This window comes from Apteryx rowi, unplaced genomic scaffold, assembly GCF_003343035.1.
Source record: "Apteryx rowi isolate R43461 unplaced genomic scaffold, aptRow1 scaffold_204, whole genome shotgun sequence".
Classification (NCBI taxonomy): Eukaryota; Metazoa; Chordata; class Aves; order Apterygiformes; family Apterygidae; genus Apteryx; species Apteryx rowi.
Genome location: NW_020448353.1, coordinates 793926 through 866014, shown reverse-complemented (window position 1 = coordinate 866014; position 72089 = coordinate 793926).

The window sequence follows — 72089 nt, the reverse complement described above, 5'->3', positions numbered from 1 at the left end:
AAACACAAAACAAAACATATTTTATTTCATTGGTTCTGCTAATTTAGAATTATTGACTAAGCTTTTCTTCTGATAACTAGAGTGCTTGTTGAAAGTAAGTGACTTATTAAAACATAAAATTTTCCTACTAATTGTTTTTTTAAAGATTTTTAGATTTAAACTATTCCAGCTATTAGAATCTACAGGATCCTACTGTTGGCACACGAGAAGTCTCAGCTTGATACCACAGCTAACATTTTGATAACTGAGGTGGAAGCTCCTATCGCTTCAGATCTGGAAGAGAGTTGCTAAAATGCAGCAAATTCTTCAAAATAAATACAGTGATTATTTGAGAACACAGCTCCTTTTCAGTGTTTGCCTTCTATTAACAGCAGGGACAGCACGAGAAAAAGATGTAAGGCCTCTTATAAATGTCAGGGTTTTTTGCCAGGAGAATTTTGCTGTCAGCATCTACCCACTATCCTTGAGTAGTGCATCTACCAGTCTTTGCATTCAGCCTCTATTTTTTAACTTAACTTTAGCACTCATATGAGATGACACTAGGACACAAGGGAGATTCGTTCCATTTTCTGTTTTGGATTCCATAGGTGAAACCGATCTTAATTAACTGGAGCACCAGTTCTGAATCAATCTGGCCTCTATTTTGATGTTCAGAGCCCTATTTTACAATAATAGCACACAAAGGCCAGCTCTATTACATCATCTCAGTCTCCACGCAGCTCCACCACGCAGACCCCATCGCCCTCCCTCTTCTCTCTCCCCGTGTCAGACACGGAGAAAGAGCGGACTGTGGCTATTGAGCAACTGGTGCGCCCCAGCGTCGGAAATTTACAGCTACAGAGAGCTGAGATAGGTGGGGTTTGCCAGATTGTAACAGAGGATTATTCTAAAGCAAACAGCGAGTTGGTTTGGTTTGGTTCGTACTACAAAAGCGCACATAGAGCGCTCAGTGGGATCAGGGAGGGAAATAACAGCAGGCCAACCAGCCTGACTGAAAAACCAGCGCCTGCTTCTGCTCTGAACGTCGGATGCTTTTTAAAGTCAGCAAAGTTTATAGGGAGGTATGACATAACCTTGAAATCTGCGACCAAGATGGGTTAGTAGAGCAAAGTGGATATGTCGGGATGAAAGTGGCAAAACTGTTTATTCAGGTGATGGCTGAAGCATTTGGAAGGAGCACTGTGAACCGGAGCTGACAGATGGCCTCAGTCAGGGAGGACGGAGGGAGCCTATCTGCTGCTCCGTGTCAGCTGCTTGCAGCTTGATGCCATGAGCTTGATTTCAACACCTATTCCCAACTGCATCCCCTACAGCCATGTGTGCTCATGTCAAACACAGCCCTACAAGCAAAAAACAAAGCAGGGTGCATCATTTTTCTTAGATGACACAATCTTTTCACTCCCAGTTGCTTTTTCCAGGTTTCAAAACAGAGTAAAACACAGAAGCTTCACAGGCAGAGCTTCTCTTGAAAAATACATTTCTGGATTTTGTCTTCTCCAAAGAGAAACTGCTCTGCAAGGAAGCTTGATCACCATTTTTCACCTTTCTACTTATTAAACTGGTTCTAACCACCCCAGCCCTTAAGACAACCCATGAACGGCCAGCATCTGTGAAAGTGTCTTACTTAATTTTCATGCCTGAATCCATGAATGCTTTTGATAACTCCCCGGCACCTGTTTCTTGTGGAAGAGATAGGGTAAAGAGAAGAGGGCTTTGATCTTTTTTTTAAAGTCTATGTGGGGCGCTTACTTTTAAGAGTCTCAATCTTGCATAGACCTGTTAGGAGAATTTCTGGAATTTAAAAATGGCAGAAGGATGCCCCAAGATATAATCTATCAGCTAAATTCTCAAGTTGGGTATGAACAGCACTTAGGAAGACAGTTTTGTAACCATGGGATTGTGAGTTGCTATTGCTGCTGGAGCAGAATTACAATAGTTATGCAGAACACAAATTTTGCAAAATATACAGTAGTATGACAGGAAAGATTACACAAAATATCACCTCAGCCTTGGCTGAAATGAGTCAAAGATTTAATAGTTCTCCAACAGATTATAATGCACCATGAGGCAGGAAAAAAGCCTCATCCATATTGAAACAAGAAATTATACTAGGATTTAACTTTTATATCTGGTTTCATATACATGCTAAAGTTTCATTTACATATCCTATTACCATTGTTTCTAGGATTATGCCTAAAAGTCTAATATCTAAAAGTACGCTGTTGTTTAATATTCAAGTCTTGTGTTCAAACACTCTCATCACAGACTACCTTCTTAGCCTCTAATTAATGATCAAAATGCCTAAGAATTTTTGATTTTTAATTAAATAAAGCAGATTTTAATGGGAACTTGTGCAGAAAAGATGTCTTAATTACTACTGTTTCCAGTAATGCCAATTAAACTCCTTTTACAAAATAGGGGACTGAGTATAGGAACTGAGGAAGGCTATAAGCACAAAAGTATGTGGTTTTATACAGCACATTATACCTCCTTACTAAGCACAGTTTAAGAGCAACCACAAGTGAGCTGAAGAGCTGTACCTCATTCAGTCTTGATAGCTCAGTCTGACTGGGTCAAATGCTCAGACCAAGTAACAGACAAAATCCAGCCTACAGAGAGAGAATAAAAATGAGGGCAAAAAACACCCATAAACAAGCTATTAAATTACAACAGATCATTTCTAAAAACATAGAGAGTTCAAGGGCTAAACTTCTGAACAAAGGATAAGATGAAGACGGACATCTGGAAAAAACATTTAAAATGAACATATTTCTATGGATCCCTCTCTTAGGAATCAATCCAAATCCAATTAAGTTCAATGGTAATACTAACAATTACTTAAGTGGGCTTTGGGCTGGAGACTTATAGACTCCAGTTTGTCATACTGATATAAATAGAGCATCTCTACTGAAGCTAATGGAATGCCTTAAGGATTTTTGAAATGCAAAGAGCTAAACACCCTCAGCTTTCCTGAGAGTAGGTGCTTATGCCACAGAGTGCTCTCTTCTATCCATGTGAACAAGAATAAAACTTGTTTTGTTGCCTTTTAAGTGCCAGTTTCAGCGGGGCTGAATATTCCACATCTCCCAAACCTTTTCTGCACAGGAGTCTGGCCTGTGAAAGGGAACTGCTTAGCTATCTATTTTGTTCTACAAATTAAAAAAAAAAAAGTGGTGGTGGGACAATATTGATTTATTGGCTCATAGCAGACAGCAGGTGTTGGTGCTTAACTTCCATTCCCTGATGTCAAAGAGCCACCCTAGAGTGGAATGAATGGGCAAAATAACCTGACACTGAACCATTAGGAGCATGTCTTATTTGGGCCAGTCAGCAAATGTTGCCAGGACATCAGTCCAGAGCAAATGTTTATGTTCAGATTGAACAAATTGCAGGATATTAAGTGGCAAAATAGTACCGTATCTATCTTTGCTTTTCCTTGGATACTGCAACAAAACAGTCTAAAAAAGCAGTTGGAATGATGCTTGGACTGAGTACRTTTTACCCTTAGAAGTCCCACTTTGGAAGGAATGCATGGCAGTTTTCTCCAAGAATATTTTTATATTTGAGCAGGGAGTTTGATTTATTTCAAGGGGAGATCCCACTTGGCTTTTTCCAGTATTACTGAACATTTAAGACATTCTGGAATCTTTCAACATGGATTCTTTTATACAGATAATATGAAAGCCCACTGTATACTTCATATAGATTTTAAGTTGCTGCTTTTCAGTGGTCGTAACAAAGTCAATAAAGAGCTCTTCCAGTTCTTCCAGCGTTCCAGGAAATCTCCTCTGCCATTCTAGGAAAAGAGAACACATTTTGTTCCGCCGAAAGGTATTTGGTAAGTTCATCCGATATAAATTGTGAAACATATTTGAAGTTAAATGGGTAATTTCCCATTATAAAGCCTGTGCAGGGCCAGGGTAAAGCTCACAGTCTGTCCATCTGCTGAGTCTGTACAGCAAGCAGACTCAGTTGCMAGTGCTTCAAGCTTATTGTCCAGCAGCTGCATATTCTTCTGAACTCTCTGTGAAGCAACTCACTTGGCATGGTGTAAGGAGTTGTCGAACTAGCCCTAATCACTGAGTGCAATCAGTGGCATTCTATGAGCTGATGGGTGTGCCATGTGCACCGAGCATCAATAAAAGACTATTTTCCCCAAGAGCAAAACAGCTCCCTACACAAGGATAAATAGAAACAATACAGTCTGGGCTGCAATATTTAATATGGGTTTGTTTTTCAAAGCCTAATGGATGCCATAAGTAGCCATCTGCTGGAGAGCATTCTTCACAGGTTGAGAATTTRTTTCAGAACCAGTTCATTGGCATGTACTGATTTATCTCCACTATAACTTTGTGCAGGCACTAAGTAACTGGAATTAAGGCTTCGCAGGTCCCAAGAATTTTTGGTAAGAACGAGAGTCTCTGTATTCCCGGTCCTGCCACAATATATGAATGTCTGTAATATAATGTGGAATCATAAGGAAAAAACCCTGATTGCCCATCAACATTAACATGGCCAGTATCAGTTATTTGTTCTTTCATATTTTGCCTTGTAATTTCAGATTCATCTGTTCCCAAAAACATGGAATGAAAAGTGACTAAAACAAATAACGATTGAAACATACAGGCGGAAATTATATAATTTGAGCATGATTCATGGAATATGGTGAGAACAGGTAAAGTGCAGTCACCAGCAGCAAACGAGTGTTGGAGAAAGAGTATTAGTTGGACTTATGGAATATTTACAATGAAGAGCAAATTGCTTAAGTTAACTCCAGTTGCTGCAACCATCAAAAACATATCTGCATTGCAACAGAAGAAGAGTTCTGCTTAATTTGTTGGAGACGGGGAAAAGGAGGGCATAGATCCAGAGGAGAAGCAGCTTTGAACAGAATTGCAATGTGAATGACTCAGGGACCAGGATATGGAGCAAATCGTGGTTCATCTGTTGCCTAAGCACAAATGTATCAGTTTTGGTGGTACACCCAGGAAGGACAAGGAAAAGAGACTACCCTCTCCCATTTATAGTTAAAGTCCTTGAGTCTGAACAGTTCTTCTGAGTCACTAGGAACAGTAATTTACTTCTGACAGAATCTGTCCCCAGACACTTAGCCATTAATTAACTACGAATTGCAAATACTGTGTGTTGGAAAAAACATACCCCTGATGTTAAGAAGAAAATAGTGAGCTGAAGGTTTTTGTTCATTTGTTCAGAAATGGCAAGGTGTTGTAAGTGGAACATATAACCCATATCCCCATCCCGACTACCAAATCACCTCAAGGAGGCTAGGCAGTTTTATATAGAGTAACTTTATATGGAGCCCAACTAAGAAATTAACATATAATCAAGACGTGATTAAGACAGATTCAGGTTCCTTTTATCTCTCAGCTGAGTCTCAGATTCCCAAATTCCTATTTTAATCATATAATGCATATTTCCTTTTCCAAATTCATGAAACTTCTATTCTAATTTGAAATCTCTTTAAATATGACTGTTGTCTATTGGTGAAACAGTCTAATCTRAAAGATTAGAAGAGAAATCTTATTTTTCTTTCAGATCTACCTATATAACTTTGGACATTTTATTCCCTGTAGCAGGAACAAGGAATAAAATACTCTTTCAGCATCTAGAAATATCAAACCCACTGTGGACACCTTTGTAAGCAAAGGAAAAATAAAACTTCAGCATATGTTTTTCATAATTTTCTTACTTGGTGTATTTGAAGTGTAATTTTTTTGATAAAGGAGGCAAGGTTAATCATGAACTTTATATGTAAAGGTTTCAATAGCATGTTATTAATGTAATACTATTTTAATACTCAGAATCCCTTTGCTTTAGCTTCACTTGAACTGTACCTTGCCTGAATCAAAGAACAATTGATTTTCGTTTATCTAATATTCACTCTCTAGTGACACAAGAGACAAGAAATTTGGTTTCTTCACTACAGAACAGTATTTGCAAATTTTAGCCATCCTTGCAATGGCCTTATTTGTTCTGCTCATTACAGAGAGGACAAGGGGGTTAAAGGAAACAAATTAACTGTTTATACGAAGGATCTCTGAATAGCCAGCAGGGGTTAAGACTCTTGTATGCTGTGAACTAATTTACATTCTGGCAAGAGCAAACAGGCAACGTTAGAAATACCTTTCCTAGTCTTTTAGAAAACACGGAAGCACTTTTCTCATCAAATGCTGATCCTGGTGGGAGGATGAAAGGTGCACAACTGACGTACAGACAAAGGGCCATCCATCTGAGATGAATAGAGTACGCAGGAGCATCTCAGTATGGGTCATGATAATGTAGCACTGACTAATTAAGTAAATAAATCAGTGCCAATTTTTCATCTATTTGTTTCACTGATGCTTAGATACAGTGGAGATGCATGCCAGTGTTGTCATAATAATATACTGCTGTGAGTTTATTTGTCCCAGGCTCTTGTTTTGAAAAAAAATAATAGCTTACAGCTATTTAGGACATTTAGAGATTACCTGGTAGTCCTCACCATGGGACTGGAGTTTATAGGAGTATGGTAATTAGAGATAGAAAAGACCTATTAGATCACCGAGTTCATTCCTTGCAGTTGCCACATAGAGGGGGCATTGACTTCCAATGTACTTTGGATTATATCCATAATTTCCGAAAGACAAGAAGACAAGGAACAGTAGATCATTTCTTGGAAATTGGTAAAAGCTCAGGACACATGCTAGAAAATCAAAGTCTGGGGCTGAGCTGGTGTACTGACCTTTACAGAAGCTGTAAGTGCTCACAAACACACACAAACCCAAACCATCAGTGCATACATGATAGAAAATAAAAACTTAGCAATGACAGAATTGTAAGGTTTTTGTTGTAGGCCAGTATTTTAGTGACTTATTTTCCAAAGAAAGAAAAAAAATATTTCTGATGGCATTCAGAACAGTGAACTTACACATCTTACTAAACAAACATATTAGCTCAAATAAAGGCCAAGACTGAGAAATGGCCATAGCCTGCAAACCTGATTAACAGTCAGTAATCAATTAATTTTAAAATAGACATAAATGATGGCTGTAACACACTCATTAAAATAAAAGCTGGGAGGTACAAGTGCTAGGGGAAAAAAGAACATTCAGTTTAAAGGGACATGAAAATTAACTTTTAATCACTAATTTCAAGAATTTTAAACTAATAGTGAAACAAAATGGAATATCTGCATAATAAGGGAAAGAGCAATCTAGAAAGAAGCAAATTTCAGTTGAAATATAGTTTAGTGGTTTGTATCTTTTATAAAACATGCCTAAAATCGTTATTTTAGGCTGTCTCATGGAATCCATAAAATTAAGTTTATAAAAATCATTAAACAAATGTACTTAATAAAGGGGGGAAAAAAAAGGCACAATATTTTATGTGAATGTGTATTAAATTGACCAAGTGACTGAAGAGCATGCAGCAACTTACTTCTGTTCTACAAAATCTTTAGGAATCAGCAGAACAACAACGAATATAGATTATCTCAGATTTTATATTAGGGGCAACTGTGGAATGATGATCTTAAAAAAAAAAACAAAAAACCCACACACAAACAAACAAACAAAAAACAGGACCATACTGGGATTGTCACAGCACAGACACACAATAAGAGAAAATCTTTAAAGATTTGACAATATAAAATAAACAAGATGACATGAGTAGGAAGGAAAACGGGGGCTCAGAGAAAATAAGTGATTTGCCCAGTGCCTGAGGTGGATCAGTGGAAGTGCTAAAAAGAAAGCCTAAACTGCCTACCAGTGCCATATCTGCTCCAGTTTTAGTCTTAAACACAGTCGGAATAGAGAACTAATAAAGGAAAAAAAAGTATGATCTATCGTGTAGGATAGTAAGGATTTAGAAAACTGGTAATGCATGTGCTCTATTTCTATAGCTGCACAATTTTAAATCTATTGTCAAAAACAGATCCTTTCACAAAAAAAGGATACATTAGTTGTACCTGATATACTACTAGGAGCATAGTATATGTATATTTTAAATATACATATTTTTGTGCACATGGCTCATCTCTGAGAAAGCTTTTTCTCAACTGTTTCCTAGAAATCAGAAACATGCACAAGGATTCATTCACACATGAGATAAGTTTTTTTTTCCCCTCCACTAGTGATTGACAAAGGAAAATGAAAGCTATGACCTTAAACATACATGTATATTTGCATAAATTGCAATTTTGGGACAATTTTAATATTAGCAGTGAATATTTTAACACTAAAACCAAATAAAACAGGCAAAGAGACAGATAGAAAGGATAGAAAGGATAAATACATCAACCTTGAATAACACTACCAACAGAAAAAGATACAGTTCAGCTCTAAAATCATGGTCCCATTTGCATTTGTTACTAACTTTAAGAATTGGATTTTACTCTTTGATCCTTTACAATTTAATTCCAAGTAGAGAAAAGCACATTAATGCATGCAGGAAAAGATTAAACATTTTCACTGCATGCCTAACTGCTCCTTTGAATACGGATGCTTTCTTTATTTGGGGTCAAGATTTKCCAATACAAAAGTCTGACTCTTGTTAAATAGCACTTAAATCAGTGGCATTACTTAGGTAAAAAAGTGCTACTCAACATGATTGAGGGTTCCTGCACTGAGGCCTAAAATTGAGATGGGAGTGAGAGAAACTAGACTAAGCAAAGGTCTTATGGCATGATGATGCTGACTACCAGAAATATTAGAACTGTTACCCTGCATGGATGAGCAAAAATTAAGAATAAACATGCTTTATGGATTACACAATTTTGCAAAAGAAATATTTTTAACCTATCATCACTAGATTCTTTATTGAAAACCTCTTAAAGGCAAAGAGGGGTTTCACATTGAATCAGGCTTTGAGCAATTAAAAAAAATCCCACCAACCCACATCATCTTGCTTTTGAATATTTGACAGGTTATGGTCTTAATTCAGCAGACCACTTAAGCCTGGCATTTAAATTGTCTTTAATAGAGTGCAGAATTTAAATTCCTTGCTGAATCAGGGCATACTGGAGGGAACATGTCAGTATCCAGCATGTTCAAAAACATCTACAATTATGGCCTGAATAATATGATTATGTTTGGAATACAGCAGACAAACATTGTCTGCTCTGTGTGACATGGGGATGGTGTACATGATTTTTTTTTTAAACCATTTGAACAAAAAGGATATTTACAGTATCAAATTAGAATTGTGGCCCTTTCCTATAATATTGTTACTGGAACGGGTGTTTATAAGATTGCTTTTAATTTAGAATGTTTATTAGTGAAGATCAGCTCTTTTATACTTGCATTTGATTGCTGTTGGTTAAAATGTGGGAAAAATACAGATCTAACGAAACTAGACATTTGGAAAAATATCTTTACAGTTTTGTGGAAAATCAAAAAAAAATCCCCACAAAAAAGTATATTCTTTTCAACCAACCTTACTGACCTAGTCCTGTCCTGAATATGTGAAGCGTAAATATGATTTATAACCTGACCAAATCAATCCAAGTCATTGCAAATGTAATAAAAACAAAACTAAAAAGCAAATGTTTAGCAAAATCGAATTATCTCAGTTATGTGCATAGTTGCTTATTATTCATTTGCTATCTTACGTAAATTCAAGACCTTTAACATTAGAGCTATTTACAGATTTAACCCTTAACTTAACCATTAACTGACTTAACTCTTCTACCTTCTCTCTTTAAAAATCAAAGCTGAGTTTTGTTATGCCACGTGTATGCTTTGAATAGTCTTGTGCTGTGGTCTTCCAGTCCTTATCCCTAGACCATGTATTGCATGACAGAAAGGAGCTACATCATCTCTACAGTAGTTATTCAAAGCTTTCTTGTGAACTGACTGGGCTAAGAGTGAAGAATAAACAGTTCAGGTGACCCAGAGGCTGAAGAGGAGGCAGCCCCCATTGCCGTTCACTGCTCTGCACTTGCAATGTTCAGCTGCTTATTGTTGCGAGAGGACCAGGGAGCAAGGACTGTACCTAGCAGACAGTGAAACTTGAATAACCACCTAATATAACCTTCAGACCAAAAATCCAGAGAAGGAAAAAAAGATTCATAAAACTATCAGCCAAAGTGGAGGGAAAGAAGCAGGGATTTGACTTGGAAAATGGAAATTTTAGGCATGCAATTTTCAGGCATACAGGGAAATGGACTTGGTACTCATCAAACCTAGCAAGCAGAAAGGAAGCTGTGGTGCATGTAGAAGGGGGATGCACATGTGCCAGCAAAACACTGGAATGTCCTATGATGAAAGGAGTGGAAAAATCAGGTTCAAAGGAAAACATGATGGATATATTTCTTTGCTTATCTCTTAATGGTAATAGGAGAAGCAGACTATCAGAACTGGTCTCAGAAGGTGAGAAAGTTTAGACCTGAAGTCAATACTAGGACTAATTGCATGGAAAATGCTCGGGGGCATAGGACTTCAGAGAGGTAATATATAATGATAGAAATAGAACTTTCCATAAAGAAATGTTACAGAAAAAAATTTAAGAATAGTATTTGCAAAATACACATCTCACGGGCCAATTTTTAATCAATTCTTAAATAGATCCCCAAAGAGTACTTTGTGTTTAAATAAAAGCTGCCATATATTTTTAGCATCAGTGAATATATCCATTTATTTTCTGCTACTTATATCCAGCAAAGATGACATTTTTAAATTGTGATTTTATTTTGTAAAGACCATATGGAAAAGGACAATCATTGTTTAAAGGGAGAAAATAACTGAGAAAATTGTTATTGCCTTTTGAGCTTTTTTGCAAGTGTTGTAACACTAACTTAATGCTTTGTAAAGTTTTTAAATGATAAGGTGTAAACTATGCCATACAGCATAAAACAAAAACATGGGGGAGGAGGGAAGAAGGAGACTAAGGTTCTGCCAGAACCAAAACGGTGATTAAGACTATCTAATGTTTGTAACTGGAGTTAATTGTTAACAGTTAACAGCTGAAAATGGAGGATTGCAAAATATTAACCACAAAGATAGTGAAATTTCTTTCTGCAATAAAAATATACCCAGACTTTGATTTAGTTATATTAGTGACTGTTATTTGAGTAGTTCTGTGCTGGATTTCCCAAGCCCTAAGGGCCTGCTCTAAAAACCTCACACGAATACAACTGCCATCAGCTCTCCGAGTTCAATGAGAGTACAACGCTTTGTTTAATCAACCCTTTCAACAGCTGTTGAAGGCCCTGGTTAAGAGAAATCTTGTACATGAGATTAAGTGCAACTGTAGCACAACCTTAAAAATGACCACRTTCTTAGAAGTTCTTGAAGCATGGATAATTTTTCAAAATGAGACTTAGCTTTATAGTGTCTATGTTTCCAGGGAAATACACAGAAAAAAATCAAGTACCTTGAAAGATCCTATGACATATGTCAGCAAAGAATCATGGTTACTACAAGGCAGTTGAAATATTAGGGTTTTTTTCTCTGCTTCCTTCTTCCAAGCCTGGGATTGAATACAGCATTTATAATAAACAATCCTTCATATCATGATACCCAAATAAAACCTGTAAAGATGGAAGACTTGGTTTGACTGGACTTAGCCTGTAAGCTTTGTGAGACAGGAACCATTTTTCTCCAGATATTTCTATAGCGGATTTCTGGTTTAGCCACTAAAGAAATTATGTTCTGTGCAGTAGAAAGAACAGAGCTTCCACTCCAACACTCTAGGGAACGTCACACAAAGCTAGGAAGAGCCAAATTCAAACAAGAGAAGGTAGTTCTTGACACAGCGGGCAGACCTGCGGAAGTTTTTGCCAAAGCAAGCTGTGGATGCTAAAAGTTTACATGGGCTAACAGCAAAACTAGGACAAGAATGTGGAAAAGAAAACCATTAAATGTAACTAAACACACAGAGGCCATATCAAGCTCAGGAAATCCCTAATCTCAAAATATTTGGAGGCTGGGACAGTATTGCAGAGAACCATTATACATGCATGCCCTGCTCTTACTCTTGCCTAGGCATCTGCTGATGGAGACATGAAGCATCTGAGCTGGAAGGACCTTTCCTCCTATAAATATTGACATTCTCACATCTGTAATTGCATGCTGCCCTACAATAATGAGAAATAATTTGCCAAACTATAGACTTTTGGCTAAATAAAGGCATTTTAACACCCAGCCTAGACACCCTTTGTATAGAAGTCAAACCTGGTGAAACCTCAGCAATCTTGTGTGGTACAGTTCATGTAACTACTGGTACATAAGAGGAATGCAACAACTGAAACAAAAACAGATAAGAGGATTACCACTAACCAATTCTCATAGTGTTAAGAGTGTACAACAGAGTCCCTCCCACAAAGGAGAGGTAGCAAAGTCATCAGGTTCAGCACAGAAAACAGCTGCACCTAGTAGTGCTTTCTCTGTATGTGCTAACAGCCAGGCAACAACGAAGAGGACACTCTAAAAGAAAGACTTAGTACCTGAACACCCTCAGAAGTCCTTCCTAGGAGGCCACATATTATCTGAGTGAAGTGTCCTGACCAGTGAATGATGACAGTTGCACAGGTTTTAGATACGCTACCAACCAAACAGATAAATACATTGACAATAACAATTTGAAAGACCAAACATTCCTTACTCAAAAATCATAGCCAAGATTTTGTTTAATAATTCATATTTCATTATTTTGCTTCTAATACAATTATCTATGCAGCAGACAACATCCAAAAAAGAAAGCACTTTCCTTACCTTGATGTTTTACTAAACTAAGATAAACTGTGTGGCTGAGGGAGAAGGAAATAAGCCTTTCACAGTAATTTTTTAATCTTTTTAACCACAGAGTTAGTGGTTCATGTCTAAGCATTGATTCATCAAAAGATGCAAGCAGTGCTTAATTCTACACACATCTGAACCTTACCAACTTAAAAAAAATCAGGGTGTACTTTGCTGAATAAATATGGTCTTAAACCTAAGCAAAGCTTTCACCAACCATCTTTCTGAGAAAGGGCCTGCGAGTCAGTAAATACAATTCTTCATTTCAGATATCATATCCTCATAACTGTTCCCAGACCATCATTTAAGTCCACAGAGAAGTAAGTTAAGATACAAAGAGCAAAAAACATCTTCCCACCAAATTAAATATAGTGCAAGGCAGCTTAATTTAAACCATTTCTAGAATAGAAATAATTCTATATTTTACTAGATCCTCTACAGATCAGAGAGTTCCCACTTCCACTGTGGTTATGGAGACATCACTTCACTCACTATGGGATGATTTAACAGAAAGATCTCATTTGTTTTCTATTTTTTTAAAACTTCAATATTAAATCTATTTTCCCTTCTAACTTTCCTTCATTATATTTACCTTCTTATTAGTCAAGATACTCAGGGAAGTTGTGCCTTAATCTCCTAATGGCTCTGTCAATGTTTAGTTTAACTCTGCAAGGCATTTTTGGAAATATTATCTGTGAAAGCTGGTCTGCAAAATAAGGTCTTATTGTCCAGTGTGCACACGTGTATAACTCCCACCGAGCTGGAGAGATCACAGGAAGTTCAGTATCATCTGCCAGAAATCTGATGACATTTGGAAGACAGGGTGGGAGGAAAGGACGTTACTCAGGAAATTTATTATTTTTTGGCTTACCAGACTAACCTTGATCCCGAGATCAAGGTTCATTTATCTGTGCTGCTGTAACAGAATTTCACAGGCTTTTCCCTCCCCCACCCCCGTTCCCTTCTGAAACTATTGCCATAGACAACTGGACTAGCAGTATCTATTTTAGTTTATTTTAACATTATTTATTTTTCATTAAAAGCTTATTGATGTCATTAGAAGCATGTCTATTATTCAGATTTATTCGTCTACAGTTTCTTGTCTCCTCACTAATCCCTTACTTAAACAATGAATTTATGTTCGTTTTCTTCTAGTCCTCTAATGCCTCTGCTTATTCCTTGAGAAGCTATTAAAAACATCTCTATTACTGAGCAGACAGTCTCTTCTGTCATCACCTTAGGATTTTAGGGTGCATAACCCATATGGCTTTGGAGTTCGGCCTGTCTTTGAAAATGTTAACTTATGCAAGACTTGTCCTAGTATGATTCTTCATGTTCTCAATTGACTTTTAGGGAAAATGGATGCAGTCACGTGTTGACAGGGAAAGAGCTAGACTGCAAGTCAGCTCCCCCCCCTCCTTGTGAAGCATGGAGTGCATTCTCAACTATGCAGAATGATCTGGGGAAGGACATGGCTATAATCCCTTTAGTCTCCAGAAAATCTATTTTAGCATATGAGGCAGTGACAGGGAAATTGTTGCTAAAAAAAYATTAATTTTTTTTTATGCTCCTCTGCTTTTAAAGCACTTAAGGGAAGTCTTGTTCTCAATAAGACCACTTAAGGAAAAAAGTCCTGGTTCCATGAAGGGTTGTTTAGGTCCTCAGCTCCTGTGATTTATGAAAGTTATGAGTTAAATACTTAAAATTCTTTCGCAATGAATGGGAATAACCAGGGACCTCAGGATGATAGCCATTCCCAGCAGGGAATAAGTGTGCCAATCGACAGGAAACAACAAATAAAGGTTTGTCTGAGTTTTCTCACCAATAGCCCTGGGATTCTCCTTTATGCTCCATGGATGGCTTCTACATTGCATTTGATAAAATTTCATTTTCATTTGATAAAATGAATATTTTGCTGCAGGATTTGGGAAAAGAACCAGGTTTTCTCCTCTAACTGGAATGCCATAATAATTTTTTACGGAGTCAGGTGCTTCTCTGCTTGCCTTCATTAAAGTTATGCTAGAAAGACAAAAGTTTTGCTGATAGCTTGCTAATTAGGTCTCTCTTTTGAGAGCTTCAGTTTTTCTTCATTTTAGATTTTCCATTTCCTGCATAAGTGCTGAACATTGGATTAAGCAAAAGTCAAGGACCACAATCACTACCTGTTTGACATCATTCTTGAGTACTGTAACAGAACTTCCCAAATCCAGCAAGTTGTACTTGGCATCCACCCAGATCACTATCCAGTTTGCTTTTTTTTTTTGCGCCCCCTCCCCCCCAACTATTAGGCCCCCTCTCTGGAATCAGGTGATAAACTGCAAGAATGCCGTAACAGAAACATTTCTTGACCATTTATGCAAAACTGAGAAAATGAAAACTGCAAGTGCTGAGAGGGTGCTGGAGCAGAGGGAAAGATGGAGTTAGGAAGCTGCTGTARGCTTCTTAGGCTAAGGTGCTCTCCTATAAACATAAGGATACATTCCCATGTTATTGACTGAAGACTGACAAAACTACACACAAGAACTCAGCTGTTTCCTTGCCTTAAATTAATATGGGGTCTCTTGACTTACTCTGCAAATTTGTATGAAATAGAATGAGGACCCTGTTCAGAGAACAGAGTTAACTCCAGAGATATCCATTCTGCGGAGAGCATTTCACTAGAACAGTAATGAAGAAGAATAAAATTTAGGAAAAATGATAACTCTGATGAGCGTTCCCGTAAAGAGGTGCCACTAAATCACTTTCCTTCAGCAGAAGTAAAAGATTTCTTGGGTAAAATGCCTCAAACTCATCCCAAAATTTGTGTCTCAACACAAATTATCACATTGCAAACATTTGGTACATTGCAACATTAAAATAATTTAATGTATTCATGCTGTGCTATTAATGTTTTTATACTTTATCTGGGGGGGAGGGGGGAATCAAACTTTAAAAGGATCAAAAGTATGGAATTATCTATATCTTATGCATTACATAAAAGAAAAATACTTCCAAACAGTAAATATAATAAAATTTTGCTGAGATACATAAGTCATATGGTCAATGAAAAGCTAGGCCTCTGAACCAGAGCACAGAATATAGTAGGTGTATGCTTGTTTACATTTTAAGATCAAACTGAACTGAGGAAACAAATGAAATGATTCATTATTCAAAGAAGCTGAGCATATTTTAATTGAAGACAATTTAAGTTAATCCTTTCCATTTTGCACTGAAGCAGAGAAGCTTTAACTTGGCCAGTTATTCCACCTCAGCAGTGGAGACTAACACACCCAATGGAGGATAATAATTGCTTAAACCAGTCTGGCCGAATCTGAAAAAGCACCACGGTCTGTACATTTAGATTAAGCTCAGGATTTAAGGTCGATTCTCTGTCAATACAAATGTCATAATGCTGTATAATATAGCAATATGCCACCCTGATGAGTATCTACCTAGAAAGACTCCAACATTTCACTATGGTGTAGAATTGCCTCCTCTCCTCAGGAAGAGGGAGTCTCTGAAAATTTTTCCAGCAATCCAACGTGTATTTAAGAAAATGGTTGTAGGGAGCAAGTACTCTTCTGTCCACTGGTTTAGTCTGCACTCAGCTCATTAATACTAGTTTACATAATTTCCACGGGCTTCTACAAAGAATAGTTATCTTCTGCAAACATGGATATATTCATAGCAGACTGCTTCTAGACACTATGATGCCAAATTACTGAATTACATATAAGATCCATGATTAAAGGATAACACTGAATGAACTATATTTGAGGAAATATATTCCTGAACATTTCTAATTGCTTGRAATGCAATGTTAATTTCAATACACATGAAAGCGATATCATGAACTTTTTTTTTTTTTTTGAATGAAACCTTATGGCACTTGGTTCTGTTATAAAAACATAAAAATAAATAAAAATAAAAACAATATTTTGGTCATTATTCCCAAGAAGCTTGAGTTTTAAGAGGGTGCAGGGACAAAAATGGAGCCATCATGAAATAGTTGATATGGAATCGAGTCCTAAATAAAAATATTAGCTAAACAGGAAAACACAGTTTTGAATGTAAGAGCAAGTCAGCCACTTTACAGTGGCAAATTATAGGTACATCCAGCCTACTGTTTTTCACTTGGCAGTTTAAGAAGGCTAAAATGCTTAGACAGAAGGAACAGCTGTTGTCTGTCCACGAGGTGGCAGGAACACCGGTGTCTCAAGGCTAGGAGGAAGGCAGACCTTCTTGAGCACTCATCTCTCCCAGTCGAGCTCAGCCAGCGCTAGGTAACAGCAGTTGTAATGTTCTCGCCTGTCGTAGTCCCCCACCCCCTGCCTGACCCTTCTTCTATCCTAGCAGCCCTGATGTTTTACTTGCAGTGGCAGCACCTTCCAGACACAAGGACTGTCATATGTGCAGGGAAACATAAATGGGAAGAAGTTTCTTTTCCACAAAAATTTCTCTTCCAAGTTTTGAGGGTGAAAAATTGAAACCTTCAGCCGAAAGTCTGTTTTTAAATGGTTAGAGATCACACCACAGATCATTAGGATTCCCCAGGACACCAGGATTAACACTAACTCTGGAACTAATAGCCTTTACTAGCTATATTAAGAGTTAGTTTTGCTTTGCATTGAAAAGATGGCAATTCCAAACAGCAAAGGCTCCCCTAACGCTAGCCATAGGTTCAATATTGACTCAGAGGGAGATGTGCCAGCTGCTGAACCATTGACACTCTTTGCTGCAATGCCGTTTTCTTGGTAATGCTTGTAGGCCCACACACAGCTCTATTCACTCTACTTCAGATCTGACAAGACAATCAGCTCAGGGAAGAATGGGAAGGTAGCACCAGTGTCCTGTGCTGGGCAAAGGGGTTATAGATCTGGTAAGGTTCAGTCAGACCATCAGTGATGCTAAAGTCTCTTCTAGGTTCTCTTGTTGCATTCATTTGTCTTTGGCTAGGCTCTACACCTGTAACTTTCTAAAAAAAGAAACTTTTCCCTTCTCAAATTATAACTCTTAATTTTACATTTACACTGCTTTTTTGCAGCAGAATAAGGCCCATTCTAAATGTCTTTTTCCTTTTCAAGTAGTATTCTATCATGCTGTTAGGTAGCAGATCCTGGAAATCAGAGATCTTTTTGCAACATGCCTCATGCTCCTGAGAACTTTCAATATTAAATAATTAAATATTTCACCTATGTGTCACAGCATTTTCATTTAGGCTGTGCCAGGCTTAAGGAGAGTACTCATTCATCTTGAATGGCCTATTCATGAATTGCCAAAAAGAAAGAATTATGGGTTACATCTTACTTATGATACATGGAATTCTCTACTGTATCATTCTGGCTTTTTATTTTTACAGATGGAAAAAAGTATACAGTTTCCAAATAAGTCTTCCTAAATAAATCCCTGTGATAGGCTATAATAAAAAGTTGAGGTGGGAGAAAATAATATAAATGAATAATAAAAAAAGCTTTATGGCAAAAGAAAGGCGCAATAAATGTGCCTCTACAAAAATGATTGCTTCTGCAACCCCAAAATTAGGAAAAGCTAAGATAGAACACTTAATATAAAGAAAATAGAAACTTGACAAAACAGGGAACCATTTTTTATACCTCTCTAAATACTTGTTGTATGAATAAGCTAAAAGTTCTAGAGTGACCATGTAGCAAATCAGGCATTATATTCAGTATGCAGATAGAAAAGAGGCTAACATCAAATGATTAGTTTGCTTGCTATAAATGATGTGATCAATTCTAAACTTACATCTGTGCATACAGAAGGAAGATATTTTACAAAACAGTAAGGGTTTTACTGACCATTTTTGCTCTTATAATGTGTATCCTTCTAATTTGAATAGAAGATAAGAAAAGCATCATTATTGTTATCCAAACAATTCATCATTAAAAGTGTAGAATTTATTATTTGGGACATCATGCATCACATGATACTTCTGATTATGTCTAATCAAAATGCAGCAATGACACACTGCTTTCCTTTCCAAAGTATTTCTGCCAAGTTCATCTTCATCTACAACCACATCAGTTTGTAAACATTCAATTATTAACTCCCACATTATCAAAAAGCATTTTCATGTCTTGTGCAAACATGGGGCTTTTAGGGGATTCAACACATACAAACAAAAACTTGCACTGTTTCCTGTAAACTTATAATTTTAGAGAATGACAAATTGGGTCATAAATAATATTATTACAATATACAGGGTCAAGCCCCAAAACAATTATTTCATCAAAGAAATGAGCTCATACTTGATATAAGATCCATGATGTTAGTTTTCAGATCATAGGTTTTCAGTTACCATCTGTTTTCAGAAGAAAGAATATTTGCTTTCAAAGGGAATAACACTGATCATGGAAGTTTGTTTAACCACTGTAAATGGTGACTTTTTAATTCCCACATCATATTCTATATTTTTGTTCTCTACAGCAATCAGGGATTGGGATTTCCAGAAGAAAAACAATATGCTCATTCAGTCTTTGAGTCACAAGTCCTATTAAGTTGTCAAGCACTACCTGCTGGTTCTTGAGCACACTGAGAGAACATGACAATCAGTAATATGACTGCTAAAGACCTGAACAATAATGTCCCTAAAACGATCTTAATGTCCACAGGCCCATGATTTCATCTGCAAATGTCAGTCCTTTGCAGCCTCTCAATCACTGTCTTGAATATGGCAATTCTGATCTACAGAATCACAGAAATGTAGATTTGGAAAGAAGAGATCATCTAGTCCGGTTTCCCACACTGAGTCACAGGTTACTAAAGTATTCCTAACAAGTGCACAACCTACTCTTTAAAAACAAAACAAAAAACACTCCAACAAGAGATATTACAAACACCATATCTAGCCTTCTCCACTGTTTCTTTACCCTTATGYAGTTAGATAGTTTTTCCTAATACCAAGCCAAAATCTACTTCTTTGCAAATCGAGCCAATCCCTTCTCCTCTTTCCTCCAGTGGCAGAGAAGAACATATTGGAAAAAACAGTCATCATGACTCCTCCAGATTCTCTTTTCCAGATTAAACAAACCCAGGCCTTTTAACTTCTTTCATTGTTTTACACAGAAACTCCTGTTAATGAAGCCCAAAATAGGATTTGCATTTTTCCAGCATCTTCACATTGTTGTTCTATATTTAGTTTATGATCCTTTGGAAAACACGTAGGTCCTCTTAAGCTGTCTAACCAAACATTCCCCATTTTGAGTTCAGCAGAGAAAGTATGTGAACAAACGCAACTTCAGATGTCCTTTCAGTCTGCCTAATCTGTCAAAGTCATTTTCAGCCTACTCCTGCCTGCTTTCTGGCGTCTACAATCAAATTGTACATTCTTAGCTTGTTTTAGAAAATGTCAGGGAATCTCTCAAATATAATTCCCTATGTTCTTTATTTCCCCTTAAAAAAACTATTTTTGCCCTTCTTTTATCATCTTCTTCTCCCTACATCTTTCACAAGTTCTGAGGCCCAATTACTAAGAGTTTCAAGGATTACCTTATCTACTTCTTTAAGTTGCTCAAGAATAAGTCCTTGTCAACTTGAACATCTGTCTTGGCTAAATGTATTTTAATATGCACTGGTTTCAGCTCCCATCTACTCATTAAAAACAATTATTTGCTCAGACTAACTTTTCCTGTGAACACTGAAGCAAAGAAAATATCTCWTATCTCAACCTCTTTCTTGTCAAGACCCATATCAACATTTCAGTTTTTAAGTATTTTAAGTGTACTTTGTAGTACCTTAACATTCCCTTATATTCTTGGCTAGGGTGTTAGTCTTTGCTGGGTTTTAGTCTCTGCTCATTTCATAGCTCTTGTATAGTTTGTGCTCTTCTGTACTCATTCTTAGTTTTAATTCTACAGAAATTTTAGAGATTGTTGTATGATACACAAAAAAAACCCTTAACATGATATAAATAGGAATTTGGGTCAAACTTTGAGCTATTGCTCTTCAAAGTTCTTTATCTTTTGTTCCCATAACTGACAGTTCTAGATATACCAATATCACTTACCACATTCCAATTACATTTCTAGATTGATTCATATTTTAATGGATCTTTCTCTGGAGACCAATGCTCTGCAAATGCAACATCTCGGACTTAAAAAAAATTTTTCAACCATGCTATCAAATCTGATCACTTATTTAGATGTCTACATAAGTAGAAGTTTCAGTTTGAACATCTTGGGCTTGCTATATATGTAAATAAAGTTATGAAGAGACCGTGAAGAATGTCAGGAAAATTTTGTGATATGAGGTTATTTCCTTAATATTTACTACAATCAGCATTGCCATTCTCATCAATGCCATCTTTATTGATTTATTTGTGCCTTTAGATGCACTTAAATCATTCCCTTATATACTAAGTAAAAGCTGAATTCATCACTTGTCAGATTCACTGTCCTGAAATTAGCAAACAGACTTGTTTTCCAAGAATTGTTTCTCAGTCACAAGCAGTTTCTCTCTCCCTCCCTCCTGCTTTCCCCAGTAATTCCTTCTATTTCAAGATATCTGCCTGTTTCTCATTGCACAGTGATGACTACCTCTCAAAATGCTTTTCAGCACATGCACTCTTCTCATTAAACTGGGGATTATCTCCTTAAAGATACAGCAGATCTTAAGAAATTCCATTATACCAGAGCAGTATTCATATTTGTGCCTCAAAAAGCAGTTCCAAAGGCTGATTTTTTCCCCTTGCAAGTATTTCAGTTTCTTTATAGCCTTAAAGACATTCTGATTTCATGCGGAATTTTTCCTTTTTGTCATGTGTTGCTGGCTATTCAAATCTATCTACATGGTGTAAAGTATGATTAGTTCACAATTCAGCTATTAAAACTTTCTCATCTATTTTGATCCTGTCTTATTAATGAAATATGGCTCATGTGATCTTTCATTTTTCCCTTCCATGCCTCAGTCAGTCTCCTTCTAATAACTTCTGAACCAAAAATAGCCAGATTTGACTGAGGATACTGAAGTCTCCCAGACAACGAGTTTCTTCAGATTATTCAAAAACTGATTTCTGTGTAAATGAGAGTGACCTTTTTCTGTGCCCACACTGGGGGAATGGCAGCAGTCACAAGCTTAACCCTTTTTAAACATTAGGGACTTCAAACTGGAGTTCAGCATCCAGATACAAATCTTATTTCACTTCTCTCAAAGCTTTTGTTCCACTTTTCTCAAAACTGTCTGTAATTGATCCTCAGAAACTTTTTCCTCTCTTCTTGGTACTGTATTACCCACCTCTGACTTTTCTGTGTTACTGTATAAATGTGGTTTGTGTTTTGTGTCAGAATAATTTGGTCTTGAGAGCCTTTGTGATTCTCTTCCTTTTTTCCCTCGGAAAAAAGGAAAACACTCACAAAAACACCCTAGCAATTTCCATTACCTCAATGTCTGTAAACATGTTTCATTCATCTGCTGCAATTACCCTGTACAAAATCAGGTTTTAATAGAAAAGTTATTATCCCATCATTAATTAAAACCAACCTCCCAAAGTAAAATTCATGGAAAAAATTTTCACAATCTGAGGCTCATGTATTCTTTGTGTAGAACATTTTAAAAGTTTCAAGAATCTCACCACAACACTAAATCTACAGTTAGAAAGCATGTCCTCAGTCAAAAATAAGACTGAGCAGAGTAGTTGCATAAATTAAGTTAGGATATTCTTTGGAGAGCCGAAATCTGAATATCCAGGAGTAGGTATGAGGAGTCCTTTAGGATAGGCAGCTTTTGACTATTCTACCCTGTGAATAAAACTCCATTACAATTAGATTATTACAGAGGAAAGGGACCAGAAAATGTCACACTCCATGGGGGGTGACTCTAGCTCTCAACATGATTGTAGTTCAGACTTGTGACTTGTCCTGGGGAAGGGAAAAAACTACTTCTTCCACCACTGAAGAAACATCTCTTCAAAGTTCACCTAGATAGCTTTTCCTTTAGGAGTAGTTGGTTGGCCCAGGATGCTCAGCGGGCCAGAAGGCCTATGGACAGGCCTTTAATAACCGCCAGCTGGAAGGAGGTTTTAGCTGTCTGGTCATGCTCCTTGTCCAGATGTCTGGATGCAGTCTAACTGGGCCTGTTGGGTGTGGCTGAAATGCAAAACACCAGCTCTAAGACTAACGAACTTTGATCTAGCTGGACACTTTGTTTCAAAAGATGATTTCCTTTTATGCCACAGATGTACTCATGTAGTGGTAATTTTCAGAGGGTTCAGCTATGCCTTTCTTGCAAACCAAGGCGYGTAAGGGAAAAAAGGCATTGTATTTTTCCACCATCATTCTTCTCAAAGGCAAAACTTGATGAGTGTTGCTGGGTCAGGAGGAAGAACATACTCTTCCAACAGCATGGTCATCATGTTCATGGTCCCACATGCAAGCTTTTACTCTTCCTTACACCTAGCACTAGGAACTTCCCTTCCTCTGCATACTAGAGCGTGACAGGTTTTATATCTTTGCAGCTTTGCAAGAAGGGAGATATCTCTACCTTCTCCAGCTCCCTAGTTTGAACTGCAGTCACAGAGGGGCAGGTACAAGCCAGTCCTTATTATGCATCAGTTGGTATGTAATCTGCAAGCAAGTGCTCTAGCCTGTGCAGGCATAATCAATGAAAGAAAAAGAATGTAGTGTAATAACCCTACCAGAACTTGCTGGGCGCAAGTAAGGTTTGGGGCAAAATAGAGCCTCTTTTGTTTGGAAAACAGTGGAGTTTACACCTTTCTGCTCTTCAAGGAATGCCTAAATTAAACAAACGGCCTGATAGTAAGAAGCATAACTAGCAATGTCTTCTTATTGTGATGTGTGTTTCTCCCATGGAATAAGCAATCTGCAGTGCATAATTGCATCCTGCTCATATTCAGGGTTTTTTTTGTTTGTTTGTTTTTGTCTTCTTTGTATATGACTACAAGTGCGCAGGATTAAGATTGCAAAGATAGATTCTGGTATCCTCATTTCTGCTGAGAAGCACCTTGTTTAGCAAGGCCATACTCTGGCCCACAGAAGATTAATGTCAGAGATAAGTAGATGGTCTTAACAAGTCCTGTTCACCATCACAGTTACAGAATTTAATTGACAGAGGTCCAATTCTGTGATCAAACTTCAGAAGTCTGTCTCCAAACTTTTGATCCTGTCAAGTGTTAAATCCACCCAAGCAGCAGGTGATATCTCAATATTATCAATTGACTTAGAAAGGAATCTCTAAACCACTGACAAGTCTTCCCAGTAATCTTTTAAAAGGAGAAGATTTCAAACACTTAAACAGCATTTTGTAGTAACAAGTCCTTAGGAAAAAATAATAGTCCGTTGAAATAATCACAGAACATGGATGTAATAGTATGAAATTTTGCTATCCATTTTCACTCATTGCCTATTTAGATCCAAGATTTATAATGGAAAGGAGAGGAGGGGGATGGAGATGACAGAGAAAGGAAGATGGCTTTCATTTCAAGTATTTTAGCTTGCTTTAAGAAAGAAGAAAATCTCTGATTGACTTCCGTGTGAACAAGGCATGATCAAGAGATTTGGTATATAATACCTATATATATATATATATATATATATATATAAAATATAATATATATAATTATATATATATAATTATATATAATTATATATATATATATAAAATAACTTGGTATATAATACCAAGTTGGTATTAAACTAGTTCCACTGTTTTATCCTGATTAATACCTGGATATTCTCCAGTTAGAAGTCCAATAGGAAGCAAATTAGATAATTTTTGTTTTCCAGCAGATCCTCAAACATTACATATCATAATCATTGAAATATAAACCATTTGAAAATAAAGCTAATTTGGCCCAGGTGTCAAGAAATGAATAATATAAGGTTCAGACTATTTATATGGCAGATGACACATATTCCACAAAGTTTCACCCTGCCTCTGTAGGAAAATTATTTTAAGATTAAGATCCAAGGTGAATTTGAAATAAATTCTCCTGAATAACTCCACATGGCAATACTCTTCTAGAGACCAACTGCCTTGTCAATTAAGCTGCACAGAGACAAGGCATTCTGACATCAGAGCATGATCACTGATAGACTACTTCATCACAAAATATATCAGCGCTATCAGAATAGTTCCCTGAGAAATAAAGCTCTGATGTCCAGATTCATCTAAGACTTCAACTGAAGCATCAAAATTATGATCCTTGTAATCTTGAACTTCCCCGATAATCAGCAGAAAAAAAGGAGCAGGCACTTTCAAAGGCTAACTCATTTCTGAGGTGGACTGATATACCTCCATAGAGGTTTTCTATATAAATCATATAATTTTTGAAGGGTTCCAGATTAATGTTCACATTTTGACAGGGAATATAAATAGGGAAAGAAATCTGAAAAAGTTCAATTATAGTCACAAAATTTTAATGTTTAAAAAAAATTAAAAACATGAAAACAAACTTATTACTGTTTTTCAAACTTCAACTGCTTTTCCTGAAGTAAAAGATTATGTAGAGAGGCTCACTAGCATTTTTCCCAAATTCTAAGTAATCTTTCAGAATAAACTAGAACTGTGATTGAAACGGTGAAGTGATTTTACATCGACCTTCAAATTCCAAGTCTTCACTGAAACTTCCATCAAAAACTCAGTAAACCAGACAGCTCATTTTTCACAGATGCTTAAAAACTTTCAAAAGTTATAATTTCAAGTCTCTCAAATCTTAAAGACACAAAATTATCTTTCCAAGGCTCCTGCAATTCAATAGTTTACTTAAGTGAAAGTGTGGGTGCACCCAGTCATTCCGTCTATTCATTCCTCAGCTCAGGAAGTCATTGCTCATCCTTCAACCCTCGGATCAATCCAGTACTCACACATCTTCAGCTTCGCCACTGTTTATGCACTCTTTTGGCCTTCAGTTCAGTTCCATCCATAAACAGCCACTTCTGCTCCCTTAGGAGCTGCAGTAGTTTTTCCCTGTCTTCCCTCCACCCTGGAAAAGGACCAGCCGAGTTTGTTTTTCTCCTGTCTAGTTCCAAAGCTGTAGGGAAGGAGAGGAAAGGACTGAAAATAGCTGTTCCAGCATTTATATAGCAAAAAGAGCAAGGGAGAAAAAAAGGTTTCTTGTGAGAACTTTGTACAAGTCACTGAAAGGAAGGGGAATAAGAGTCCTGAGCGCCTTTTTTGTAGCAAGCTTTGATTAGCAGCTCTTCCATAGAAAGGAAGAAGGCAACCCCAGGGCTGATGTTCAGGAGAGGCTGAAATGCCTCTAATTACCAGGAGAATGTCCTCTAGCCAGGCAGAGCTCCAGGAACAGGTGATTTGGAGCACTACCTTAATTAAATTTAGGAGCAACTCTTTCTTAAAGCAATGGAAAGAAAGACTGGGTTTTACTTGTTTTCCTTTGCACTCTTATCAGCATGTAAAATGGATTTTTATATGAATCTTTGTATCTACTCAGGATTATTTTCTTAATGCTGCTTTATTCTACAAGACTTGTATCAGTTGTTGTACATGATAAGATCTGCTGCACATTTTCATTAGACCAAGAAACAGTTCAAACATAATTGTGATCAATTACTAAGACAAAGTTGAACTGCAATAACATACGTATTCACATTTTTAGCAAAAATAGCCTAGTGTTATAGAATCTATAGTGTTCTTGTCAGCTTGGTGTGACAGATGGAAAACAAGATGAAACTGAGTAAAATGTTGCATTATGACAATAATAATATCTTTACAAATATAGAACAGAAAATAAGAGGCTAAGTAGCATTTCTGGGGAAAAAAAAAACAAACAAAAAAAACAAGCAACAAAAACTTATCCGAACTTTGTAGCCAAATTACATTTTATTTAGTAAGCTAAATTTCTGTCTCACTTACAGCCATGCAAACCAGAAGTAAATCTGATATTTTGTGGAATTACAGCGGTAACATAGTGCAAGTCAGATGAAAATCAGGACCCATTTCATTTTAGTAGTATGAATTTGAGTATTTTCTTCAAATTCTGTAACACCATTACAATCCCATGTGAAAAGTCATCAGTTCTGAGACAATACAGCCATGAGTTTCTCCTCAGGTCTTATGTACAACTCAGAAAGGCCTTATACCTCTGCACCAGCTCTCTCTCAGAGCAGGATGTCACAATTCTCCACCACCATCCCTGGAAGCTGAGTTTCAGTCCTTGGTCAATCAGTCACATGACTTCAGTGGCCCACTGAGTACAGATTCCTCAAAGGCAAATGTTAGCCTACCAATGACTTATTTTCTTAATTATTCCCAGAACCTGGTAGAAGCAATCTGGGGATTACCACAGATCTATGAGCCTTAATTTGAAAACCACTTCTCTGAATCAAAGTGAAATAAATGACCACTTTTATTCACAGCAGAAATTAGCAAACAAACAAGGATCTTTTAAGAATATTACTTTACCCTTGCTTTCTATTAGTACCTTTTTTTTTCAGTTTTCTCATTACCATTATTAAGATAACTATAAAGAAATGATTTGACCTAAATCAAGTCCTTTGGTTTATTTGGTATTTCATTTTGATAACCAGAAGAATCAACTTTACACATTTACACATAAGCATGCAGGTTTTCTGCAATTTCTTAATTTTTAAAAGTTATGATGTTAATGTACAATAATGGCATATCCTATTTATTAGATAATTATTTTTATGTTTTTGTACCAAGATTTATTTGTGGAAATCATTAAAATGAAAATGTAGGCATTCACATAAAATCTTGAAAATTAGTACTCTAGAATGCTTTTATTGGCTAGGTAAAACTATGTAAAAAATGATGGGCACATTAATCAAAACATACTTAGCAATTAAGACTTATTGATGTTTTACGCAGAGTAACTATGTCTACCGGTTTCTGGGCATCACATTTGTCAATAYTTCAGAAGCAGTGACTCTTGGTCTTCCAGATCTAATTCTTTTTCGAAGACTGGAAAACAAGATGTCCTAATTTTTATCTTGTAAATAGTTTCTCAGCTTTGAAATAACTGATTATTGGAACTGAACTAAGCTGAATGAACTGAAATAAACTATTCTTGTGCATGAGCTGTCAAAAAAATGATGAAATTCTCAGACTATAAGTACAGTGTATTTAGTTTGTGTTTTCCAATTCAGTAATTACATTTTCTTAAAAAAAAGTGGTAGCATGTTACTACTTGAATATTGTTTCATTTTCAATTATTTTAATAATTATAATAAGCTTCAGCCCTAGCATAAGCTCAGTAATTTAAAATGTCATATTTACTATGTTCATTTTTAAAAATGTAAAAGCAGCATGTTATAGAACACAGGATTTTGGATTTATTTACCTCCCTATCGCATTATATTTTCACCTCCGTTTCCACCACCATTACATATTCACCTCCATTTTATTGGAATTTATAAAGTAGCAAACCTATTCTGATTTATGGGGAAAATGAGGTATGGGACTATGACATATGATTAAGTATAAAGTTAACAAATTACTGCCTTTTTTCTTTCTGACGTGGCTGACATGGGCTGAGGATTCTGCTAGGTTGGCTCTGCTCTATCCAAGTGCAGCAGTTTAAGATACCAGTTCCCCAGGCTGCCTGGCCCAGCCTCTGCTGTGGGTCACATCCAGAGTAAAAGGCCAGCAGAGGGGAACTTGTGCTGCACTTTAGCTGCATCCTTTCACACTCTGCTGCACTCACACAAACCGCCAGGTAAATTGGGTGCTAACGAAGAGTGCCTGACCTGGAGTAAGGGAAGYGGGGAGCACAAGATCGCTCCTGCCAGCTCTAGGGCAGCCGCAGTCCCTGGCAATAAGGCCAGACAGCCGAGGCTGTTAACATCTTAAGCAAGCAGCTGTTTGCTTCAGCGTGCAGCAGTCACCGTCCTCAGACCCTACAGCCGTTGTCCTTATGCAAGCAGTACTTTCTCATGCTGCCTTAACAGTTGCGTTCCATCATGTGTCCGTATGCTAAGCCTGGTTTAGATGGAAATTATCTACACAGACTCCAGCTAAACTGCTGGCAAACTTTAAGCTCAGTAAAATCCTTAAACAATCTGCCTTAGAATATTCATTTTTACATATTTGAAGCGGGCTGCTTGGGGAAAACAAACCTTTTGGATGGGGAGGGGGGCTGACCGCAAAGCAGAAAGCTGAAAGAAATAAAAAGGCCTATTTATAGAAGTTGCCAATTAATTCTTTTTTTCCTTGAAATCACTTTCCTGGAATTTTTTGTAAAATAATTTCATTTTCTTGATGAGTGGGAGGAATCAGAACAAAGCAAGAAAAGCAGGCAGCCTGTTTTTTAAATGAGTGTTTATATTTGTCCTTCTTGGACTTCTTTCCTAAAACACACCACGAAGAATATTCCTCCTCTTCTCCACAAACATGTCTCTTTCTTTCCCKCTCTTTCACTTTTTCCAGTGCTTTCTATAAGACTGGAATGGTATTTTGTATAGATGAGAACCAAAAAAAGGAAGAAGGAACTCATTGGTATACAATTAGACGAGGACATAAGAAATCTGGCTTTGATTTCTAGTTTTGCCACAGACTTTCTCTGACACTTTTGGTAAGTCATTTAATTTCTCTTCCATGGCCTCCCGTCTGTGAAATGCGGACAATCATTCTGTCTTGCCCAGATGGGTCTGTTGAGCAAAGCTACTTTCTGCTATCTATGGCTAATGACAATCACAACAAGATCCAACATTGGAAGAAATTTCCTGCTTTTTTTTTCTGATTTTGGAAAGATTCACTTACATTGACCTTCATAAAAGAAGTGTTACAGGAAGATATACTCTCCTGATTGTGTGTCTGTCTGGTGACAGTCATCACTTGTTCAGTTATGACCACTTGGAACCAGACTGGATGATGACTGCTTCATATGGGCACTACTGTATTTGCAGATTTGCCAGGCCAAAGTTTTATCACTGAAGGGGATATACTTAGTGATTCTTTCAACAAAATAGTGATGATATGCTTCCCACACATACACTATATGCTGCCTTCTTAGTAGTTTTTCAGGATGAATGTTCTAGCTCTCTTTTTCAAACACAGCATGAGGCAAGGAAGCTTAAAGCCCAGGAACAACTCCAGCTCTAAACAAACCTGACAGCCAGGAAGTCCATGAGGTCATTCACCTGTTTAGAAAGGTGTCTGGGAGACAGTCGAGGATAGAGTAAAGTCAAACCTTAACTGCAACATAGCACGAAACTCCAGGGTCAAAGCCCAACTTGGGCACTCATTAAGACATATGGCAGACCAGGTTATGTAGCAACTGAAGATATCAAAACCATGATTCAACCCAAACAGAGAATTCGGGTATGAATCTATCAGCCCAGCTGATGGCTGAGGAAGTGGGAGGTGGGAAGAAAGGATGCAAAGTAACTCATTCTTTTTCACAGCTATACCATAGGTTTTATTTAGATATCATGTCATTGTCCCTTCTCAAACTCACATTTCCAATAAGTTATTAGAGTCCTACAGCAACCATGGCAAATGTGTCCTCTGACTGTAAACTTACTGCTAGACACTGAAATATCCAAATTAAACTTTTCATTTCTTTCTTGCACTGTATAAAAAATGGGGATAATTATATTTATATTGAGCCTTTGGAGTGCTTATTAAAAGAAGAAATTTTTCTCAGTATCCAGAACTATAATTACATCAAAATGGTATTATGTGACCTTTAAGAAATTTGTCAAAGGCCCATGTTCTATTTTTTCTCATATTAAGTTTGCTTTTTCCCATCATGTCACTAGAAAGTAATGTTACACCAAACAGAATGTTGTAATGTCATTTATGACTGTGCTGTAACAGCACTCAGCTAACCTGATGAAATGCTGAAGAAGGCAGTTTATTACATTTCCATTGTCTGGGTGTCGTGTTCTAGTTGATTATCTACATTTACAAATATGCTGTGAAAGTGGTAAGAAGTTTTGGAAACTCAGATTGCATATAATAAAACAGTCTGCACATTTACTTTCCACTTCTTATTTACCTGCCTGCATTTGTTATGGCATTCTGTGTATAAATTTAGTTAACTTGGTCTTGTTAAGGCCAAAAGACAAAGGGGAAGAATTGTATTTTGAATCAGCATGACATAAATGAATTTCTCAATTAGGAAATTTTCTCATGAGTTGTATTTTTACATTTTTCTAAACACAGTTTTGCCATGAAGAAATTACATTTTATACTTCTAATAGGGAAAACAACAATGTTGTTGAAGTCCGGCCTTCACTACTCTTTCCTTCATCCCATTTTGTTTTTATAGCGTGACAATTATTTTTCGGCCACTGCTTAAGAGAATCTCTCTGAAGCACAATGTTACTGGGTTATCAGCCCAGCTGTGGGAAACATTTGACAGAGCAGTGGACAATACACATATATTGGGCCTTTTATACATATTTTTACATACTTAAAAGTTTGGCTTATAATTGCAGAATTAGATTCTTCTTTAGGAGCCAGCCAGGTAGGATAAGCCGTGCTTGAGGATCAGTATTCCAATCTTGCAATGCAATTTAATGGTACGTGCAGGTCAATAGAACTTCTCTTTCCATTTTTCTTCCTTTTGCTTCTCTCCCAAGCAAAAACAGAACCAAAAAGCTTATGAAGCTACTGAAGTCAACAAAGACTTCCAGCAATGCCAAAATGAACTTCTGTTCTTCTTCATCTGCGCATTGAAAAGCCCTCCCGTAAGCAGATGCAAACTTAAGACTATTATTTTGAGAGAAGTTCATTTTGGCATTGCTGGAAGTCTTTGTTGACTTCAGTAGTTTCATAAGCTTTTTGGGAGTAGACGTGTCTGGTGGTTAGGGCTAGCCTATTGAGCCTCTAATCCCTTCACAGACCTTAGCCTGTGATGCAGCTAAATCACTACACATAGGTCAGCTTTTAAATTAAAGAGAGCTAGCAATTCTATTAGTACTGCACTTAAATGTAGAGCTTCTACTTTTTCTTTGGACCCAATGAGGAGTTGGAATATTTGTGCAGATGGTCACAAACACAGATTACAGCAAGTTAAGAAATCATCATCTCTTACCTGAGAAAGAGAAGACGGCTGAGTAGTCTCCCAGCCTGTTGCAATCTGAAGAAAAATGTTTTGATTAATCACCAAGATAAAGTGATAATTTCCACATTAGGGATGGCATACACTGCTGACTGTGTAACCTTGAACACATGAGACTGAGTGGAGTGAACAAATTGATGACAGTAAATGTACCAGAGAAGAATGTCCTAGATATTGATCCAATTTCAGGGTTGTTTGTTTGCCTTTAAGTATTGATTTATTGATGAACTTATGATGAATGTGATCACAATTGAATATTACTGGCTAATTGCTACTGATCATATGTAGACCTGGATAAACTCTGTCCAAAATCTGATAAACTTTGCCCKTCTTTCAATTTGTAACCTGTGAACAAAGTAATTTAGATTAGGTGGGGCAACAAATATTTGAGTCTACAGGCTTCTGTCAAATTAATTGATGCAACTCGGCTTGAGTTTTCAAATAGTAGCAATTAATTCATATAACTATGCAATGGGTCACATAAGTCACATGCTTTTTTTCTGTTCCTGAACCAATGTCTTACAAGTGCAGCTTTGCAGAAAGTGAGATTTTACTTCTGGAGAACACTTTCATATAAACTTTTTGTTTGCCAAATATTTATCAGGAAAATTCTCATTTTTCATAAAATTATTAAAAGCTGAGATAGTTTGGGTAAAAATATAGATTTCCGTTTCACAGTGAAAATTTGAAATTACTATAAATTGATTAACAGCAAGTTTTGATGGAAGTATGTTCATTATGGTTCTTGTTTAGTCATAAATCTTTCTGTTTCTCTAAAAATATAATCAAAGAAAAGTATGATTATTCAAATTACTGTGGAAAAAAATGTCAGTAATATAATCAAATGCAATTTTTTGTGTGAATGAATGAGTGTGATGGTTACACGCAGGAATCATTCATAGGCAATCACTGACATCAGATTATATTTTGTTTCCAAACAAATGTAATCCCATATAAAGAGATTAACATGTTAGTGTATTCTTAGCTTTTGAGAAAGATGTGATACTAAGATGCAACAGTCAAAATTTTATTGTTTCCATGTTATCCTACACATAAAAATCAATAGACTTGAAATCAGCAGGAGCTAACTTTTGTATCAAGTTTATATCAAGAGATTTTGGGAATTCTGTTCTCTGAAGTAGTACTGACTCTGTTGTTTGAGCTAATAACTAATATCCCTTTTGCTAATTCATTCCAAAATGAAATCTGCTTTTGCAGCTGTCTCATGTTAACTCAAAATTTGTTATCCAGTTTAAGCATAAAGAGCTTTCTACCTAGCCAGTTATTCCTCTTTGTCTTTTGCACTTGAGTTCTCCTAAACAGATATGTTTTTCTCTTATTTTAGTTAGTTTTACCTACATAATTTCAAACTCTCTTTCCAGCTAGCCAGCAGTGCATTTAATGTTTATTATGTCTTCTGATGTTCTTGGAATCTCTCCTAGCATAATGATATCTATAAAATTCTTAAGTATAGTATTCTATAGTATAGTTGAGTTCATCATTCAAACCGTTAGCAAAAATACCAAACAGATTTATGTTCAGGGCAGATCCTTGCCCATTGAAATGTCCTCCCCATTTGGTAGCAAAGCACTGACAACTACTCATTGAGAGACAGAGAGAGAACGAGAGAGGTGCAGTGTGCACAAATTACATTCTATTGTAATTAAACTCAATTTTGTTGCAATTAAAAATTTAGATTACATTCCCTTAGTGTGCTTATGGCACTCTTGTTCAAATCAAAAGTGGGGAGGTCACTGAAGAATCCAGTTTTCAGTATTTCAATATTGAACCACTATTCTGACTCGCTGCTGCAGTAAGCCACTGTACAACCTTTCATTGTCTCTCCTTACCATCATGCCCCATCAGCCTCTCTCCTGCTGTAATACTTCCCTATTTGACATTATGTTCTGATTTGATCCAATCTGTTCTTTACAATCTTAGCCAGGTTTTATCATGTCCTCTTTGGATAATTTCAAGTTGCTTGTTTAACGRTTTGCTCTAGTGTCTTTTATCAAAGTCTGTTTGTCTGAGCTATAATTCCCCACTTTCTTTTAATTCTCTCTCTCTTTTAAAAAACTGGTACTATATTTGCTTTCTCCAATTATCTGTGACCATACTAATCTTCCATTAGCCCATAAAGGTATTTATTAGTGGTTTCTGGATTACATCAACTTGTTTTTTCAAGTGTGTTCTAGAATTTATTCCGGGAAGTGTTAGTGATCTATATATCTGCATCATAACTAAATGGTCTTTCAACTGTTCCATTTCCAGCAATTATATTTCATTTTTAAAATTACTTGTGTTAAATAATTGGTCACATTCTTTTTGATCTGTGAAGACAAAAGAAAAAAAAAGAATGGACTGCCTCTGCCTTCTCTGTATCACCCGTTATTTTTTCTTTCCTATTGAATAATGGGTCTGTATTTTATTTAGTCTGCTTCTAGTGCACTTACAGAACCCTTGCCTGTTGCTTTTTATTGCCCTTTCTAATGAAATTTGCTTTGTCTTTTGTCTTTCATGTTTTTCCTCACCATGATTGTGCTATTTCTTCATACTCAGTCATAGTTTTATAAATAATTTATATTTTGAGGTCCATAATAAAAAGCTTTCCAACAGTATATTTCATCTCTTTTCTCTACATTGGGAGGGCTTGTCACTGGGATCAATAGTATCTTCATTCCCTTATCACTTACATTATCTTCTCTATTCTCTAGTTGTTCACTATGTTGAGTCTGCTTTTCCGAAGTAATTATTCTTGTTCTGCTGTTCTTGTTCCTTCCTTATACTAGGGTAGCAAAGTCTTTTTTATTATTGCTATTATTTTGATAATTCCTAACCCATTGAACTTTCCATCATAAGCTTTTTCTAACTTTTCACTCTTACAAACACCCGAAGAACATAACTGCCAAAATTCAGAAATGTTTCAACTGCCTTGCTGACCATCAGCTGAACTTACATACCTAGAAGACCCTCACTTATCTAGCCAGGGACTGCAGAATATGGTACACTGGTCTGCAGCTGTTCATCACAGGGAGAAGTCATGAATGTGTAATTACAACGTGCATCATATCGAGACTATTACTAACCACTACAATTGTTACTGGTGTTAAGCACATTGAATCACTTGCGGTTCTTTGCGGAGGCATAACTCTGAAATTATTTCCATTTTCAGATCTGCAGGATTTTGATATGACACTGCCTGTGTCAATGTGCAGCCAATATTCACAAACAGGCCCCAAACTGTGTGGACAAGTATAAATGATGGTGACAACCATGATGCACATCCCTGAAGAACGTACTCGTTCCTGAGAGAAAAGTGTTGTCTGACCTCAAGAATCATTTCTTTTAGTATTGTCCCAATTCTAGTCCTTTGTTGAAGTTATTATGGACTTTTGTGATGGGTGTGAATGCAGCCTTTCTGTAATGTTTTGAATTTCATCTCAAGGCAGGCTTTTGCCAAGAAGACAGGTCTCCCAAGAGAACAATTTTACTTACCTCCTTGTCTAGGAGAGGATCCTCTGACCAGCATCATCCTTTTTTTTTTTTCATAGAGTAATCCTGTCTACCTTTCACAATTAATGCAGGCTGTATTTTCTGCAGGTAATGGAAGGAGCCTGTATTCAGGCGTATAGAGTCAAACACCTGTTGGTTAGAGGTCAGGTCTTTTGATGTGTGTAAGAAAAAGGAGAGCTAAGAGCCATGCTGGTATTTTCTACATACTAGAGGTTATTTCCTTCCACTCATCTCCCTCCAAAAAAAACCAACAGTAATCAAGCATGCCCTCCTCTCTTTCTATCAATGAACTCATCTTGCTGTTTCRTAACTGTGTTAGTTTCACCAGTCATGTGTTACGTGGGGCGACAGACAGTTCAAAGGGGCTGTACACCTCAGATTGCTTTTTTTCCTAAGGTATTGCCCCGGCAGTCACAGAAAGGCAAAAGGCAGAGGGGACGATCCAGAGCATGTACCCATTAACTATGTGTTGTATTGCAGAAAACTTGTACACGCATTAACAAGACTACCAAAATTTTTGCATGATAGCATATTTATCACATGCAGTAATATATACATTTTATGAGATTGTTCTAATTAAAGCATTTGTCTTTTCATATATATATAGGCTATATATTCATATATATAGCCTATTTTATAGACTTTGTAAAATTTCTTTTACACGTGAAAAACTTTGACCTCTTTCATGATGAAAGGTTTTTTAATTTTTAACCTATTTAGGTTTAATCTTTTAACCTTTTTAACCTTTTTAGGTTGCTTTTATTAATTCCTTACTACTTATATTATTATGTAAGCAGCGGAGAAGTAGTGAAAACATAACTTAAAGCTATGCACACATTACCAAGTAGTCTGTCACACACTAGAAAGCTTGCCCAAAATGGGAGAAAGTGCGGGAAGTTTTCTTGCTGTGCTTGTTACTTACAAGAGCCTTAGCTTTTCTCTCGTAGGTCAAGGAAAGTGGAGGTCAGACAAAGGTTTCAAATCTGAATATTCTACTAAAAGTGACTGTGCAAACGTTTTCCCATTATGTCACAGAAGATGCTTTCACTACTGTGCATATCCTCCAAAGAGATTTTTTACTTAGATTTACACACATATGTGATTATAATTGACACTGGCATGAAATTTGCATTTCTGGAGCTGTCAGCATACTGAAGCTCAAATATAGAATGCAGCATAGGAAAGATACAAAATAAGGGAAATGTTACTCATTGAAGAACCTTCAAATACTGTCGCTTTCTTTTTGTAAAAGCCCTTCTGAAATCTCAATTTATTTTTCCACTGCTGTAAATAACTTTCGTCGATAACAGATGGAACACCAAAATTGTATATATGCATAGGTGACCTTGAAACTAATTCTCCCTTAGTGTGTTATACTTGAAAGCTATTACCTTTATTTTTAAAGGAAAGGACTTGGTGAAAGATAGTTAATATTGGTCAGAATCAAGAAAAATAAAAATCTGGTTTTAATACTTTATTTTTATTAAATTGATCARTTCCTACATCTTACCTGAATTATGTGCATCCTGAGTAATAGGACTRGGTATATCGAGTTATTTTTCATGACCTAGTAGTTTCACCTTTCCACACACATAAACAAAAAATTGAACTATGCAAGTTATACGCTTACCTCAACAAATGACTCTCTTCTTTCATTTGTCACAGCATTGGGACTAGTCATATCTTCTTGCAGACCACCAGAATCAGCTGTGTGCCAGATTTACTGCTTGAATGGGACAGTCAGAAAATGCTACCATGTACTCACCCCTACCCTTCCAAATGCGGACAAAATAAATCACAGGGAAGGAATTGTGACTTCATGACTATGAGTTGCAGTTTCTTCTGTTATAGTGCAGTTTATGTACCTTGTATTATATAAAGTTACCTTAACACATATAATTCAGTTCTATATCAGGGCTGTAGGAAACCCTTTGCTCCCCCATTGAAATCAAGAAAACAAGTTCCTGCTGACTTTCATGTAGCCGAGATTTTATTCCAGAATTATTAAAAAAGATATTTAACAACAACAAAAAAATCCTCTCAGGTGAACTACAGGTTGCAAATTAGACTTTTTTGAAGGAACAAAACCAAAGTAAAAAAGAAAAGATATTTAGGAGCTTTCCATAAGATTCAGTGACAAGCTAAACCTTTGAATGAGTGTTCAGAATGAACTAGAACAGGTAAACTCTGAAAACAGCAGCAAATAATAATTACCTGTATTCAGTGGCTCTGAAGCCCCAAATTTCATTTTCATTCCTCAGCTACGAGATGGGGTTCCCACTCCTTTGAAGTAGACATGTGCCAATACTACCATACCTTTTCTATTCAGTTTTTCATGAACACTAATGATTCTTTAGCACCTAGCTGCTGCATGGAGATGACATGGTCAATACCTGTGGGCTAATCACACTCACTGAAGAAACAATGAAATTAGATAAAATGATATTCTCTTACCAGAACATGTTTCTGTCAAGTAAGCAAAAACATGCGGCATGAGTAGTTCAGTAGTTCAGTTCAGTATTCTCTCAGGATGAGAATAAATCTAATTCCATACAGGAGCTGGCAAAAGGAGATGCAGGAGATACAAAAAGCAGATGTAGATCAACATTTTATTTTACTTACACTGGACCACTCTGATTCCAAATGATGGTATTCGATATTCATGTTTTAGCACAGACCAGTCCATTTTTAAATTATGCTAGCAAGTTGCCATTTGGGTTTTGTTCGAGGATTCAGAAGCAGCAGCAGTGACAGATCCTGAGTTAGTATACCCACACAGGATTGACGTTCRATGTACTTTACAGTAATTTTCTTTGTAAAAAATATTCCCCTTAACTGAGATTTGCCCCCTTGTCTTCAATTTTTATAATATCATAATGATTATTTTGGGTGGAGCTGGCCAACTCACAGTTAAACGTGCTTTTGATCAAGGGCTTGCATTTCTGCTGCACTGGTTTTACACAGTGAAATCACTGAGGTCCGTTAGCTTAACAGTATATAATCAAAATCACATAAATAAATCAAATTAAAGGTTAAGCCAGGTTTTGGGGAAGTTTTTTAGCAGGTGTAATGAGGAGCAATTTGAAATTAAGAACCAGAATAATATTTTATTTTTTTCTCCCCTGCAAAGCTGAATGATATCCAGATCTTGGATTTAGACACACATCAACACATTTATTTTGTTTAACAAATAATTAAATTACCTATCTGTTGCTCAGAGCTGAGTAGGGGCAATGAATACAATTTATCTGAATATGTAGTAAGGACATCTCTAGAGAAGAAGTTTGAACAATATTTTTCTCTAGTATGTATATTCTGATTAGGTGCAGGATGAAAGCATGCTGCTGAAATAAGCCAGTTTTTTTTTTTTTAATCATAACATTATTAAAGGAACGGAGCGATGTTTTGGATAACACATCTGAAGAGGGATAAGTATTTGGAACAGAATTTCATAATTTAACAAAGCTTATATCAGTCTTAAATGATTGTTAATTGCTGCATTCTTAAGCAGCATGCAGCAGGTTTAGATTGCTGACTGTTGGGAAAGTTGGGGAAATGCAATTATTTTATGTTTCTTACATTTAACCCTCTCTCCCTAACACAAGACTGAAAATAAAATAACAGAAACTTAAGGCAAAAAAACAAGCACTGCAAGAAGATGTGAATAGAAAACATGGAAAGTGTAGGTCCTGAGATCCCTCAAGCCATAACATTTTCAAGGTTCACACCTATACCTCTAATGATCAGTAACTAACAAAACAGAACTTACATTTGCCTCCAGAAAACAAAGAATTAAAAGAGGTTCAGAATAAGAGCTGACAGGAGAGCCTTGTTTCAGACTTGACTTGTCTGAATGAGATCGCCCATAAACCCAGTTAGTTTCAATCCCCTGGCTTAATCCACTCCTGGGTGGAGTTAAGTCTATGGCTATGATAGATTTGTTAAGCTTTCAACACACAAAATCTGTCAGTTCACAGATGCACTAGCCTGAAGCCATGTCTGGAGAAAAGGCTTAATCCTTTGATTTAATGCAGTACCAAGTCAGAGGAGTCAGCTGTCCTCCCATCACATTTGTTTCAAGTTTTATATATGCAACTTATACAAATATATATTTTTCACTGAGCAACTTCCATTGTATTTTAGGGCATCCCCTACATGGGATATTTTTAAACAAGAGAGCATATATGTGTGTGGCTCCCATTATTCTAAAGATGATGAAAGGTGAAAAAGAAATGCAATAACATGCAGTGTGTACCACACTATTTAGTATTCTTTGGTGTGTCTTGCCCAGTACCCAACCACTGTACCAATCTATTAACAGATCTGTCTTTTGTAGCTAATTCTCTCAACAACTCTATTGACAGTAGTATAGGTCCATATAAATCTATAGGATTAAAATCTAATTAGATTGATGTATACTAATTACTTATTGGTCCATATGTGACAATTTTTGTATTGGTGAGGGAAGCTACTTGGAAATGAAAGTGTTGTAGTAGATCACTACTATTAGTGAGATTATGAAGGAAGCACAGCATAATTTGAGACTTTATTCGAGGAATAATTTTCTAAAGATACTCACTAAGCACTTGCTTCTCTGTTTTCTTCTGCTTGAAGGCACATGCAGACTGGTGAGTACGTTCACTGTTCCAGCCCCAGTGTACTTTATCAATGGCCATTGTAACTAAGCCTGAAATTTTGAGTGTAAAAAAGCATGAAATTGTTCCCCACACAGTCCCCTGCAACCTCCCTTAACCATTGTCCCTCTCCCTTCCTCCCAAAAAGAGCATAAGCAGGCGTATGCATTTGACATCATGAAGATCAGATTGTCAATGCATTTTTAAAGCAACTTTTTATTCGTGGCTACCCAGATAAAAGGCTATTATGCCTGATTGTTCCCCAAAACATGAGAAACAATGTGTGATTTTTGCCTTTTGATTAGCTACTGCTAGGAACAAAAAAAAACTGGTAAATCTGAAGGTGGGGCATGGATAGGAAACATGTAGCTTTATGGAGTATAAGAGTAAAAGGACTAGACTGACCTTCATTATAATCCCAGCCGTTGGATTTTCCTGAGATAATACTAGATTGCCTTCAGAAGGAAACTAGAACACCTTCAAAAAAACCCTCCAAAATTAGCTCCCAAAATGATTTTTAAACCTCTAGAAGAAAAAGAATCTGTTCATAATTTTCATCCTAGGTTTCCAAAGATTTTCAAATACATGCAACCCTATTATCTACATAACTTAAAGGCTCTGCATAAATTGATATATATTCAGCTCTTTTACTGAATTAAAATTTGCACATATTAGAGAAAAAATTGAACATTAACTGATTCATAGTGCAATCAATCCAGGGCTGGAAGGAAGACGAAATCCAAAACTTATATCACATTACATACTCATTTTAATAATAAATAACTGTAATAAATCAGGATACAGGAAAAGTTTGAGCTAAATGATGCTAAATAGTGTTAAAACATGCATATCACAGAGGATCAGCAAGAGCTGAACTCATGCAGTTTGAAAACAATGGAGCTGTACCTACTGCTGCCAACTGAAGCACGACTTTCCACTTCAGTGGGAAGTGAAGAATCAATCTTTAAAACACATTACATATGCATTTGAAATCAAGTAGTTAATTTACCATTCTACTGAGAAAAGTGAATATTTTGAGGTATGTGTTGCATTATAAATACAGTGTTCTCTGATCTGAAGGAAAACAGCAAAATTTGGTTTGCAGCACTTAAAAAATAGTTGTTAGGTGTGTCTAAAAAAATATTTATCTGTTACAGGAGATACACATCTAAAATGGATAAATGTTGCATAGCGGCCAAGATTTCTATTATGCCAGGGCACTGATTCAGCATTTAACCAGGGGAATCCAAGTATGTTTCAACAGGCCTGTACAAGATTAATAAATTAGCATGTTTCTCCACTGGAAGATGACAGTGTGTAGGCTCTATGAACACTACCACAGAAATAGTCTCCCTTGTAGTATCAGTTCTTATGAATAAATCGCACAGTGCTTAATTCCTACAGTCTCTCATTGTGAGGTGATTTCAATGCAAGGTTTTGTGTGACTAAGGGTTTCAGGGCTGACCCTTTCTTCTACACGCACTGTAGTATTTGTAATAATAGTTTTTGTCTTCRTTATCTGTGCATCTTCTTAGTGCCAATATTGATGCCAGCTCTTGATGGCTGGTTTCCAGAGATGCTGCAGGCCTCTCCACAACTGATCCCTGTTGATGCTATTAGTTAAATTTGGAGAAAGTAAATAGATTAACCATGCTAACAAATTAGCAACTACCCAGCAAGATAAAGATGTCATGTAAAAGATATCTGTAGAAATATGAGACACTGACATGGTTAGTATATCTTGAAAACAACTTAATTCTGCTTTCAACTTGTAACTTTATACCTGGGATGTAAAAGGAGATCTGGTGACTATGCACAGCAGCTATCTACTATACAGGAGCTATGGCCAGTTACTCCTGCTCATGTTAAATGCAAACTTCAACTCAATAAATGGCCCCTCTGAAGCTGACGGGACCACGCAATGCATAAGTAAGCATGAGCAAGGGTGTTCGTCTAGCCCTAGCAAAACAAAAAAGACAATTATTTAATTTCAATGAGTCAAGTCCAGCTGCACTCAGAAATCAAAATTTCTGCTGACACAAATGGAATTTTCCCTGAGTAAGAGGGCAGGATCTGATTAGAGCAAAAAAATCAGTCTAGACCCCAGAGGGAACAAGCTGGAACCCTTCATGTCAATGTCAGATCTGTTCATCCTAAACATTTACGAATTTTCCAGGATTTGCAAATGTTTCATGAATAATGTGGGCCACCCAAATGCTTATGAACAAAGAATAGCAAAAGTAACTTTTAAACTATCCAAACTAGAACACTAATTTGGAAATATATCAGTAACTCATTTTTAAAAATAATTCACCATCTCCACTGGAAAGGCCAAAGGATGCCTTAAAGAAAAGTGCCAACACTGCAAACACTTAACACCTACTCAGTTTTAGATGTGCACATGATTATCTTCATTCAAGTTCATGAGCTAGATCTTACTCCTGCTACTCAGCTGTCAGTGAGTGCCGTGAAGCCATAATTTCAAGAGAAGTAATTTTGCATAATTAGTGTTGGTTTTCGTTTTTCAAGTACTTCCGGGACTGACATCAAATTTAGCAACAATGGAAACATTTATACTTACAAATTAGACTACAAAACCCTTGATTTTGCATAAAACAACAGAAGGTTTTTTCTCAACCTTAGTTTTAAAGGTTTCATCTGGAAGACATAGTATACTGTGTGATAGTCTTTTTTTTTTTTTTTTGAGTGAACTAAGTTAAGACTGAGCCAGCCCTGAAGGGATTTAAATATGTGGTTCAGAAAGACTGTACTGAAAAACTGATGTTTAAACTATGAAAAAAGTAGATCACCATGTAAGATAGTTGGAGAGAACGTATGGCTAATTTCATTTGCTATCATATTCATACAAATATATGTATTAGCAAAACACGTAAGTAAGAGTCATATAGAAATAGTCTTTAGCGAAGAACTGTTTATAATCAGCATTATGGTCAGTGAAAAGGAGATTCTTCTCCCCTGAAGATCTAATATAATTGAAATATCAAATATAAACAATTGTTATGTTTTTTTGAGAGAGAAGACAGCAAATACACAATTATTTTCCCCTGCAATTTTATAACTTCTCTTAGCAGGATATATGATAGCAATTTGCAATGCTGAAAACAAAGTCTAGGATTATTGAAGTGAATTTTCTCTTTCTCCACTGTTGCCATGTTGAACGTCTGTTCTCATCTCACCTCTCATCCAGCATATGTCTATACTAAGCATGTTGCTGTTAATTGCCCACGAAGGCCAGACCCAAAAGACTAAAAATACATATTTTTCTAGGTAGCTCATTAACAGAGCACTGCAACATTATGATAACAGTTTGAAACAGCAAACAATGAAGTTCTTAATAATAGTTGACCTATAAAGCAGTTCTTCAATATGCTTGTTAAGTGTCATGTTGACTGTGAAAAAAAGACATGCTGATTGAAGAACCTCTTTGCTATCACCATTTCCAAATGCAGTAATAATCCTTCATAATACTGAGTAGCTGCAAGAAAGATTAAGATATTTTAGTTTAGGTCACATCATGGCCTTGCCAATGTCTCCTTCAGCTGTGGAAAGCATATCTCAGAAAGCTGTCCCCCAGGTATCTGCTCACAAGAAGATCACACTGTACTAGATCTGCCAGCCTGTTCAACTTGCTATGCATGATTTTACTTACAAGATCAATGTTTTTTGTTGTCCTGTCATAAATGCTGCAGTCTGTGCACCAGGACAATTCYGCATTAGCTACAAGAAGTAATTAGCTTCGCTGAGTTCTTAGGAGTAAGAGAATATGATAACTATCAYACTAACTGTTGGCTGAAGAGTGGACATACTCACTGAAGGGAATCTTTAGATCTAGAGTTGGAGGAAAGTTACAGGCAAAAGGGAGTTTTTGAGAAAAGGGCAAGCGGAAATAAAAGCATTCTGCAAACTCAATAAGGTAGAAATAATGAGGACTGACCTGGACTTTAAGAGATAACTTGGTCACTTCCTTTTCCAGAGGCAGATCACCTATGTTATTCTTGACAGAACTTTGTTTAGCTTATTGTTAAAGATCTTTTAATCACAGAGGTGGTACAGGCTTTTCAAAGAATCTGTCTTTACCTTCAGAAAACTACCCCTTTACTGTCAGAGAATTTCTTCTAATGACTAATCCGCATCTTTTTAATTTTTTGCAACTTAACCTTTTGTTATGCACATTTCATTTATGCAATGTTTTCTTGCAGGTCATATTTCAGTCTCCCGTGAAATATGACCTGCACTTTCCAAAGTTCTCTCTACTTGGTGCACATCTTGCTGGAAGTGTGCTGCCCAAAGCTGGACACTGAAATCCAGCTGAGGTCATCTGCCCTCGCTGTATTATCTTGCACTTTTCCCTGTGGAATAACATTCTATTTTCTCAGTTTCTCCAAATTGTCAAGTTCAATTTTAACTCTTTTGTGTCCTTGACTATCTCTGCAGTCCCTCCCAGGAACAAGTATCAACTACAAGCTCCATAAACTTACTCTCTAGTCCACAGTCCAGACATTAATTTTTGAATAGTACTGGATCTAGGATAGACACCTGTGGACAGTAAACTTTTGCTAACTACTTCTCACATATAATTTTTCAGCAATAAGTTTTGTATCTACCCTATACAGGAATTTCATCCAGATAATATAACTTGCTTGTAACATAAATTAAAAGAATGTCAAAAGCCTTATTAAAGTCAAGATATCTCCTATTTTTCCTACGAGGTCACTACTCTGTTGAAGATGGAAATTAGACTCAATGTAATTTGGTTTTGGCTGTTTATCCTCTCTTTGTTTTCTTTCACATAATGACAAAGACTTCCTCTGATTACTTTTCTGGTATTTTTTGCATGAATCACATTAAGCTAATTAGCCTGTATAATTCTATGGGCCCTCCCGGACCATCACTTCTTCAAACTAATTTTTACCAAGTTGTTTTCAGGGGAAAAAATAAAGATCCCATTCCCAATAAAACTGAAAAAAAATGGTTTGAATTTTAAGGAAAATATTCTGGTTTTTTGAATCAAAATAACTTTGGTTTAAAAATCTTTTTTTTTTTCCCACAGCATTAAGAAAGCAGCATTAAAAAAAAAAAAAACATTTAAAAATTCACCCCTGTATATGGTACATATTTTCCAGGGCTGGACTACACTGTTCATTTGACACAAACTGGTGTTGTAATCAATTTTTCAGTTAACTGAAAAAAACATTAAATTACTTTCCTTCAGGTTGACAAAAAATACTTGAATTGTTTTGAATTACCAGGTAAACAATGATCAGTTTCACTCCCCTGGAAGTCATCAGAAGATACTAGTCCTTGAGACTGTGGTCCTTGAGTGCATAATTTCTACAATGTCTCCTTTAGAACTGAATGTCTGTGGTTCATCTTCACAAGTAACATTATCCAAAGCACATTTGCTTTCCGGAAGTGAACATCAATGCATCAGCATGATCTTCAGAAAAATTTGTGTTCTCTGACCTAAAACTAAAATTTTTTAACAAACAAGGAGTTGTTAACTTGATGAACTAYTCCTGGCTTCACAACATCCTGGAAACATTTTAAAAATTCCAGAAATGAGATTAACTCTGAAGAGGCAGCTGTTAATCTCATAAAACGTTATACATGTGTAGACTATGCTCATTATTAATAGATTTTCAAAGTACTACTTTTGCTTCAGTAGAGCATTTTGGATTTGTCTTTTGGTAAATCTATTATTCATTTTGATTCTTTCCTTTTAATAAAGGAAACACAAACTATCTTTACATCTAATGCAGAAAATGCAACTGTCTTCTTCACTTTAGAGACCTTATTTATAGCAAGTGATTGATCCTAATGGTAAGTGAACAGTATTATTGTGTTACTTTTATACTTTGTCTTACACTTTAATATTTTTCCTATTTTTTAAATTTTCTTGGAAATTGAATATATAAATAGATTTAATAAGACAGAACCAACTTAATACAAATAACAAATACAATGGTGTGTTGGATTCTACCTCTCAAGGCCCAGATTCTCAATTCCTCCATGAGTCCGAACTTGATTTGAATCTAACTTAAACTCACTAGCTAGTTCTGACATTTGACTCATTTGTCACTTTTAAGCAGCAGAACATACTATCCATATGTCTCAGGTCACTAATGCRTTTCATTCTGAGAAAGCATGCCTAATTTTCAGCATTTGTAAGTACTGATATTAATATGATCTTAAATTAGTGTAAATGTGCAGGAATTGTTTAGAAACGGAGATGAAGTTCAACATAATTTCCTACAGAGTGTCTGTGATTAAAAGAATACCAACATAGCATTATTCTGTGGCAAGGACTTAAAAGTAGATGACATCAGCTTGCATGCTTTGGTTTTGAACACAAAGCAAAACTAACACAGATGCCTACAAATCAGGGTCAATCTAATTCGCTTCTTCCCGTCGCTTGTATTTGCTAAAAAAATGAATCTTTCCTTAGGTTTCTGAAATTCTCTAAACAACATTGTGAATCTAGCCAAAAGCTTTCAACTTGTACTTCAGTTTGGCTGCAAAACCCAAAAGAGGGCAGTATAATGCTATTACGGTATTATAGCCTACAAGCAGGTGAGTCTTGCAGAGCTAAAGGAATGCCAGAGGTCTGTCTGTCCAACTGGCTGTCAGTCAGAGTCTGGCCATTAACAGAACAGCCCAAAGAGGGTATAGTAAGCTTAAGGTAAGAGTTCAAACATATTTAAGGCCTACATCTATTGTTCTTACAGTCTCAGCAGTACTTACCTATGAAATAAAGTAATAGCATTCTTCCTTATGCATATTACTAAATAAAGTAGCAAAAATACCAATGTTACATGCACATATATAAAAAAGCTAAGTCTAGTCGTTTCAGTTCTTGGCCTGCAGATCTGAACACAAATTCAAGACTGTTTGGATCTGGACTTTCAATTCTGCCTAATTATAAATTACATGTTATAAACATATATCTACCTGATTAAAGGTTTGGGAAAGGGCTAGTCAAGCCCCACTAGTATTTAGAATAGGTGCCACATAAAGGCAATGAAAGCAAAGACTCACTTTGATTAATTAACCTGTGAAAGTTATAATCCTTTTGAATAAATTGTTGGATACATTTATTTTCCCATTTCTGTTATTCATCAACCTAGTAGAAAGTTGATAGAAAAATGCATACATATATATATATTTTTTAATAAATAGTCTTAAGGAAGTAAAGCAAACCACAGCTGTGGTTTCCTTACCACATAGATAGGCTTTTTAAGACATGTAATGAGAATCCTGAGGAACTTAAGTCTAAGCAGAAAAGATGAACAGAAAGAAAAGATGAATGAAAGGAAATAAACACATTGGAGAATAGTGTTTTTTACCCAAAGCCATATGGCTCAGTGATAGCTCCTGGAAGAGAACCCAAGCCTCTTGAGTCCCAATCCAATGATCTTCTGATCTAATTTCATCTAAGAATATCCCATTGTCATTGCAGATACAAATTTCTTGCTCAGTTGCAGTGATACATGCTTGTATCATTCTACATAAACCTTGTTCTGGAACATTTTGGGAAAAAGCAAGGTTATTTTTAAGTGTAAATATCTAAATGGTGCAGGTACCTGGGGGGTATAATTTAGTCATGTTTATGATTAGGAGATGAAGCTGAATTTTCAGTGACAGAGAAATATGAGCAAGGTGGATTTTTTTGCTTCCTTTCTCACTATACTCTTACAGATAACCAGAGTATAGTTCAGCATAGACAGAATATTCTCACAGACAACTGTGTCGTTAAGCCTACCTACATTTTTTTCCCTCCACTTTTTGCTATGAGTCAATATTGTTTTGGAGCAGGCTAAGGTGTGTGGTYTTGAGGAACTGGACTGTATACGAAAATTCTAGATAATCAAAAATGTTAATTTTATGCTACATTAGGCATATTTAGCCTTTTGGCTTGATATTGTAGTATAGATTTTTAAAAGAAATATTTTAATGCAGAATTATTTGGATTGATACTTGTGATAGTTCTAAAAATCCACTAAACAATCATTATTTTACTGATAAAACCATTCTCAATAATGAAATTGGTTTAATTCAAAATGTTACCACTTTGTTAGACACTGAGATTTTCTAGACATAGACATTTATTGGAATGACAGTTACTTTTTATAATCATGAGTCACGCATGTCTTTTACTAATTGCTCTTTTCTCTCTCTCTCTCTTTTTTTTTTTAAGTGGTGAAATGTAATGTCTTCTGACATACCTAGTTTCATTCTTGCATCAGAAAAGTTCTGTAAAAAAAAGAATGATGATAAAGAAAACTTTCCAAAAGGTACCTTGAAAGTGTTACTCAGCTTTAACTCAGTTGTGACTCTGGAAACTTCTAAACTCTCTTGGGTTGTTCATTATAGAGCTTCTAAACAATATTTATCCATGTTGATACAGGTTGCTTTGGATACTGGTTACCAAAACAACAGCTCAATTTCTTTTATACAACTACTTATAGGAATAAATGCACTATTAAAAAAAGAAAAAAGCCATGAATCTTGTCTTGTCGCAGGTGTGGATTTTTATAGTTGAGGGGTTCCCAGAACAGGAATCAATGATTTAAGTCCAAGATAAAATTCATAGTATTTTAAACCTAACAACAGGCTTCACCTAGATTCACCTCTTGCTTTAACCAATGTCTTAAATCAGATCCTTAACATTATCTTCTGTACTTTATTTGATCTTTCAGTGCTGCGTACACAAATCATCTATGAAGACTTAAAGGAAAAACATTTGGTGCAAATGTAAAGGCAGCACTGTACTGTAAATACATTAGGTCAGACCCTCAGCTTGGTTTGAAGGTATGACTAACACCACTATAGTCAGTGGAGTTAATCTAGGTAAACTCTAGCATATGTTAAAAGAGAACATGATGGAGGATAAGAAGTAAAGTAGACATTTGCTCATTTTTGGTTTAGTCACAAGGAGCTGTTGGAACTGGAAAGCAACAGAGATCTCAGTTAAAAGTGAGCCACTGTTCTGATGTGGCTTTTTTAGTGTAAGCATAGATGGAGCGAGAAACACCAGAGGAGCAATTCAATTAATGATATAACAGCTGTGATGGTGCCTAGAAACTTATTGTGGCTGATATTTGAGGCTGACTTAACAACAGTGTGCTTATTCCCTCAGTTTTCTTTTGAAGGGTATAACTATAGCTATAGTATGGTATTTTTTGCTAGAACATTTTTCTAATAAAGCTACGAAACTGTGAACTGTTTTCTATGAGAATTTTCAAAGTCAACTGAGTATATGCCAAATCCATTAAATATTTTTAATTAGAAAGTAGACAAAGCATTTTGCTGATGTCAAAACAGCTCCTTTTAAGCAAAGCTATGTATTTTGAGAAAATTATGATAAAACACCATTTGACATGCCTTCAAGAGAACTTCCTCATTTTGAAGAGCTTTTTCTTTTCAGAATGGTACTTTATAATATAAATTGAAATATTAGAACTAATATTGATGCAAAGGAATCAATCCATCCAAACCTCAGCATTTCATCCCATTTCAAAACTAAAAGCAAATCCTAAAATGTCAGGAATTTCCACTGAATGGAAAACCCAGGCCCCAAAAATATTCTGCTCTCTAAACCAGACAGTATAAAAGCTTTCCTTTAAATCTTTGTCAGTCTCCAAGGGCAGACGAAGAAGGAACAACAGCTAGACTCCATAAGGGAAAATATTACTGGAACTAGTAACTCCAGTGAATCAACACTACCAATGGGAAAGTGTGAGCATGTGTATGCTGCTTTTGCCTCAACACACTTCCATTCAGAGGTTAATCCACAGAATAGGAAGAAAAGAGAAAACGGACTTTATAAGAACATGGAACTGGATACTCTAAGAACTTAGTAATTTTGGCTTTCCTACCTAACTGCAGACTTGATTGTTCCCTCCTCACTGAAGAGAGATTCATTAATCTCCAATTAAAATGTGATAGGAAAAAAGCTATGACTGTATACTGAGTTTATGGCAATGTTTAGCTTCATTTGTTGAAGGTAAAGTCTGACAAACTCAATTAATAAATGATGTTTGACTGTTCAATTTAAAATTATTAGATCATCTATGATACATTTATAGTAGGAAAACTACAGTTTTGGAAAGCCCTAATTCAGACTATTTCTAGTACTTCGGAAAAGGACGAGCTACATGAGCAGTGGAAAACTGGTAAAATGGAAAATCAAAATGAGCTAAGCTGCTCCTACTCTGATTAGACTTAGAAGGAAAGATTCAATGCCAAACTTAAACTATAGCAAACAAAACCACAGTGGTTTGCACTTGCTTGTTTTGTTGACTAAAACAGACTGTGTGATGAACACAGGCATCAGTCTGTATCTTGGATCTGTTTCCTTCTTTCTTGTTAATTAGGTGGTTATTTGACAGTGTTTCACATTTTAAAATGTTTTTTGCTTCATTTCTGTTTCATACCAAATGGATAAAACTTGTACGTGTGAAATTAATACCACTTTTTTACCTTCTTAAGAGTGTCCAGATCAATACCACCCACAAGAGGGTTAAGTCTTTGTGACATGCCATCAGGGAATTATAACTTTTACAAATTTATCAGACTAAATGAAACTAGGTTCCCTTAGGACAATTTTAAGGACAGGGTGAACTTTGTTACTGAAGTACAATATATGACAAGAAAACGTATTTCTCAATCTGCCCAGTATAAATTAACATTAAAGTGATTCACTCTAAACATGATAGGGTTAATAAATAAACACACATTGCAACAAAATTTGATAAGGGTGTGTTCCAGCAGCATGACATCATGTGAAACTATCACCCTTTTCACAGCTGCMTTCTCCTTTCACTATATAATTTTCTTCACACAATCACAGTTTTCCAAAAAATGCTTTTGCAGACAATAGCATTTCTCGCAAACTTGCAAGAGCTTGGAAAGGAAGACTCACAATTTATGAGCTGAATTCAGGAAATACAGAGAAAATATTTCAGCTAATCCATTTTAAATGAATCTGGGACCTTTTCTTTTTACATTTGTTATTGTATTAAAGTTTCTCAGCCAAAAAGAACACCTATGCCCATGTGACTGCACTTTCATCAGAAGTTATTTAGCACAGCCCGACTTCTTAATTGTAGTTGGAACATGCATTATAGTGGAGTAAGAGAAGGCCCAGCTCTCCAAAGTGCTTCATACTCTGCTTCCAAATTCAAGGCTAAGATTATTTGTCTGTGTAATTTGCATCTACGTAGGAGACAATCATTTCTGAAAAAGGGAACATATAGTGAAAGCAGGTCAATTTTCTTTAAAGAAGGCATCCTTTATCTAGAACACTTCTTCCTTTTTGTTCTCTTTTCCCAATGAAAATCTCCACTATAGCTCCATTTGGTAAGTGCACTATATTTCCACAGACTTCCAGTCCTAGGGTTTCATCCTTGCAACACTTCCTGYGCTTCAGTGAAGCTGCTCCTGATTTATACCCATGAAAAGAAGAAAATCAGGTCTTTGGATTACTTCCCAGAGATTACTTTGCTTGCACTATGTGTTGTGAGCAAATGTCTGCTTCAGTTAGACTCTTGGCTGTGAGAGAATTTCATACCTTTCTGTTAGGAGATAGAACAAATGATGAGAATAAAGAGTAACAGATGGTGTCCACCTAACCTGCTTGAACCGAGATAAAAACATTACATCATAGTAGACTGGGGTCAGAGGCATGTTTTTATCTGGGCCTCTGTTTGACCACATGCATACCTGAACTGTGAAGGTCACAAATGCATTATTTTATTTTTTTGAACTACAGTAGTGTCAAAATACTAAAATTCATTATAGTAGCTGAAGACTTACATATGAGAGAAGGTTTTGTAAAAAAAAAAAAAAAAAAAGTTTTGTAAAATGAGAGATTACAAAGAAAATAATAGACAACCCTATGGAAGCCAATGTCTTGTGAACATAAATAAGCAAAAAATGAAATCAAAGTTTTCTATCACTGCATATTTGCAAATATTAAAATTTGCACTCAAAAAATCAAAGAGGATTTTCAACAGAACGATTCTTCAGCTAAAGCTGTAAGGTTCTAGTGATAATCTGATTTATTTTAGAAAAAAATAAATGTCATTTTTTTCATTCTTGAATGTATTCTGACAATGTCTCGATAAAAAATGTAAATGAAATATCAGAATTTCCCTTTAAAATATTTTAGTCCAAACAAAGACTCTCAGACAAAGAATAAAAAATGAAAAAAATGATAGTGCGAACCATATCTTGCAGAAAAAGAGGTTTTCAACTAGCTCAGTCTTTTGAGAGCAATTGAATTCTCCTAAAGAGAAATTCTTGTATTTTGTTTTTCAAGAAAGGGGATATAAGAAAGTCTCAAGTGCAGCTGACACAAAGCAATATTTTAATTCATTCAGACAGCCACTGGAGGATGTCTTGTCCCTACTGAGTTCTTAGGATTTTTGCTACTGATTTTGAAGGCCCAGGACTTCACATATAAATATAAATACTCTTTGTATTTGTAGAAGTAAAGTTTTAACATCAGTATCATGAGATATCAGACTATCAGTGGATAAATGGAAATTAACTTTATTTTCATATTTTTGCAAAAGTAATTTTCAACCACTCAAATACTCAGTTTAGCAAATACATTGAGCTGTTCCATGTTGAAAGCCATATTTCATCAAGCAAGTAATTGTACAGACTCTTGGTGATGCAATTTGCAGCAGATATCGAGAAAACTTAATCAAATACACAGTAGAATCAACTTCCTGTCCACAAGTTGGGCAACATCAAACATGCAAATAGTAACATAAGAAACAAGGATCTACGTTTAAGCATCAGGCATCTCAACTTATCATATAAACTGTATACGTGGGAATACTGCATGTGGCAGCTGTGGGTTGAAACTGAATTACATATGGACAGTTTTTACAAATTCCTTATTGCACGATAAGATCACATTTAAGTATTTTCTGTAAAACTAAATTGTCTGGGATGAAAAGATGCAAATAAAAAAAAATCAACAAATTATCTCATTGTGTAATGTTAAAGTATTTACTGAGTGGGTGTTTAATACATACACATTAATCAAAGTTTCCCTTCAGGGCCTGTAAGGCCAAATTAGAAGAAAAAAAAATTATTGGAGACTTGCCAAAGGCAAAATTCCTACTTTCTTGCTACCTACTCCTCCCGTCTAATAATGGAGAAAGCCTACTAGCAACAGCAATACACTAGGGCAGCAGATCAGTTTCAGTACTGGTTACTTAGATGAGGTGGGGATGGTAGAAGCAGTGAGTAAGTTCAACAAATAGATAAGTAGTAGATAAAGTATGCTTCTAGCACATCTTTTTATTCACCAGCATTCAGAGCTTAATTCTCATGATACCTCTGTAGGACAGCTAAATCTTTTTCCTTCACAGCAATAGAAACTCCACAGGCTAAGAGCTAGAATGAGCAATGCACTTGCACACTCAACTCTCTCCCATCAAATAGGGAGAACAAACCGATCTGATAAACTCTACCAGAACTTCATTTTCCTCTCATCTGAGAAAAACCTGTGCAATAATAGTACCTTTTTCTTTATCCCTCTGTCACAGTATTGTTTTGCAGGTTTTAACAAAATCTTATTCTTTTAAGTAGAAAGTTAATAAGTGAAATCAATTGTATATCAGTTATATTTGTCACCAGCTTTGCTATTTGTTCTTCTTGTTTTGGGGGCCAAAAGATATGCATTCTATGGGAGATTTACAGATGTCCATAAAAGCTATCTTTGATTTTCTCATCTGTTAAAATATATTTAAATTTAAAAGACATTTAGGTTCATTTTTGTATAATTACAGAAATTGCATGTCAGAACTATTAATGAGAAGCCTTCTTTTAGCTGTCTCTGGTACTGGCTGGCAAGACAAACAAGACTTATTTTTCATAATTTAATCAGAAGCAGGATACATTTCTAAAGTTTTTTCATACTTCCAGGGGTTTGATGAGGGTGATTATTGGATTATGGTGAAACAGAAGGAAGAAAAAAAAAACAGAAAGAAAGAAATAACCCTTCATACAGAAAGAAAGAAAATCCAACCAATACTGTCAACTGTGACTTACAGATATGAAGATAGGGAAGAATGGAGGGACAAACAAGGGAAGTACTGTTTTTCCAGCTATTATTAGTGCATGAATAGTAATATCATTTTGTTAATTCTYTGTCATATTGTAATCCTTGCTGATCATGACAATTTTACTACATACCCAAATGCTATGGTGAAGGGGTATCCAGAAATCTATTTTTACTTGTTAGGTTTGCTTTGCAGTATTCAGTCTATGACCTGCAACCTCCCATATGTAATCCAAGTGCAATTCCTTTGACTTCTGGCAGTCCTGTTCTCCCAGGGCAGCTCAGAACTAAATAGAGAGGATTGTTCCCATAGCAGCATCCTGCTCCAGGCTCCCACCACCACAATACAGGTACATCTATAGCATGAATACATATCAGTAACACATAAAGAACGTGGAGGTGCCTCCAGGGAAAATGACTGCCATGTGTAACTAACAGTTGACACTTTGCTCCCAAGCGAAGAGGATGGCTGGAAACAGACTGGATGAATTATTCTAGCAGTATCAAGCTGCTCCCAGCTTTCTTCTTGTCTGGGAAACTCTGCCTATGAATTTCTGTCAGCTTGGACATACCCAGTGGATCTAGTGTTTCCCAATTTCAACAAGCCTACTTCATATTAAGGAAGACATGGTTTTCACCTCAGTGGGAAATAAGGGCAACATGCATTGCATAGGCATCCATGGCATGACTAAAGCTCCCTTTGGTACAAACACAAATCGATAACTTTTTTTTTTTTTGTCCCTGAGACATGCTCAGTGCAGCACATGCAATAAACCTGCAAATTCTGGAATTAATGTACAAGTAGAGGTTGGCTGTAAAGTGCATGCACAGCAAACCAAACCTGTGATACRGGTACTGTATACCGCAGTCATTCCCCATTGGAGAAGAATTTGTTTGGTTGGCAGAATGGTTGGTTAGGTCACTGGTGCCAAATCACCAAATTCTTCCTATCCCAGTGAGAATTTGGAAGTGCTCTTCCACATAGTCCAACTGCACTGGATAGAAGAGGTATAGAATGAATTCCTTTTAATTGCAATGAATATAGTTTAGAAACCTAAAAAATGTATGCCAGTCACTGTTATATTATATCATATTTCTTTACAAAAAGACATTTTCAGAGACATTTAAATTCTGCCTTTAAATTTTCTTAAGCAGCTATATCTTATGGGGAGTAGTAAGGTGATTAGTAAAATGTGCATCTTCATTACTTTGAGGTCAACAAATTACATTGGAGTTACTAATGATACTAACAGCAACTTCTCCCTCACTGCAACAATGAAAAATTTTATTTCTATATTTCTTGTATCTGCTCATTCTAAAGCAAAAAAAAAAAAAAAAAAGACAAACACCAGTATGCTTCATGACCAAAGCACCTGTGATTCCAGTCCTCACAGTTTAAATATGTGAACCAGGTCTAGGTACAGTCAAAAGTCTGCAATGAGTCAATACTTGTGATGTAACTCCTGCTTATAAAATTAAATCTGAATCCAAGGGAATAATGACTGTTTGCTTTTTGTAAACAACTTTCCCCTTAACTCTGATAATATTCTTTCAATGGGGTTTGTTCTGCAATGAATTTATTTTGATGGCTTGTATTTTGTCCTGTACCAAGAAATGGAAGACTACTTATCACAGCAAAGCATCATCAACCAAGTTTACTGCTTGCTTTTTATATCCACTAACTTGATAAAGTCCTTCTGGTATCACTACCATAGGAAAGATTTAAAAAATAGATATCAATAACAATTACAGTCTTGTATTGTTCCATTCCCGACCACACTGGTAAAGAAAAATAAACTGTAATTCATCAAAGATACTTATTTTTATTGGAAACTGCAGGGAGCTGTAGCTTCTATTCAGGAAAGATATCTTATGAATGCTTGTGATGTTGGAGAATCCCAGCTATGCCAAGAACTCTTTCTTGCTTGTACTATGAGAAAAAGATCAAAAAAATGCAATACGAATAAAATATTCATACACTATCTTACCAGTCAGTTGGTGGCATTTTACTGGTCAGGACTTCAAAACATTTCAGTTTACCAAAGGCTTTGATTTTTCTGCACTGAAGCAAACATTTGCCATGACACTTTAAGGAGTTTTTCACACCAGCTGACAGATAAAAAGCAGAAGTCTGAAACTATTCTAGCCCCAGTCCACCTGCCCTGTCCCTTTGACAGGGATGGCAGCCCGTGAGGCATGGACATCCGATCGTTTTGTGAATCAGCTGCTGCGCTTTCCAGCCTGGCATACTATGGTTCATAAGTGGATCAGACATACCTGGTTCAGAAATGGCAATGTCCATCAGTGGGGTGAGGCAGACAGCAGGGGGCAGTAATAGCTTCAGCTGTTTACTTTTAATTCATCATCACAGGACTGTCACAGCCCTAAGAATATGCGCCCACATCCTGCACACTTGCCAGATTACCACCAAAGCAGTTGAAGTCAATATGCTGCTCGCCAAAATCGCAAGGTCAAGGCATGGTCCCACGTCTCACCAGCATGCATTGGGGCAGTACCCGGAGGCGGGAGGGAACAATGCACAGCTGGAGGTGCTGAGCGCCCTGCACACGAGCTGGAGATACCTGACCGGCAATACTATGTATACACGAGTTCATGAAGTCCAGCAGCAACCATTTCTCTGAACACTTCAACGGCTTTCTGGCAAAGTGTGTGTATATCTGAAGTTCCCTCCCCGCCCCCAACTAAACAAGAACTTAAGAAAAAAAAGGAGAAAAGAGGAGACTTCTGTGATATTACATGATCGAAACTCACAACATTAGAAGGTTAAGTATAACAGTGTTCAAAGTTTGGATGTTTATCTGAACGGTATGAACTTTTCCTTTGAGAGTTTGAAAAGCAGTCACAAGATTTATCCACTTAACTCTTATACAAATGAATGGGAGGCAAGCCAATTTGTGGGACTCAAGGAGGCAAGGAGTCACATGAGAGATTGGGATGGCATTATCTTCTATTTCTCATCAAGCCAAAGATATCTGAGAGGCAGTCATTCTGGGATATTTTGAGAGTTTTGCTTGAAGGCCTTCATTCCAGCCACAAGCTATGAGTGATCAGTGAGAATTAACATGTGTCCTGAGCATTAAAAGCACAGCTTTTCATATTACTGGCAGAGTATAACTGACCAGACAACTCAGAAATAGTGCACTTGATGTTTAAACACAGTTTTGAAATATTTCAATCATATTTGGTTCATGTTTGGAGAAAAGATCTTGGACAGCCCGCATTTTATTTGAATTGATCCTTAATTTTCAACACAAAACTATATTACAGATCACTGATAAACATTGAAGCGGAATTTAGGTTAATTTACACAACAGTATACTTAAAGACATAATAGATGGAAAGATGAGTTATGATAAATTACCATTGAGATGCACAAGAAAGCAAACAAGTTTTGACTTGTACATCATGCAATAAACAAATCAATTAATAATAAAAATATTTCACTTTTAGATGAAGCTAAGTGGTTAAAGCTTACTACTATTTTTTTTCCATTTTTTTTCTTTTCTAAACTAGAGTATCTTTAAAGTTTTGCTATGGGCTACATGGCATTTGAGACTTTAAGAAGAATGGTGAATGGCAGACATTTTTGAACCTGAGCAGTTCAATTTCTGGTATTGTCCACTAAGTAATACTTCTTCAACTACCATTGAAAAAAAAACTAAAAAATTATGATGAAAGACAATTTTATGTGGGTATTATATCTTTATACAGGCTACTGTAAGCTACACTTACCTTAATGGTGAAACATTGTGTATTTTATTTATTTTGATTTTAAGAAAAACAGCAGTATTTATAAGGCTTTACATGACCCAATGTATAAATTAAATGGTAGAGAAAACCTTTGTCATCCTTGACAAAGTTATTAGAGATATTATTTCACAGTGCAATGCAGAAAGCTTTGAATTATATAATTAGCAGAGGCAATTTAGTGGTTAGAAAGGATTATTACAGATTCCTAAATTATATAATTTCTATTCCTAGTACTAAATATCATTTCAACCTTGGATAAATTTTTTAGCTTCTGTGCCTGTCCCATACATAATGTCAGGATAAACTGCACTCAGCTAATGCAGCTGATTTTTATTGGGACCAATTCCTCTATGTTTTTAAAGCTGTGAGAATTCTGGAGGAAATGTAGTCCAGAGATCAAAGAATTATTAATTCTACTCTGCAAAACATCGAATTTCCTTAGTTTAGTACACAAAGTTAGCACCAATCAAACTGTGAAAGAACATTATCGAAATCTTCCAAGGCTTACATCTTGCTTGACCACCTCAGGGGACAAAAAGCTTAGGTTGTAAGTCCTGACGTGGTTACACCTTATGACTCATTGTGTCCTTCAGTGCAGGAGTGCGTTGCTACATAACACTGAGGACAGGTATGGCATTTGGAGTAGTTCTGAGCAGGGTGTACTTAGTCCCAGGTTTTCCTTTGCCCTTCTCACATGTGCTGAAGACATGAGATGTTGTCAGTAGAGATCACATGGGAAGGAATGCTTCCCCTCCTAGTAGGACCATAGTCAACCCCATATGCAGAAGCTATATTTGTGTCTGTGRTAGTCTCTCATGACAAGGGTCATGTGAAACCACATAATCAACAAGCCTCTACATTTGCACCCTCTTTCAAACTGTCATGCAAAATGACACCCAAACTTCACTGGAGTGTTAAGGTGCACACAGCATGTCATGAAACATTCTCTGCAGCTTTCTATATCATGGGGTGTGACCAAATCCTCATCYCAGGAGGAGTATACTAGAATTTCTACTGTCTGGGGCTCTCAGAATACCTTTTTAAGGAAGGGATATGCATGAGTTATTTAGCTTTGCTTCACAGACAGCCAACTTATTTTTTCCAACTACATAAGGTCATTCATGCTGGATGACTACGAAAAGCCATCCAGAAGGTGCAGATGACAACTGATGTCCTGCTCACAGGGTGTGTATAGCCTAAAGGGAATTCAAACTTTAGCAAGGCCAGTTAACATAGCCACACATGTTTTGGCCTGCACATTAACGGCACTTTTCAGTTGTGTTATGCTAACTCAACTGAGCTTGTGCAATTAAAAAAAAGAAAAAAGAAAACAGCATATGCCTGTCAAGTTACAGCAAACTCTTCTGCTTTCACTGTGATCTTTAATTCTATACTTACTTTGCAGGGAGTGTTTAGATCAAGAGATTTGTAATCAGTTACAGCACATTATTTCTCTCATCTGTGACACTTCTGCATGTCAGACAAAGGGAATTAATTAGCACCTTCTTGTCCTTTGTGGAATGAGCTGGCTGTCTCAGTTTAGCTGAAATCTACCACAGAAAGATACTATAGCTCCAACTTGCTCCTGTTCATTGGTCCAATATGGAGTGGAAACCATACTATCTATGACGATTCATGATTCACTGGAATGAAGCCCGATTTACTATCATGAAGCTAATAAAAGTGGACCCAAAGCCATTGGAACTTCTAGTTCATCATTTTTTCACCAGCGGCAAAATATATGCTTTAAATACCTAGCTTAGAGTCTGAAATCAGTTTGAATACTCTAGCTCAGTTTCGAACCAATACTTTAAAGATAAAGAGACTAGAGAGAGCCGAGACAAAGTTTGCTCAAACATTTGCAAATTATTCTGAGCAAAACCTTCTCTTTGGACTTCTGGAGAAATGTTTCCTCAAGGATTTTCCTGAAAGTTTGCAGGGAAAGATAATAGCTGTGGTATCCATCTCATCTATACTGCCTTCCGTAATAACACGGAGGAAACATAACCCATTATGTAATAATAACCTTAGTTGCTTCTTTTGAGCTAAATCAAAGGGGCTATTATTAATATGCCAGTGTTTTGGCAGATGAAAAAGGATTATGAGAGAAAGACACTGGAATAATCATCCCTAATTAAAAGTAGCATGGTAGGAGCTTGGGAAAGCTCATCTTAAAAACAAACAAAAACGTGGAAGCTATGAAAGAGCTTCATTAAAATCCATGTAAAATAATCTGAAAAGAAATACATTCAAACTTCTTTCCCTCTATGTTTCCTAAAGCACAGAATTTGACAACCATCTCCCTTATTTTTCAAACCAAGAAAATATACTGCGTCTAGAAAATGTCCGAAGAAAAGGGAAGGTGTGTTTAGCATTTTGTATACACATAAAAATCATTTTTTGGAAATGTCATAAAAATGTAATACTGTTCATTATATGCTTCTAAATATTATTTTCAGAAGACTGTTTTTTCTGTTTCTCTGCATGGAAAATCTAGCAGACTGCAAAAAGAATCATGAATCTGCAAAAAGATCTACAAAACTGCAAAATGCAGATATGTCTGAGTAGATCTGCACAAAAAATATTGTTGCATTTTTTCAGCTCAGTGATGATTAAACCGAAGTCCTACTTGGCTTAAGATGGATGTAACATTCGTACTTTCATTTCAGCACTTTCAGTTAGCTGGAAACTGTGGTGCACGGGTTGTAGGCATAAAGGAAGGCTGAGAAATATAAGCATTGGTTACAAGTGAAAGAATACTTCTTCAGATAATCAGCCCAAATCCAGCTCTAGGAATTAGCAGCTGACTAGCAGTTTTGTGTGGTCTCCAGTCCAGTTGCCACCAGACACATATTCAAGTCAGCAAAAAAAMCTCATCATTACTGGCATCCTTATTTGCCGTTTCAGCAAAGGGTGCAAGACCCAACAGGCCCAGGCAATGCTTTGAATTCAAAACCCCCCTCTCACAACCAGCATCTGTACTGGGGCAATGCTGGACCTTTTGCATTGTTGCTAATGAAGTGTACATGTTTGGTCTCAAAAACTTCCAGTTCGACTCCCTTAGCAAATTCACACTCAAATTTTAAATGACTTTACCATAATTCTGAAGAGTCAGGACTCCTCACTACAGGACTAGGACTAGAGAGACAGTATGTGACAGCAACAGTAAAAGACTTCCCCCTAAAGTTGGGAGGCATAAAGATCAGACAGGTACAGCAGGTAGAGCTTTAGTAACCGCATACTTAATTTTCTCTTTTCCCACTAATTGCTTTTAAGGTATAAAAATAGGCCTCATTTAACTGCTGTCTCACGAAAGACAAGAGAATCACGTAGTGATATGAAAGACCTGTAACAGCTGGGAGCAGACAGAGACTTTAATACGTCCTCTTTGTAACACCAGCAGTGAGGTAACAGGACTGTGATCATTAGTATACATTTGTAAGTCCTGTGCTTTGCTTGCTTGTCACTAGAGGCTCTTGTCTGTGAAATCTCTGGAAATTGGATTTTAATCTCATGAGAGCTTTGTGCCCACCTTTTAAATACATAATTACGTTTCAGCTGAATAAAGATCAGGAAGTAGTGCTAAAGAGGTCTCAAAACTGTCTATGCTTGCAGTAATTTCTGTGAGCCTCAAGTGACTTTCTTCMAGCAGTCCTGGCTTACAGCTAGTCTTAAACCCCAGTTTAGGTTTAGGAGGGAAGGAAAAAAAAACCCTAAGGAGACCATCCACTTTAAAGTATATTGGCAGCTGTACGTAAAATAAAACAAATCTCTCTTCCTGTACAGGATGTTTCCTTAGGAATACATTGGGAACAGCTCCACTTCCCRGTCAACAATAAACCAGTCCCAAAAAACATACTTGAAAAGAAAGGAAATATGTAACACGGTACATGACGCAAGCATGGGTGTAAATGAGAAACTATGAATCACTAATACATTTTGCCATTACTATTGCTGTTGTGACAGACCAATGTAAATGCAGTGAAATCCCCTAAGCCACTCTAAACTTGCAACGCCTCAGATTTCATTATAAATTCAAAATGCAGAGCAAGGTCATGGCTAAGCGCCTCAGCTCTTCCAAGTGTATATTGGCAAAGCTAAAGAAAACGTTTGCAAAACTCCCTGTGCAGATAAACTAAAGATTTTCACCTACGTCTGAGTTTGCTACTCAGAACTGGCCCTGCTGTAAGAGGACAAAAATCCTTCGTTGATATACTCTGTCTCCGAGTGCTCATTTGAATTTGAGCTGAGGAAAATTCTCATCCTTCGAAAAGTATTTTATCTGCTGCTTTTTTTAAGACAAAAATGAAAACATATTTCAATGGGAAAAGAGATACAATTGCTCATAACTTTCATGGGAGATATTTTCTACCACGTGGTACAAGATTAATGTGGGAAGGAGGCAACCTCCTGATTCCCAATACTGTAGTGGCATTCTTTTCCTGGACACAGGTTCACAACAGTGGAAATCAGGTGAAGGCACATCACTGACTTGCGTACTGCTGTTGCTGTTTTTATCTATACTGGTATGATGCCTGTAGGACAAGTAACTTTATATTTGCTTAATAGGATATATTTAACTCAATTGGTAGTATTTTAAAACATGAATCTACTATCCAGATACATCATGGATTAGCTTGCTTTTGTCAAAGTGGACTCTAATGTTAACCATTTACTTAATGGGTACCTTGTTTTCTCTACCTTTGACTGACCTGAATAATCTGTCCTCAGAAAATTGGCAATAAAGCGAGTCTTGAACAGTTATTTAACTAGAGTTATTTATGTATTTTCTGGTAGGACAGGTGAATCTTGTAGAGCTCTTCTAAGCATTTCAAATGTCTCTTATGGTCTAAAGTTCTCACTGGGAAAGTGAAGATTGGACAACTTTGTTTACGTTGGTGATCATTCTTCCAGAGGACTATATGGTAAAAAAATGCTCACATATTGATCCATAGAATTCAAATGCAATCCCAGCATTATCTGCCTAACTACATATAGTCAAGAAAACTCTTAAAATCTTACACAGCTCCCACTCCTGATGATTTTATATTCTGCAAACTCATTATTAAACCCTTTATGCAACTTTTTTGCTAAGAGAATCATACCTAACAGTCTTTCTGTATTCTGCCACATCTTTAGCAACTACTATGACTGTAAAGCATGATGTGCTCCTATGGCACTATCTAAGTAATAAGCAAACTCTCAAGAAGCCCAAATCTCTTGCCAGATCTTTAATCATAGAAGAATCATAATATTGTTGATACTTGACTGTGCCACACCATATGCCTAAAAGGCTGGAAAACATGGGGCTTAATGCACAATGAGTCATCATAAATTATGATATGCCAATAAAATCCTGGGAGGGATTTTTGGCTTTTGGATATTTGCTCACTACCAGAAAGTCAGCTATGTCAGCAGGGGATTGAAGAAGGAATGTGGAAATTCACACAAGTGGATAGGACAGCCATTTGTTAGTGCCTAAATAACAGGGAATTTCCATTCATTCGTTTTCTTAAGAGGCAAGCCACAAAGTCAAGCAGTTGAACAGGAAAGCACACCTGAAAAAGTTTTACTGTTGAATAAAAATGGTATAATGTAGGTTATGTGGTTACAACCCAAACTCTAATGCTTTTACTAAAGCATACAAATCACAAGACAAGTGAGGAATATCCCCCAGGGAGTATTTATTACAATATTAAATAATCTGCTGTTTTTGCTTTTTTTTTTAATATAGGCCTAAAAGATTCTTGTGCAACGGTCAGACCTACCTTTGGRAAAGAAGGGATTTTGAAGCTTTTAAGTAATTGAATAATATGAGAATAACAGAGTTACCATGTCTTCTGGCTGGAAACATCCCTAACTCTAGTTGAGGGAACTGTTGATTGTTGCACAACTGTATTTATAACTGCATATAAGAGTATGCAGCAGTGGTGTGCAACAACTGCTCTAAGTAACACCAAGCCAGCACAGAAAGGGCTAAGAGAGCCTTTTCTAAAACTGGCAGACCCCAGTCCTGAGTGAGCTTCCACCAAGAACCTGACAGGGTTGCTTTAGTCCTTATGAGGTTATGACTGTTTCGAGGAAGTTATCTTTTCGAATGCTTGTCTAAGAAGCTCTAATAAAATGTTTGAAACCAAAGGGCCTCATGCAATAACTCTGTGAGCAGTAAAATACAAGTCTAGCTAGGCGCTTTGGACCAACTATTTTAGAAAAAAAAGAAACTGATGGCAAGAACAGGCAAAAAGAGCCTGAGGTAACACTCAGCCATGTTAAGGATATATGCAGTTCTCAGAAAGAGTTTCTCCTCTTTCCTTTTTGTAAAGACATTAAGATCTCCTTTGTAGACTGGCATTAATATACACAGAAAAATGTAAATAAGGGGCTGAAAACTGTTTGTTTCTGGGTACATCACCTTCAAAGATGTGTTCAGAAACACTGTGCCAAGTTATGAACAAATCTTTTCAAGCTACATATCATATTTCTGTCATATGAGACTTAATATTATGTATATTCTTGAATAGGGACGGGATCCTGGATAAAAATGTTGCATTACAAACCTCAAAGTAATCAAAGTAAACAAAACAACAAACAATAAAAAGCATTCAACCTGATGATGATATGGTCCCGTAACACAAATCTGTTTCACAGGTAGCAAATTTCGACATGCTAAGTATTATCTGCATATTAATTACATTTACCCAAATCGTATAAACAAACAAGTAAAGTTTCCATTGGACAACATAAAGCAATCAATTTGTTAACAAATATACTTCAGTATCTTTCATCTAAAGATCTCAATGTAATCTGAAATAATTAAGCAAGCCTGACGTTAGATCCTTGTGGTTATTACTTCCTCCCAGCTCCATATGAGTYAAGCTCTTAATTGCTTTGAACCTTTTGAAATCTTCCTCAGAAGAATTAAGTGACTTGCCCTGCATTGCACAGGTTGCCATTGGAAAATCAAATCAGACTAACCCTCTCAGAATGGTTTCTTGCTTTCCTGTGACAAGAAGGAGAGAACTAAAAAGAAAATACTCTAGAGGCAGATTTTCATGAGTCCAAGTCCCTTTTAGGAACATAAACAAAAGTCTTTAGATGGGCTCAGCACCCTGCAGCTCACATTGAAAACAACGTGAGCTGCTGTGGACCCTTGTCTAATTGAGAGCTGTGAAAATTCAGCCATGTAATTAGATGCCTAAATGGAAGCAGTTAGGTAGCAAATCGAAAGCCAATGAAAAGTGAATATGATACACAGAACAAATCAGAACTAGGAAAAACTATAACATGTCCTCTATCCTCTAATTCAATTCATGTAGGCAATTAAATGTCAATGTGCAATTATTATTTTTTTCTTGGTGTTGAGTTCACAGAGTATTCTCCCTTCTCTACTCCACCTGACCTCATTTGACAAGTAAAGCAAGTAGGCCAGCATTTCTGTGTCAGCCAGGCCTGAAACAGCAAGGCAGATTTTCTCAGGTAAAAAGGCTATGGGCCATGTCTAGAAGTTATGGATATTGTCACTCATAAGCTCTTCCAAACTTTATTTGCCAGTCATATGGTGAAGAAAGGGCAGCCAATTCCTACTGTGTGTTCTTTGTTATACATGAAACATTTTTTATTCCATTTCTGGATGAATCACTTTTAGGAAAGTCAGCAGGGAACCAGTTTCAACATTGTGCATGATGTCTTTGAAGTCTGCCTTCTGCTCTGTATCGCAGCAGTGAACCAAACATTTACATGTCTTCTTGGCTTGCACTCCATGATGCTGACTGAATGCATGTATGCCTGCATATGATCTATATTGGCCACTAGATTTAGAATTTGTCTTTGTTATTGTATTGTTGCAATAAAACTGCAGTTCTTTACAACTGGTTTTGCAGTAAACTCCACGTCAGCGTGAAGACAGATTTAACTTGTGGCACTTCCTATTTTGCTATATCCACTAAATACTATTCCTTGGGGTAAACAACAGACTTCCCTACAGTTTGGGTTATGCTAGAAAATTCTTTACAAACAACAATAATGTTTGTAGAGATTGGAGACTGCATTGCATATACACAAGACCAACACAAAGAAACAGAATGGGAAAGAAGAAAAAAGCAGGGAAGTTCAGCTGATRTTCTTGCCCATGAGTCATGCCTTAAAGTGCTGACAATCTGAAAAGAAAAGCAGCAAACAAGACAGAGAGCATGGATACAATCATATGGGGGCCATGTTACTATAACAAACAGGCCAGTTTTATATCACATGCAAGCATACAAATAGATAAAACAAGTGTAATCCTTCCCTTGTTTTCTACCAGCTTAATATCATTGGTTTACTAATGTCAGCTCCAAGCCACAGCTGGAGCGGGTCTTGAGGAGGAACCTGGAGAACACAAACACCCTTCTGCACAACAGTGCAGAAGGTGTAGCAAGGATTATATGGGAAAAAGTACTGTTTCTTTCATAGTCATATTAAAAGCTGAACAAACACACTTTTACACTAAGATTCCTTCCCTCAGAACTGAAGAATCTGTGTACCAATTTAGTTAAAAAACAAAAATGAAACCCCCAAAATATTTCTGTGCATTTCCCCAGCTGTAAACATTAGATTTAACAGAAGATATTGTCTCCCATTACAAACCTCATCTTTCTCACATCCTGAGATTACGAGAGCCAGTTACAAGAACATTATTCTGAAAGATGAAGTGTATCATAGGTAGAGCTGGGAGTGTGTGGGATCCACACCTCAGGTGGAAAGGCACAGCCCCAGCAGCTGTGGACTGGCAGGCAGTCTGCAACAGGGAGAGAAACGAAAAACAGTACAACGCACACCCAGTTTTCTCTTATAAAACCCGGACTTGATACTGCAGTTCCCATTAATTCCAAATTCTAGCTGATATAAGTGGAAGCATTAGCAAAATGTGGAATTTTTTCTACAAATGTTATATTACAGTTGTCACTTCATAGCAGTTATTGCAGCTTTTTGATGAAACAGGCCTCTCATTTTATCAAATAGTTAATAAAAGTCTGATGCTAAGTGAATCACATGAATGTCACTGGGTGTTAACATAGCAAATTCTCATCATACATATGCTGACATATGTCCTCAAACCCTTAAGTGCCTATATGTGCTTATACGGGTAAAGGGAAAAAAGGCTCCAGCTTTTTCCAGCACCTACTCAGACTCAAGGGAACTGTTTTGAGCTGTTCTGTTCCAGCCAGCCTGAGCTTTTCAGTCTCTCCAGTTTACCCCTCAGCTCCTTATTGCCCATGACAAATTGTCAGTATGTCCCAGCAGAACTCCCCAGACAAAAAAGGGATCTTGGGCAAGAAGAAGATTGTAACCTTGGGCACTCAGAAGCAGAGTAAAGAAAAGAGAATGCAGTACACAATCTTTTTGTCCCATCGTATCGTATTCACTTACATATAATGCTCTCCTTTATGAAGAACTGACCACCCTCTTGTAAATACCAGTACCACTTTAGAAGTTCTGCCAATATGAAGAAGCCATGCTGTGAATTTAATTGTAATTTATACTTACTTTGAAGACATTTGGTTTAAATGGGCCTTTCAATAAATTAGAATTGTGCCCTAAGTATTTTATGTCAGTTGATATGTAAATAAAAGGATGCAGTCACATTGAAATGGGAAGAAAAAAGTCCCACATGGAACTAAACTGGTCTGAATGTTCATTTTGAAGATCACAGTACAGGTAGGGTTTCTAATTTCTCTGTAATGATTTACCAGGGTTTGTAAAATCACTAGGATGAATAATCAACACATTTAAGTTTTGTTTATAAAAACACTAGCAAAATCTAGTCTTCAGCAAATTTTAGGTAAATTATGTTCATCTTATGCACTTGGAAGCAACAAATATCTGCTTCATTGCTACTATGATCTTTTTACTTCAATTTTTACTTTTACTGAAAGATTACAATCAACTATTTATATGCGGTAAAATGTATAGGCTCAGAGGTAACTTGATAATCTTCCTCATCTCTTTTCACACCCGTAAAACTGGCTAGCTACAGTTTTCTGTATTGACCCATCAGTCTGAAAATAATGGTATAACCTGAGCTGGTGAAGCAGTCATGCAAACCTTCCACATCTCAGTTATCTGAAACCCTAGTCATGAGCTATGGAATAAAACCTGACAGACTTTTGTGTTGTAATTGTCTTGATGTGAAATCATAGGGTCTCAATGCTTTCTGAGACAATGGAGTTGGCAGAAGCCACCCAGTAACTCAGACCAAGTTAAGACTATTGCTTTTCATAGCATGTGAGAGGTTTTTGGATGACCTTCAGGTTTCACATTGTAAAAAAATCCCTCACACAACTGTCCATTCAACACATTTCATTTTTTCAGCACAAAGAAAGATATTTTTGTTACAGTCGGTTCTTGCATGCCATTATGTGAAGCTAGATGATGAAACTCCTCTTTACATGCCTCCCTGGCGCCTGAATCGCTTCCAAATTTTTAGCTGATTAGAGCCTTCAAAGTGTTCCTGCCAGCTTTACTGTGCATTCATCCCTTATGCTCATTAGACTGAGGCAACAAAATGCAGCAGTATGGATTTGTTTTCTGAGGGTTTTCTGTTTTACTTTGTTTTGTTAAAGGGATAAGCCTCTCTAAAATGATATCAGTTATAGCCCATTGTCTGCAAGAATGCCATTTTTATGGTCTTTGACTGGGCTCTGATATTTCAGATAATGTTGAGTGAGGTCTATTTTCTAACCACACATTGAGAGTTGTGCTGAATAACATTAAATGGGAGATACAAGAGGATTCTGATCTGTGATCCTCTCCTTTACAAATGCCTTTTAGACGTTTAGATTCTTAATCTTAGCTGGTAAGTGGATCCACCTATTTCCAGTAAGTTGTTCAATACAGCCACAAATCTGCTGACTGTCTTCTTGTCTCTTATTAAGGATGATGACCTTCAAGAAATGTAACACCCACAGAACATTGCACTGCTATTATTGATGGATTTTAGACACACACACAAAGCTGTAAATAAATTGATATGACCTTGTATTGCTTTTTTGATAGGGGCTCGTAAGACTCCTTTAGGGGGATCAAAGACTCTTCTCCTTCCTTCTTTCTGCAGCACTTCAAAGCAGGATGAGGTGAGGGCTGACTTATATCCTCAGTGCCTATTCCAATGCAGAACTGCCTGAGCCTGGATCAGGAAATAGGCTGCACCTTTCCTCCAAGGGTGGTGAGATTAATGCTCTGGAGCGCACACCCTAGTGGATGCAATCTGACTCATCCCAAACTGCTCCAGAGGGGCTTTGGACATTAATATCCTTTCCACACCCCTTGCAAGATTTCTGAATGCTTTACTAAAGCAAWCTTTCCCACATTAGCCAGTATGTGCATGTCTATGGTGTCTTCGACTGGAACTTATGGTAAACTTAGAATATCCATATATCTTGAGGGTGACTTTTAATTGCCTCAGAGTCAACCAAAGGCAAACAGAGAAGAGCTGACAAGCAAACAGTAGTGTTCCTATTCTAATGTCCATTTCTAATGCAGAAAGGTGAGCAGTTCAGAGAGATAAAGATCATTCATGCACACGTAATGCTTATACAAACAGCTAACACCRTATTGGATACGCTTCACGTATTCCCCATTCATGAGCAAATTTACAGTACAGTTATAGTCATGGAAAATATTAAATGCAGCAAGATAAAAGAAGAGGAAAGGGAGGCAAAGCCAGAGTAAAGGAAATAAAAATATATTTAGAAGTTACAGGAAAATCCAGCAGCTAATATTTGCTAAAAAAATTTTTAAAAAAACATAGGCTAAATAGTCTATAATTACAAAAGGAGTTTGGCCTACACTTGACTTGTCCATTTAGGATCACCTGACAGCAGTTTCTCAAAATGCCAGTGTAGAAAAATGCTTGGCTTTTTATCAGCTATGTCTATTGCCTACTTCTGAATATATAAAAATCTAAAGCAGCAAAAAGAGGAAAAACACTTTGGATTAGAAAATTAGCTCTTTGGTGTAGAATGGATATTTTTCATCTTTAGAGTTTATCCTGAGCATTCTGGCATGATATGGCAAATCACTTCCATGCGGTTAATCTCAATCATATGACCAATTGCCTTTAGTGGAACCTGTCACATGCTTAATACCAAAATGCATGCCTAACTGCATTGGTAGATTGGCAGAGAATGTTTTGCACTTTACAGGCTTGAGCCCTCATGAATAATGATAAACACAAATATCCATCTATTTCAGTGTCTTGTCAGTCACTYGTTCTGATAGTTATGCCACTGTCTTAATCTCCCATTTCTCCCACAGCCTTTCCATATCTCTATTGGCACTCGCTGTGCATCAGCTCATTTCAACTTCTGGCTTGCAAAATCTCTTCATTTTTCATTCAAATATCTCCTAGCACTCCCTTCTTACACTAATGTGCAAGATGACTCAACAATAAACACCCCACCAATTTTAAACTGAGTCATTGTGTCTCTAAACACCAAAACTGAGTCATCACCTGAACATATCGCTGCAAGCCTTGTTCTCTTTACCTTCATCATCTCTGTACAGTTTATCATCCTCATTCATTGTGTCATATCTAAAATTAGAAGGTAAGCTCTCTGAGGTACGGGTTACATCTTTCCCTTTGTTCCATAAAGGGCCTACAACAGTTCTGAAGCATGTAAAACTAAATTAATTGTTACAAAAAAAAGTCATAAAATAAAAAGTGAATAATAATTAACTTTGGTAATTCCTTTCATAATTAAGGTTGGCATTAATTCTTCATGCTAAATTCTGTGAACCTTTCAAATCAAATATCCCACTTGTCCATGTATAAACCAAGAGTTTATTCATGTTATTATTACCATCCTATGTGAGCTAGCATGGTATATCTGGAAGTTCATCACAGTTATCTAGAGCAAAGCTTTGGTGCAAGGATTACCCTTTTGTGGAAGCCTTGGATCTACTGTTTGCAGTTGTTCTAAAGTGTTTCTGCATTGTAACTTTATAGAGTAAATATACAGTAAAACTGATTTATAGTATAGACCTTTTTTACATGTGATCTCTAATCTTTACTGTTTTAGTAGTAGTTCCTGCTGCTGAACTCTTCATAGAGTTCCTTGTTATTACTTCACTATGTTATTAAATTTTACTTACATTGGTTTACTGTCTCTAGGTCAACTATGAGCAGTTGAGCTTGATGGAGGAAGAACCTGAGGGAAGTTCTTTTGCATGTATTTTGTGGTCAGTCAGACTGGATGACCATAGTCGTGCTTTCCCGCCTCAGAATTTCTTTATAGGTGCCTTGGTCTTAAAGTATGCAAAGTAAATTTTGGGGGGGGAATCAGAGTTAGAATAGTTCTTTGTACCAAATTGGTCATAAATAAGCCTTCCTAGATATTGGTATTCCAGACTTGATATTCTGGGGGAATCCACTGAAGTTATTAAAAAGAAAGATTAATTGTCAAAGGGGGGGGGGAAATCCAGAACGATTTAAGAATCCAAATTTGTCACCTTTTATACAGTTGGGCTAACATCATCTTTCTATATAAGGCAGTGCCTGTTAGTATAAGCATTCCATAGCCCAGTTTCTTCCAGTCCCTTGCATACATAAAAGGTATTGTTTAATGTTTTTATATTAAAAAAAAAGATCTACCAGGATAAGAAACTTTTAGTAGCAAGAGACACTGAATATATGTAATTCTTACTGCAGCTCTTAGAGTCCAGAAGTCTTCACTCCATGAAGCACAGTACTATTCGATATTTGGTCTGGTTATACTTTTTGAAGAGAGAATTGTAGAATATGCACACAGATCAAACAAATACCAATTTTCAGACCATTTTTTGAGTCTGAACAAGATTTCGAATATTCCAGCCTTCCTTATCTCTGCTTTTAAAATACATACATACATACATAAAGACATACTTTATGAAGACAACTTTAGAATGGAAAGATTTAGCTAGAATCAAGGCAGTCCATTCATCCTGAAACATTCTGCTGGGTTAGGAGCATATTTTCAAACTCCACCATCCATAGCATATTAATTACTGTAATCTAGTTAAGAGTAGGAGTTACTGGAATGCAATTTGTACATCAAAGGTAATGCAACACATTCAGGTGAGCTGGAACTAGACAGCATAACTTGCATTGTAGGATATCACTAGAACAGATTTATTTTGAATACTTTGGTGTATCTGAAAGATTTTCTCACATAACAGTCTTTTTTCATCTGAGCCCAGACATTTCATGTGTGAAGGTTCCATGAGGGAACCTTTTCAGTTTCCAAAAGATCAGTTTTGTTTATTGGATATATATTTCTTTTCACTAGTACAACTGAAACTTATCTATAGCCTATCAAAAAAGAAAA